The sequence below is a fragment of the Carettochelys insculpta genome, chromosome 6, assembly GCF_033958435.1.
Source record: "Carettochelys insculpta isolate YL-2023 chromosome 6, ASM3395843v1, whole genome shotgun sequence".
NCBI lineage: Eukaryota > Metazoa > Chordata > Testudines > Carettochelyidae > Carettochelys > Carettochelys insculpta.
Genome location: NC_134142.1, coordinates 92,941,256 through 93,002,203, shown reverse-complemented (window position 1 = coordinate 93,002,203; position 60,948 = coordinate 92,941,256). Strand labels below are relative to the sequence as shown.

The 60,948-nt window shown below is 47.3% G+C and overlaps 1 protein-coding gene across 1 annotated transcript; it reads right to left on the bottom strand.

Annotated features, from left to right (window-relative positions):
* Nucleotides 1-23,293: 23,293 nt before the first annotated feature.
* C6H11orf91 (chromosome 6 C11orf91 homolog) lies at nucleotides 23,294-25,013 on the bottom strand. The gene is made up of 2 exons (XM_074998538.1): nucleotides 24,629-25,013; nucleotides 23,294-23,364 (listed from the first exon to the last, which is right to left on the bottom strand). Exons 1-2 carry the CDS (start codon nucleotides 25,011-25,013, stop codon nucleotides 23,294-23,296), a joined length of 456 nt encoding a protein of 151 aa, XP_074854639.1.
* Between the last annotated feature and the right edge of the window lie 35,935 nt (nucleotides 25,014-60,948).

Here is a 60,948-nt window from a genome sequence, read left to right as displayed (position 1 = left end):
ATGAATTAACTAGTATAAAAATGCACGGCTGAGAACAAATTATTTGTAATAAAATTCAAGGAAACTAGAAAAGAAAAATAGAAGTAAATTTTGCATGTGCAATTAATCATTTTGATGTCATTAATACAGATTGTTTGTTTCATTTCCAAGGGTAGTTAATGCAACTATATTCAAACTGTAGCAATAATACATGCAGTTTATGCACATACACAATGCAATCAAGTGCATGCCCATAGTTCTGCTTATATTTCCAAATAAGTTTATTAATTATACTTTATTTGAGAAGTATAGTGACAGAAGCCCATCTGTGGTTCACTGCTCTATATCCATCCTTCCATTCTTGTCACACTTGGAATGCACTTTACCCCTCACACACTGATGTTGTGATATTTGTTTGAACAATGACATGTAATACACTGTTTGAAAGCTAATAACATATTGGTCATAAATGTCACTATGAAATGTTTGTAACAGCTTGGTAGATGACATTATGCATACTCTGATATTATGTCCTGAAGCTTGTAGATAAAGATGACAAAATAAACTTCTTCCATCTGAAGAGGAGATAAACTATGGTGGCAGCTGTCTGTGCAGGAAAGAAGGCTCTGATCTGCCACTTCTGTGTCAGTGAGCAGCTAATCTTCCTGCTGCTGTGTAAGGGAGAGAATCTGACCCTAAGAACATCTGAATGCCAGAGTGTCAGGTAGTGAGTTTCAGCTGATCTGACTATTCACCCTACCTCAACTCACTATGGTTATAGTCTGTGTCATTGGAAACTAACAATTCACTAGTACTATTGCACGATGCATGCAGAGAGAGTGTACAAAAACTTGTGAATGTGCTAGAATTATACTTTAAACATCTATTTGGCAAGTAATGCATAAGCACAGTCTGTCTTAAACAGGCTGATGTGCATTTGAGTTTCTGACCAACTAGTCTTCAGACAATGAAGTTTGAATTTTACATATTAGGTCAACAATTCAACCCAACAAGATGGGGAGGTGACAATAGTGTGGGGTGGTGGGAGAAGAAGTTTGCTTTGGCTTTTACTTTTAAGATGAATACATTGCAAAGGGGGAAGCAGAGGGATCTGAACTTGAGGTGATAAGCAGTTAAATCAACTGAGTGTATGTAACTGTTACTGTATTATACAAGGGTACAGAATTACATCTGTTTGAAAGCCAGTGGCATATATGTGATTAACAGTAAGGCTAAATGGATGCAGCAATGTTACATTTTCAAGTCTGTAGCCAAACAGGAAGAAACAGAGTCCACTCACCATGAACACCATTTCCTACTGCCTGTCTTAGAAATTAGTTCCACCAGAGTTCACTCCTTCCAGATCTTCTCTTCTGTATTGTTCTGCTGCCCTGCTCACACCTGGCCTGCAGGTTCCACTCTCTGGCTTGACTCTCTGGCTAAGTCATTAAACCCCTCCCCTTCCAGGGAATTCAGTAGTTTCACACCTGCTGGCTGACACCTACAATACCCTTGTCATCCCCAGTGGTGGTTATGGGAGAGCAGGCTAACCCTAGGGACCCTCAGTTCAGCAGATGTGGAATTTTCTCTCTTAGCCCTCACTGCTTTGTCCTTGGATTGCTTAATAACACACTTGATTCCTTCTCCAACCATACCCACTTTTCTTAGGCAGTGACTTCTGCCTGCTTTCCTGAAGCCTCCCCCAGCTGTATATTCCTGCAGACAGATACCCAGCTTTGCACAGCTGATCCAGTTTCTAGTTAATTGCCTCCATCCTAAAGTTCCTCTGCTTTCAGCCTAATTAGTAGATTGGGCCCACTTGGCCTAATTCATCTGTTGCTGCACTAGTGTGAGACACTGACTCCTTCACACTCCCAGAGCAGGGAGAAGACAGCTATTTACCTCTCTCATATAAATTAATAGTGGAAACAAAACAATGAAAGCCTTATTTATATACTGTGGGATAGGATGCTTACATTCCTACATCTTGAAACAATGTAATTCACCTTGGGATGGTATAATCAAAGACATTCATCACTTGACAGAAATAAAGCAATAGAGGGCCTGTAAAATGAGAAATATGGGTCTTTCAATGGCTAATGCTGAAAACTGAATATGGGTAAGTAACCAGCTTGGATGAAGTCTATGTTCTGCTAGATCAAGTTTTAGTCTTTTACGTATGTTTTTACTTGTATTTGCATGTAACCTTTTCTAGCTTTTTCTTTGACATCATTTACCATATCCTTTTATTAAAATTGCTTTATGTTGACTATAAGCTAGCTCTTAATACTGAAGTTTAAATGGAAGGGATGCGTTTGCCCCAGTTCACATGCGATATGCTTTCGTGTCTTCAGAGAAACAAATTAAATCTTATTGTTTCTGTGCGCTCCCCAGCAGAGGGCTGGGTGTTGTAGAGTGTGCAGGTTTGGCAAAATGTGATACATGTTGGGATTATTTTGTTGGTTGGAAGCTGGAGTGGGACTGTGAAGCTGTAGACAGGATGTAGTGGTGAGGAAGGTTGGCCAAGGGGCTGTACCTAGCATGCATGCACGTGCGCGCGCGCACACACACGCACCCCAGCTAGTTGTGAGTATCCTACAGTAGCAAAGCATTCTAAGGCATGCAGGATTGCAGGACAAGTGGTGACACAACCCCTCATTGGGCTTGATTGCACCCTGAATATTGTGACAGAGCTATTGAATAAAATATCATCCATGTCACTTAAGTAGTTTGATTTTTTTAATTGATGATTTATACATACTGGGCCAAGTTCCCCTTTCAGCAAACATGTACCTTCATATAAAGCCACTGTACTGCAGCAATGTGTCCTGCTGTGCTTAAAAAAGTTGTAATTTTCATTGTCTTGGAGCATGTGAGGGAAGGAAAATTGACCATGAAGTATTCTAATCCTTATGCTGATATGGCTGAGGCAGTACACAGTATAAAACAATTGCTCACGTTTTGTTCTGATTAAAGATATGGTCTAATAATCCCGCCCCCCACCATTTTATGGTCTGTCTCCTTAACTTTTGGTTCAGAACACATCAGCTAATGCCATTCCTTGCAGGGTGTAAAATTCTCCTAATTTTTTTAAAAAATACAAGTATGTTTTTCTACATAAATGCCTGTTTTGAAAATGAATGAAAGTAGTTGAATGGAACTGCATTTAGACCCCCAATTCAGAAAGATACTTATGTACACATAAGTAGTCCCACTGATGTCAGCAGTGCTGTAATAGGCATGGGACAGATTGTAACTGGGAGGCAGGAGTAAGGGACATCGACTAGAGAGCTCTTTGTTTGGGTCTCTGAAGTAGGGATGGGAAGTGTTAGTTTGGAAATGGTGGGTGAATGAAACTGTTTTGGGATTTGGGAAGATGGGGGTATTACTTTTGTTGCTTGAAGTGGGTGATTTTATAACGCAGCTGATTTGGAAACCTTTATTCATATGTCCTGCCTTTTGATGCTCACTATAAGTTGACCTAGACAGTGCATGGCAACACCATCTGCCATCTTGGGTACCTCACAATGTTGCTTTAAATTTAATATCGTTATCTTCAGCACACCTTTTGAAAGGTACTTGTCCACCTAATCTTCAAATGGGGAACTAAAGCCCAGAAAAACTAATAGCTATATTTTTAAGTGTTGAGGCCGGGTGTGGGGAACCTATGGCTCGTGGGCCAGATCCAGCCACCGTATTACCTTGATCTGGCTGATGGTGAGGCTCAAGGCTTCTCCCTGCAGTGGGAGAGCTGGTGCTCATGCTCCAGTCCTGCAGCAAGTCTTCTGAGCCTGTGCCCTGGCTCTTTCCCCTTACTCCCTCTGGCAGGGCTAGAGCACAAGCAGAGCCCTGATGCCCCAAACGGTGAGTGGGGGGCCAGGTCAGTGAGGTTTTTAATTTGCTTTCCTTTTTTGTTCTCATTTGGTGGCCAGGTCAGTGAAGTTGTTGGTTTGATATTTGCTTCTGAAGTTATTGGCCATACTGACATCTTGTGGCTCTTCTTGGATTGCAGTCAGCAGCTCTGTGCATTCAGTGTACCTATTCTCTTGGCCTTCAGCCTCTCTGCCATTGTTGCCTCTGATTTTGCTCATGAAATGACATTTGTTTGTGTACATATTGGATGCCGGGGGAGTGGGCAGGCATAGCCTGCCCACAGCTACAAGGCCCCTCTCACGATGAGAGGGGACCCATTAAAAACAGCCCGGTCCCAAATAAATACGGGGGACAACGAAAGGAAAAACCAGGAGCGGGAGTGAGGGTCAAAGGTTTAAAATAAGGGAGCCGGAGGGGGACACCGAGCAGAGGACCCCGGACAGCGCCCACTGTTCCTCAAAGGCGTCCAGGGAGTTGGTGGACGCCGCCCAGAGGAACTCTGCTCGGATTCGTGAGCGGAGGGAGGAACGGAAGTAGGCCCCACAGTCGCAGGTCGCCCCCCCTGCCAGCCTCCTCTCCCTGGTTTTGTAAATGGCCATTTTGGCCGTGGCCAGGAGGAGGCTGACGAGGAGGTCCCGTGACTTTGTGGGGCCACGGATAGGGTGTGAGAGGATGAGAAGGTGTGGGGAGAAGTGCAGCCAGAACCTCAGGAGGAGGTTCTGGAGGAGCCAGAAGAGGGGCTGCAGCCTGGCGCACTCGATGTAGATGTGCGCCAGGTTCTCCCTCGTGCCGCAAAAGGTACAGGTGTCCGGAATGGGGGTGAACCGCACCAGGTACACACCCGTGCTCACCGCTCCGTGGAGGATTCTCCAGCTGATGTCCCCGGCGGGCCGCGGGACCAAGGTTGAGTAGAGGCCAGCCCACCGGGGCTCCCCACCCTCCGATGACGGCAAGAGGTCCCGCCATTTGTGATCGGGGCGGGACACGAGGGTGGGGAAGTGGAGCGTGTGAAGCACGAGCGCGTACAGAAGATGTCGAGGCGCAGTTCGGAAGGGGACCGGCTGGAAAGTGTGCAGCCAGCTGAGGTGATGCGGGGTGCGGGGGGCGGGCAGGATGGCGAAGCCGGGGGCCCACGGAGAGGTCCGGAGGGCTAGGAGTGGGAGGGGGGCGGGTGCACCCTCTCGCAGGACCCGGCCGAGGTAGCTATGAGCGGTGGAGGGCAGGGCAGCCTTCACCTCCTGGAGTATGCGACGGGGGGAGTGTAGGTCGGAGAGCCCCATGCACCGGGCGAGCGCCGGGGCCTCCATCCAGTCCCCCGGCTCGTAGTCCAGGAGGTCTCCGACCCTGGTGATTCCACCTAGGACCAGCCTCCGGCGCACCGTGCGAGACTCCGCCGCCTGCACACGAAGGTTGGGGTTGTGTAACAGGGGCTCCGCGAGGAGGTCTTCTCCCACGGTGGCCCCTAAGGACCTGGAGGCTGTGAGCAGCCGCCAAGTGCAGAGGAGGTTCTGGTAGAAGGCCGGCAGCTCCGAGAGGCCTCGCGGACAGTCTCTGCAAGATAAATAGAGGAGCTGCTGGTCGCATCGGAGCCCTCAGTAACGGCGGAGGAAAGCGTGTGCCAGCGTGCTCCACACCGGACTATCTGCACTGTTGGTGTTGAGAAGCCTCTGCAGGGCCCGGAGGCAGAAGACATGGACCTGAGTGCGCGTGCAGGTCAGGCCCTGTCCCCCCTCCTCTGGGGGAAGATGGCGTACCCCTGCAGGGACCTAGTGCAGTCCTGGCCAGAAGAACTCCAGGATTAACCTCTGGAGCTGGTCCAGGAACCCGGGGGGTGGGACCAGGGTGCCGAGGCAGTGCCAGAGCATGGACAGGACTAGTTGGTTCAACACCAGCACTCTCCCTCGGAGGGAGAGACACTGGAGTAGCCCTGTCCACCTCCGCAACCGCTCAGCGACCCTGTTCTCTAGGCCTTGCCAGTTTTCCAGCGGAGAGGGATGCGTGGCGGATAGAAAGATGCCTAGATAGAACAGCGGACCCGCGCTCCACCGGATGGCCTGAAGCGCGGGTGGGAGGCGGCTCGTCTGCCATCCAGTCCCGACCACCAGGCCAGAGCTCTTGACCCAGTTGACCCGGGCAGAGGAGGCTGCTGAGTAGGTAGCTTGGCAAGCCTCCAGACGCGCCAGGTCTCCCGGGTCCTGGACCACGAGGAGCATGTCGTCGGTGTACGCCGACAGGACTAGCCGCAGCCCTGCCTCTGGAAGCGCCAACCCCGTCAACCTTCGCCGAAGGAAGCAGAGGAAGGGCTCGATGGCCAGGGCGTACAGCTGTCCTGAGAGCGGGCAGCCTTGTCGTATTCCCCGTCCAAAGCTGACCGGAGCGGTCAGGGTCCAGTTGAGCTTGACCATGCACTCCGAGGCAGCGTACAGCACCCGGAGAAACCCGACGAAGCGGGGTCCGAAGCCGAAGGCCTGCAGGGTGCCCAGGAGATACCCGTGGTCCACCCTGTCAAACGCCTGCTTCTGGTCCAGGGACAGGAGGGCAAACGACAGGCCGTCCCTACACCCAAGCTCTAAGAGATCCCAGACCAGGAACAAATTATGCAGGATGGTGCGGCCTGGGACGGTGTAGGTCTGGTCGGGGTGGACCACGTCCTGCAGCACGGAGCCCAAGCGACGGGAGATGGCTTTGGCAATGATCTTGTAGTCCGTGCTGAGGAGCGAGATGGGACGCCAGTTCTTGAGGTCGCGGGGGTCCCCCTTCTTGGGTAGCAGGCTGAGGACTGCACGCCTGCACGAGAGGGGGAGCACTTCGCTTTGCAGGGCCTCGGACCAGACGCCAAGCAGGTCTGGGCCGAGGACGTCCCAAAACACGTGGTAAAACTCCACGGTCAGCCTGTCCATGCCCGGGGATTTATTGGTGGGCATGAGACGGAGGGCTTCCGAGAGCTCGGCCAGAGTGAGAGGAAGCTCCAGCCGGTCCCGGTTGCCCGTGCTGACCGACGGGAGTTGGTCCCAGAGCGCCCTGCAGGCGTCGGCGTCGGTCGGATCCGGGGAGAAAAGGGCGGCATAGAAGGCGCAAGCCCTCTCGCGCATCTCCACCGGATCCGTAAGAGGGGTGCCATCCTCTGCCAGAAGGCAGAGGATATGTTTTTTGGCTCCCCTCTTTTTCTCTAGGGCGTAGAAGAAGCGGGAGCCGCTGTCCATCTCCCAGAGGAGTTGGATTCGCGACCTCACCAAGGCCCCCTGTGCCCGATGGGCGTCGAGGGTCCTGAGCTCATCCCGCTTCTCCTGGTACGTGCCGCAGAGGGATGGATCTCCGGGGCTGGCGGCTAGACACCTCTCCAGCTCAAGGACCTCCCGTTCCAGCTGCCCTATCAGCGCATCCCGCTGCCAGCTGGCCCCCCGACTATAGTCGCGGCAGAAGAGCGGTGTGCGCACCTTTCCCAGGTCCCACCACCGCCGTGCCGAGGGAAAGGTGTGCCGCTGCTCGCGCCAGGCCAGCCAGAACTCCCAGAAGGATGCCACGAAGCCCACGTCCTCCAGCAGGCTGTTGTTAAAATGCCAGTAGGCCGACCCCCGCTTCCCCGGCAAGAGGGAAGCCTTCACGGCCACCAGGTGGTGGTCCGAGAAGGGGGCCGGCCGTATGCTGGAGGCGTGGGCCTTGGAGAGATGATGCCGCGAGATGTAAATGCGGTCCAACCGGGAGTGTGCAGGTTTATGGCCCACCACCCGGACGCAGGTGGAAACCAGCGTCCTCGTCCAGGTGGTGTCTGCGCCAGACGTCCACCAGGGAGCGATGGTTAATGAGCTCCCTGAGGACGTCCGCAGCGGCCTGGCACTTCTCGGTCCCCATGCGGTCCCGCTCCTCGAGGGTGCAGTTGAAATCCCCGCCGAGGACCAGGCACTCGCGAGGATCGATGATGTCGAGGAAGGCCGCCGCCTGCCGGAAGAAGGAGGTTCTCTCCGTGCCGAGTGTCGGGGCATAGATGTTGACAGGGTGGAGAGGCAGCCCCTCCACCCGTACCCGGAGATACAGTAGGCGGCCCGGCACGACCTCGACGCTCCCCAGCACCTCGGGCTGCAGGTCTGGGGAGAACAGGGTTGCTACCCCGGCCCGCTGGACCGAGAGATGACTAAAGTGGACCCCGTCCCCCCACTCCAGACGCCACTTGGCTTCGGCGGCCGGAGTAGTATGGGTCTCCTGTAGAAAGGTGACCGAGTACCCCCCCTCTTGGAGGAAGGAGAGCACTCGGCACCTGCGGAGACCCGACCCGCAGCCCCTGACGTTTAGTGTGGCAAAGATGAACGGCGCCATTTGGAGGGCTGGGGAGGATCCTCGCCAGAGGGAGTGCCGGCGGTTCCCGTGGGGCCACGCAGCAAACCGTGAGCGATGCCAAAAGTGACGAGGGCATCGCGGAAGCCACAGGCCCGTTGGTAGACCGCGGCGTCCCTCTTCCCGGTCCCCTTGCCCTCCTTCAGAAGGGCCCTCACGGACTCTAAAGCGGAATGGAAGTCCCCCCAGCGCTGGAGGGCGAGAGTAACCTTGTTCTTGGAGCCGCGGACGTCCTCCAAGAACTGGCGCATCTCACCCGCCAGCGTGTGGGGTGCCAAGGCCTCAGGGTCTTGAGAACCTGTCGGCCTCGTGTTCTTTTGGGCCCCTCGGCCAGAGAAGAGGTTGGGGTAGGGACTAGGGCCTGAGTTTGGGAGGGATGGCGGCGGCAGAGGGAGAGCAGCCCCAGAAGTGCTGGGAGAGGGCAGTGCAAGAGGGGCCTCCCGAGGGGTTACGACCTCGGGGGGCTGATATGAGTGGGCAGGGGTAGAAAAGAGGAGGGATGGGGGCAGGGGAGGTAGAGATCGGTGGGGGAAGGGAGGGGTCGTGGGGGGGAAGGAAAGGAGGGAGTGGGGGAGAGGAGGAAGGGGAGGGTTTGGACGGGGGGGGATTGCGGGTTCTGGAGCGGGGCATTGGCCGGGAGAGGGTATGGCGGGGGTGGCAAGCAGTGAGGCCAAGGTGGGAGCAAGGGCGGAAATACGGGCCAAGGGGGTCTCCAGAAGGGGGGCTTCCTCAGGCAATGGCAGGGTGGAGGATGAGGTGCCGGCACTCTCAGCGGGAGGCGCCGGCAGGTCGCGGGGGAGGGCGTCGGGGTTTTCAGTTCCGGGGATGAAGGAAGGGTGCAAGGGGAGCCCTGATTCCCCTGGGGCATCCGGGGGCTGGCCGACCTCTGCCGGGGGGTCGTCCCTAGTTGAGGGAGGGGTTGCCCCTTGGGACAGCTCAGGGCACAGGGAGGTGGCAGTCAAGGAATCGCTGGTAGGAGGAGAGGGGGAGGGTGGGAGGGGGAGTGGAGAGTCCATGGGCGGCCCACAGGCCTCTAATAGCAGGCCTTACATATCCAGGGCCACCGGGGTGAGGCCCAGGGCCTCGACCTCCTGCGAAAGGAGGGCGAGGCCGGGGCCCACCTCCTCCGGGCGCTCTGTTACAGCCGCCTGGGTAGCGGCCGGAGGTGTGTCGGAGGAGGGCGCGGGCACAGGAAGGGCCGTCTCAGCCTCTTTTGGCTCTGGCTCCAGGGCCGAGGGGGTGTTAGTCTCCTTGGCCGCCACGGCGGCAACCTCCGTCGCCCCCGGCAGATGGTTGGTAGCCGGGGGTTCGGCGGGTGGAGCGGGGCTGGCGGATCTCTTGGGTGCCTTGTGCGGCACCTCCACCCCGTCCTCTGGCGGGGTGGGGTGCTGGACGCGTGCACCCCCTTTTTTCCTTTTCCCCCCCACCAATACCCAGCCCTCCGAGGAGGCGGGCTGGGCAGTAGAAGAGGAGGGGCCAGGGGATAGGGCTGACAAGGAGGGAGGGAGGAGGGGGGTTGGGCGGCAAGGGAGAGGGGCGACCCACCCTGGGGTGGGCCCTCTTTTGGTCCTGCCACCGGCCCTGCCTCCCTGTCCTCCGCGGGCCCGGCTTTTGTGCCTGTTCGGGCGCTGGTGCCCGCTTCTTCTCGCCCGGCACCATGCTGCCGGGCGCCCTCCGACGCCCGAGCGGCGATGGATCCGTCCGGGCCTAAAGGAGGAGGGGCGGTCCCAGGGCCTGTCGCGGTCGGGGCGCCGCCGGTCTCGTGGCTGACGCCCCCCGGGTCGGAGGAGGTCCCGGGCTCCTCTTCTTCGTGCCGGGCCAGGGGGCAATCCCTCCGGACATGCCCCGCCGCCCGGCACCCAAAGCACCGGGCCTCCCCCAGGGTGTAGAAGACCCGGTACTGGGCCCCTTGATAGGGCACCAGTATAGTCCCCTCCTGGGCTACCCCGCCCTCTGCTGCCGCCGGCGGCAGTTGGACTCGGGCCTGCCGGCGGAATGAGAGTACGTGCTGTAGGGTGGGGTCTTTGCAGCCTAGGGGGAGGGGACTCAGGACCGTCAAAGGCCGGCCCAGGGCGGTGAGGAAAGGCAGAAGGGCGGCATTGGGAAGGAAGGGCGGGACGGACGAGAAGACCACCCGCACGCCCAGGTCTTCCAGGGGCACGTGCACGCCCCCAACCGCCAGGCCCCTCTCCACCGCCTCCTGGGCGGCGGCCTCCGAAGCCAGGAAGAAGACTATCTTCCTGAACATCCGGGAGGCCGCCACCACGGCCGCGGACCCCATCACCCGTGCCAACGCCCGCACGTAGGTTTCCACATGGGGCGAGGCAGCCACCAGGAGGCAGCGGACCCCGTGCCTCCTGGTGAGCGCGGGGAAGGGGCTGCGACCGTCGGGGATGGTAGTCCTGGTGGAGGCGGAAGGAGCAGGGTGCGGGGCGGCGGCCGCTGCCTGGGCATACGACCTGGGGGCCGAGATGTCGGGGGCCCCCAGGGGTGGTGGAGGGAGCAGGGGGAAGGGAAGAAGGGGAGGCTGCGGCGAATGCTTGGGCAGCCGGGGGGAGAGTCCCCGCCATGGGGGGTTTGGCCTTCCGGGCGGGGCTGTTGCCCTTCCTTTTCCCCTGGCCCTTCCCTTTTGGAGGGGTGGGTTCGGGGCTGGGTTGCTGGAGGACGCCGCGGCGGAGGTGGTGGGCGCGGGCGCAGGCTCCGGGGCTCCCTCAGCCGACATGGCGGCAGAGTCTTGGGCAGCCCTGGATGAGTGGGCCGCCATTTCGGGGGTGGGAGGGGTGACAGTGGAAGACGAGGGGAGGAGGGGGTCACCGGATGACCCTCCGGTGGGTGTGGGGGTCATGGTGGTGGGTTTTTAAGATGGGGGCAGTTTGTTGGGCGTGGGGGGCCTTTAAGAGAGAGCGGGGGAGGGGAGGAGAGTGGAGTGGAAGGAAGGGTGGAGGCGTGGCTGCCCCTCCCCCACCGGCTGGGCTGAGGACCCAGTCAGGTGGGGGAAGGGCAGAGCAAGGGCAGTGAGGTCAGGGGAAGGTGAAATCTAAGATGGCCACTACTCCCAGCACAAGATGGTAAGATGGCTCCTTTTCTGCACTGGGATGTGAGGGATTAAAGTTTATGCGTGTGCGGTGGGGGGGTGGGGCTCAGGCGCTTAGGTGAAGTGAAAATAAAAGAGGGGGTAGGGGGCGTGGGCACAGCCAACCTGGGGGAAATGGGGGGGGATGGGGGTGCCCACGTGCGCCTGAGGGGGGGGGGGCCACAGCAGCTGCTGCAGAGCCTTCAGGAAACCAGGGGGAGAAGGAAGGGGCAGCTGGTTAGAAGGGGGCCTAGGTGGAGGAGGGGCCCCCAGCGGCGGCTGGGTGTGGGTGCGGGGGGCAGTAAGGGGGGGGTGGCTGCAGGGGTGGGGCAGGGGCACACCCTAACACCCCACCCCTGGCTATGCAGCCACCCCTCTGGAGCCCCAGTGGAGAAGAAGGGCTCTGCCCAAACTCACCCCTCCCAGGCCACTCCACAGGAGGAGGCCTGTGGAGGGGGCCCAACCGCCGCTTTAAGAAGCCCCTTACCTTTCCTGGGGGGGAGGATGCAGCAGCTGCTGGATGAAGAGGTGGGCTGCTCAAGTGGGGGGCAGCAGCAGTTCCCCCGCCCCAGAAGATGGAAGGAGGAGGGGACAGGGAGCTGCTTCCAGAGGCAGGAGAGCAAGTGAGCCTGCCCTCGTCTTTGCTTCTGTGGGGAATGGGGCAGAAGGAACGCAATGCTGCTGAAGGCTGGGAGGAATGAGTCTCCCAGAGGTCATCTGCATGAGAATGCAAAAGGTGTGCATGTGTGATACCTTTTCAGGCAAAGCCTAATCGGTAGCAAGTAAGCCATGAGATTTGGTCTCTTGTAAACATGTAGTTGTAAAATCACAATTTAAGCTGACACTTAAGGTGGGAGTTGTGAGATCTCACCAATGCTCTGGGTTGTTGTGGGGGACAGGGCAGTCGCCTTAGCTGTGTAAGACATTGATTACACAGGGCTCCCTGGTTTAAAGCATTGTGAGAGAGCAAGGGGAGGGGTACTGGTTGAGCCAGCTTGCTGAGTGCCTTGGCCCTGCCAGTGCCTTGGCCATATAGCTATAAGCCTGGCTTGACTAACCCTCCCCACCTGTTAAAAGATAGAGCTGGATACTAGGGTGTTTGTGAAACCCCACACTAGAGATACCAAGAGCTGAAATCACAGAGTGGCAGCTGAGGCCACACAGAGCTGAAATCACTGGGTTCTGCCTTAGGGCAGTCCCAAGCAGTGGGTTTAGGACCGGCGGACAACAGCAGGACCAGCAGGCCACCGGTAGGAGCAGCGGCGGCAGTAGACAACGGCGGGCGGCTGGTAGGGGCGGCGGTAGATGACGGCGGGCGGCCGGTAGGAGCGGCGGCGGACGACGACGACAACTGGCAGACGGCTGGTGGCAGCAAGGGGAGGCTACAGACAAGTGGACAGCTAGTATTGCCCTGGTGATGTATCTCTGGGCTTTGAGTTTGGGACTGTACCGCAGAGGGTACACCCTGTAACTGTGTGTGTGTGTAAAAGGGCCAAGAGCCCCAGCAAGAGACTGGGTTCTACTGCATATGGGGATGGTATCTGGGTAAAAGGGGTTTTGTCTCTTCTGTGCTGAGATATACTGCATCTGTCGCTGTAACCTTGGGGTAGGTTACGGTCATTAAACAAGCCATTTCTATCTCAGACTCTGTGCTTACGAGGTGGGGGAGAACCGCCTTACAGGCACCCAGCACGGGGGTGAAATTGTCCCAGGCCACTGGGTGGGGGCTCGAGCCGGTTGATTGTATCCTTGATAGGAAAACCCCACAAGAGTTGAACCCGGCCCTTCTGGTAGGCATCTGGTGTTAACAGAAGGGTTACATTTGGAACGGACCATTTACCCTCAAGGTTTTGTGCACTAGAACATTATTGCTCCAAAATGCTACATACGTTGAAAGGGCAATAGTCTATTATGGCCCAGGTAATGCAAATGTAAAAACACCAATTGAACACAAAAATAAAACATTAACTTGATTAAATTTATAAAGAAAAATCCATCATAGACATAGAAGCCCTGGTTTTATGAACAATTAACTGAATCTTGTAATTACCTGAGGTAGATAATATTGTCCTAGGCAGAGATTATGGCCAAAATCCTCAGTTAATGGCCTCTAATTTTGGGTGCCCATCTTCAGACAATTGTGGCCCAACTTTCATATGCTGAGCAGCCATAACTCCCAATGACTTCTAATGCAATTCCACATGCACGGGTAATGGAGACAAGTCAGGCATCCAAAATGAAAGCACTCAACGTCAGAGAGCCATTAGTGGCAAATGTGGCTGTTGTGTGTCCGAGCTCAAACTGGCAGTCTGTGGCCAAGTTAAGAATAAAATTCAGGTCTCCTGACTCTAAGTCCTATGTTTTAATCACAAGACTGCCTTCCTCTGTTGCAACAAACATTACACTGTCCTTTATATAATGAGTTTGTCTCTCACCATTGTACTTAAGCATGAATGTGGCATGATGAAAGAGACGTGTGTGTATATATATATATATATAATTTTTAAATCTAAGCAGTGCATGGTGTGGAAGTATAACATTGTATAAGTATAACGTTGTAGAAGGGGACATGCTGGATACATTGTATATGAGAGGGCACGCCAAAACGTTACAAAGTATCTGAGGGACCACACGTAGGGACAGTTAGCTTTTGAATGGAGAAGCAATTAATATGGAGCCAGCACGTCTAAGAAGCAGGCATCAGAATGGAAGGTGTGAAGGGCAATTAGTTAAGTTAACTGGAAGCTGTTAAAGGAGATTGTTAAGGGTGGCAGGTAATTGAAGATATGTGACTGGTCTCAGGGATCTCGAAGGGTGGTGACTAAAATCTTTTTCTTCTTTTGTCTGTAACTTGTTCTCCAAAAAACTGTATAAATTAAGAGACACAAGCCCCACTCGGGGGGCTCACTTCTAAATGTATTAGCAGAGCGGCTTTGCTAATAAAACAGAGTGGTCTGATAAATTGTGAGTCTGAGTCAAACTTTGACAATTTGGAGGTTCCACCGAGATGGCAAGCGGCTTCACTGAGGCTGTGTGATCCCTGACTGCCTTGCAGGACGATCGTGGCAGCCGGCGCCTGGACGCTTAGTCCAAGCGATCCTCCACAAGACAGAAAGGTACACAGCAGCAGCGCAGTCTATGCCATTGAACTTGTTGGTTCCCACTCTGTTCGGGTAGGGGTCTTTGGATCCAGCTTCTGGAATCAGACGTCTCAGGTAGTTATTTTTGTGCTTTAACCGGTTTGAGGACTGTCTTGTCTTTGTGTCTATCTGTCTTCCCTGTGGTGTGTGTGTGTGAATCTGGGAGCCATCTCTGTCCGGAGACTGGCTGACCAAGGGGTCCCCGTCCCCACGGTCTGAATAAGCGGAATCTGCACAGCTGCAGCCGCACCACGCCTTGGGTATAACCCCTGGTGTGAAAGCAAGGGCAGTTGAGGCAGTAGCCTGTGGGCTCCTTTCTGTGTGTTGCACCGGGTACCGCTCTGCCGAGCCCGAATTTCCTTCTTGTGTGAGTGCTGTGTGAAGTCCTCCTGGATGGGTAATCAGAAGTCTAAGGTAAAACAGTTCCCTAAGGGAACTCCGGCTTATTTTATGTATTTTAGGAGGGGTCCGGACTCTTGTAGGTTTCTTGAAAAATGGTCCAAATTAGCTCTAGAGAACCCCAAATTACAGTGGCCACTGTTAGGTTCTTGGGACAAGGATCGAGTGGACGCTTTAAAAAGCAAACTCGTCCTCCCAAAAACCAAATTGGAGAGAGGAGAAGTAGACTGCTTCATGCAGTGGTGGGAAGAGGCAAATCGTAGATGGACTGAGTCAAAACTCACCTCTCTTAAAAATTCTAGCAAAAAACTAAAAGTTCAATTGGATGCAGTCTCTCCCACCACTAGTCCAAGCGCTCCCCTTTGCCCAGTCCTGTGCAATGATCCGGATCAAACCCGACCCCCACCATACTCCTGCGCAAATAAGAAATCAGAAAAAGAAAAATCTTCAGTGACTACAGATAATGAAAGTGAAGAAGATACCCTCATTGGCCTCACAGCTCTGCAAAATATTATGAAGAAGAAATCCAAAGCAGACTGCAAAGATTCTCTTGACATCTCTTCTTGGAAAAGAGAACCTGATGGGAGGTTAATGAGAGACTCTGATCAAACTGTTGTGGCACCCTTACGAGTCCTTAAGATGGGAGAAAGTGAGTCCATATGGGATTATAAGCCCTGGACTCGTACAGAACTTTTATCTATAGTTAAAGGTTTTCCCAAACCACAGGAAAACTCTATCAAATTTGCTGAGGAGTTTCTGTTAATCTGTGAAACCTATGAACCCTCTGAGACATATCTCCTCCAACTGTGCAAATTGTTAGCTCCTGCCAGTTATTATGAAAAATGGTTGGCTGCCGCAGACTGGCCAGCTGAGGCACGCCACTCAACCATAAAAAGTACTGGCCTAGATTCGGCGTACAGAGACCGGTGTATGGCTCTTTGGAAGCGCCTGCATCAAGCCATTCCCAAAGTGTGGTCTCCTAAAACAAACTGGACAGCAATACGTTGCTGTAAGCAAGGGCAAGGAGAAAGCCCAGGAGACTATAGGTCCCGGCTAACTGATATTTTCCTACAACATTCAGGAATACAAGAGCCCGATGTAAATGGGCAGGGGGCCTTGGCACATGCATTTGTTGATGGTCTTCTCCCTGCCACAGGCAGCATGTTAAAACGAATAAGTGTGGGATGGGAGACTGAAACCATGGACAAATTGCTGGCAGTAGCAGAGCATTGCCACCGCACTTTAAAAGGAAAGGAGGAACAGTCCTCCCAAAAGTTAATGGCTCTGCAGACACAGCATTATTCAGGGCTAAGCAGACCACACTGGGGACAGGGACGGGGTTGCGGAAGGGGGCGGGGGGCTGGATTAACTGGGGTTTGTAACTACTGTAAACAGCCTGGACACTGGAAAAAAGAGTGTCCAAGACGACCTAATAATTGTATGGGAAATCAAGTGAACCCCCTGCTGGTTCCTCCAGCTGATCCCCAACCCTATTTTTCACCCCAACAATGACGGGATGCTGGGCAACCTCAGAAAGTTTTAGCTCCCTTATTACCTCTGTCCCCTACTGGAGAATGTGTCCTGACTGTAAATGATCTCTCTCTCCCTTTCCTTGTTGATACTGGAGCTTCTCTTTCTACAATCCGCACCACTGACTTGCCTGTGGTTCCCTGATCTGGAAAATCTGTGTCTGCTGTTGGCATTACAGGGATCCCTACCTCTTTTCCCCTCTCAAAACCTTTGTCTATTCAGGTCGGTCCCCTCTCTGAGGAACATGCATTCCTCCTCTCTGATTCCACCCCTGCAAACTTTCTGGGACGGGACTTGCTATGCAAACTTGGCTGTTCTATTTACTGCTCCCCAGATGGTGTCTATCTGCAAATCCCTCAGTCTTCCTTATGTGATTCTGTAGCCTCCCTGCTGTCTGAAACTTCCCTCTCCACTCCGGTCCCTTGCTGTCCCTTAACTCCGTCCCTAGAGCACCTAATCTCTCGGGTTCCTTCCTCCCTATGGCCATCTCACCCATCTGAAGTGGGCTGATTAAATACTGACCCAGTTCGGATTACTGTAGACAATTCCAAACCTCTGTCTCGCCTGTCTCAGTATCCTTTGAATCCTGAGGCAGAGGCTGGGATTGCTCCAGTTATATCTGCATTAAAAGAACAAGGAATTATTGTCCCTTGTTCCAGCCCCTGTAACACCCCTATCCTCCCAGTTCAAAAGGCTGATGGCAAATCGTGGCGATTTGTTCAAGACCTTCGAGCTATTAACCGTATTGTCATACCTTCTTTTCCAGTGGTTCCTAACCCCGCTACAATACTAGCGTCTATTCCTCCAAATGCAACCCACTTTACTGTTGTAGATTTGTGCTCCGCTTTCTTCTCTGTCCCAGTTCACTCTGAATCCCAGTATCTCTTTGCCTTCTCCTACAAGGGTCAGCAATATACATGGACTACCCTTCCCCAGGGGTATACAGAGAGTCCATCCTATTTTTCTCAAGCCCTAGCCAGGGATCTCGCTGATCTGGTTTTCCCATCAGGATCCACACTGATCCAATATGTGGACGACTTACTCCTGTGCTCCCCCTCTCTGTCTGCCTCAGAAACTGATTCACTAACACTTCTCACAGCTTTAGCGAACAAGGGTCATAAGGCTTCTCACACAAAATTGCAGCTCTGCCAAACCTCTGTCACATACCTAGGCTTCCTTCTCTCCCAGGGCTCCCGTACACTCTCTCCAGCCCGGGTACAAGCCATCCTTAGCTTTCCCCAGCCTTGCTCTCCACGCCAGGTCAGAAAATTCTTAGGCATGACAGGGTTCTGTAGGCAATGGATTCCCCAATATGCTTCTCTGGCTAAACCACTCCAAGAACTCGCTCGATCCTCTGTACCTAACCCCATGGGATGGCCACTTGAAGCAAATGCTGCTTTCATCTCCCTTAAGCAGAATTTAGCCTCTGCCCCTGCCTTAGGTTTACCTAACTATGACAAGCCTTTTACCCTTTTCTGTCACGAACAATCTGCTTGTGCCCTTGGGGTTCTTACTCAGGAGCACGGTGACAGAAATCGCCCAGTGGCTTATTTTCCTGCAACCTGGAACCCTGTAGCCCAGGGTTTACCCCCTTGCCTACGCGCTGTAGCTGCTGCAGCATGCCTGGTCGAGATGTCCGAGTCCCTTGTCCTCCGCTCTCCTCTCACTCTCATGGTTCCCCATTCCGTGGAAACTCTCCTTCTGCAACGCAACACTGCTCACCTCTCCTCTGCTCGCCTCACTAGGTATGAACTTATGCTGCTTTCAGCCTCACATATCACTATTAAGCACTGCTCCCAGTTAAACCCTGCTACCCTCCTTCCTTTACCTAGTGATGGTGAACCCCATGACTGCCTTGCAACTGTCTCTGCTATCACTGTCCCACGCCCCGACCTTTCAGATGTACCTCTCCCTAACTCTGACTTGGTAGTATTCACTGATGGGTCCTGTTATAGAAATGACCAAGGCCACCTTCTTGCAGGGTACACTGTGGTCTCTCTCTCTCTCTCTCTCTCTCTCTGAAACCATAGAAGCTGCGCCTTTACCCTCTGTGACCTCTGCTCAGGTGGCTGAACTGATTGCCCTAACCCGTGGCTGCTTTCTAGCCGAGGGGCTCTCTACCACTATTTTTACTGATTCTCGGTATGCCTTTGGGGTTGTGCAGGACTTTGGCACCCTCTGGCAGGCTCGAGGTTTTCTTACCTCTACTGGTACCCCTATCAAGAATGGCCCCTACATTGCCGCCCTCCTGTATGCAGTTTTACTACCGTCTGCCTTGGCAATTGTACTGGCCACTCAGCGGCAGACACCGAGGTGGCAAAAGGTAATGCACTTGCTGATGCTGATGCAAAACATGCCGCCACTATAAAACCTTCACCAGAAGCGTTTCTTGGTCCCCTCTCTGTCTCTGTAACGCCACCATCCCTGTCTCATCTCGCTCAGCTCCAGGATTCTGCCCCAGAAACAGAGACACTCCTGGAGTGCTTTGGGTTGCTCTTTGCATTCTGATTCCCTTTGGCTATCGCCCACTGGTACCTTTGTAGCCCCCCTCTCACTCTACCCGTCTCTAGCCGCCCTGCTACATGGTGTTTCGCATGTCGGCAAGGAGGGGATGGTCTCTGCTATGAGTAAGGCGGGGTGGTGGGCTCCCCATTTCAGCTCCTTTGCAACCCGCCACTGTGCCGCTTGTGTTACTTGTCAAAGCCACAATGTAGGCAAATCTGTAAAAGTAACACAAGGGTTCTGGGGTTTGCCTCAAGCACCTTTCCTACACTGGCAACTTGATTTTGTACAAATGCCAAAGTGTCAGAAATATGAATTCATTTTAGTTATAATATGTCTATTTTCGGGTTGGATTGAAGCCTTTCCCTGTCACAAAGCTGATTCATTGTCTGTTGCAAAATGTCTGTTAAACCACATTATCCCTACCAAGGGAATTCCTGCCACTTTGTCTAGTGACCGGGGAACACATTTTACTGGAAAAATTGTTCAACATCTAAACCAGGTATTACATGTCATCCACCTGTTGCACTGCCCTTACCATCCACAGAGTGCAGGGGCAGTTGAAAGGCGAAATAGCGTGCTTAAAAATAAGCTGGCAAAAATCTGTAGTTCCATGGGGTTAAACTGGCCAGCTGCTTTACCACTGGCCTTTATGGAAATTCGGTCATCCCCATCCCAGAGACACAAATTGAGTCCATTTGAAATCATCATGGGATGCCCTATGCGAACAATGGCTACTATTACCCCAGTCCCAGACCTAAACCTAACTCACAGCACGCTCCTCCAGTACTGCAAAGGGTTAATGCAAGCTGTGAGCTCCTTCCATTCGCAGGTGCGAGCAGCTTGGCCGATGGAACCCACCTCTGCTGCCTGTCACACTCTTGAGCCTGGTGATTGGGTCTACCTGCGGCACCACCTTTGGAAGCATGCCTTGGAACCCCGGTGGAAGGGTCCATACCATGTACTGCTCACCACCCAGACAGTAGTGAAATTATCCGGCATCGCTGCATGGATCCACGCCTCACAGTGTAAGCCAGCGCCACCTCCAGGGGACCAAGCACCTCTGCAAGACCACGCAGAACCAGCTTCAACCCCAGAAGACAAAGAGGAACAGCCTGCAATACCTTACAATCTGCGCTCTCGTAAGGGTTGCCAGAAGCAGAGGGTAAGCAGACAGCAGGACCCAACAAACAAGAAGCAGTAGTGAGCCTAGCGCCTGCTGCCTGGTGGACGTAAAACCGTGACTGCGGTTCCCTCGAAAGGGGTTGTCGGAACCAGAAAGGGTCCTGCTTCCAACATGTGTCCTTTGAGAAGCTTAATCCTCAGCTACTGTGTCCTGAGGGTCTGGGGAATCCAGAGTGACAGTGACAATTCTTTCATCCAACAACAGGTGCAGATAGCCCAGATCCTGAATATTTCTAATTGCTGGGTCTGCAGCCACATCCCAGCTCACTCACAGGCTAGTATCCCCACCATGGCAATCCCTTTGAATTCCTCAGAGCTTGCTGGAGAACCCTATCCACTTAAAAGGACATGGAAGGAAAATGACACTTGGGGGCTGGGAAAAACATATGTTCCTAAACTTATAAGTGTGGTGAAAGGAAAGGGCCACTGGTGCTGGGTGTGTAATGGGACAGGGCTGAATCTAGGGAGGAGCAGCTGTCTCCAATACATCGTGTCCCATGGTGTATGGGACTATTCAAACAAGGTTGGAGAATGGCGAACCGGGTATGGAAAGATAAACTTCCTCTCAACCTGGGATCAAACCAGAGATTCAATCTCTTGCTCCCCCTACAGCCTCCCTGAGAAAAACAGCACCATCTACAAATGTCATGTAAATGCTACCTCTTCTCCCAGTGAAAATCATCCTGTGCCCTTTGGGGGATACTATTCCTCCTTCGTAAATTCTTACATGTCAAAGGGTTGCAGTCAACCCTTCCCAGCTTTAATGGGACATCATTGGGTTTGTGGGGAAAATGCTTACACTGTGTTACCAGCAAATTGGTCAGGTATCTGTTATCCTGCTCAGCTTTTCCCACAATTCCGGGTGCTTCAATCCCTCCCACGAAATCGCCTCCGTAATTTCAGGCGAAAAAGGAGGGACTTGCCAGACGCTAAATGGTATGTGGATAACATAAGCCCCCTAACTTGGGAAGAAGCTGTTGGCATTTCTTTAATCCCAGTAGGGGGGGTAATTCACCATGCAAAAAGGCTTTTAAGGTTACAAGCGGTGGTTGAGATCATGGCCAATGAAACAGGAGAGAGTTTAAAAGCTCTAGCCAAAGAAGCAGGAGCGGTCTGACAAGTGGCCCTCCAGAACCGTCGGGCATTAGATATAATACTGGCAGCCAAAGGAGGGACCTGTGCTCTAATTGGAACAGAATGCTGTGTATACATACCTGATAATACTAATGAGGTAATAAATCGTGCTAGCCATCTGGAGCAAATTGCATACCTTCCCCACGAAGAACCAAGTTCCTTGTGGAAATGGATAAGTAACTTATTCAATTTCTCTAGTCTGGGAAACTGGTTGTTTCAAGGAATCCTGACTATCCTATTTGGAATTCTAATAATCTTTGTGTGTTTTCAATTGATTTCTTGTTGTATCCAAAACTGCACAAGACACACCATCCATCAGGTTAGTCCTAGCCAGAGTGCTAATCTAATGTTGTTAAATGTCATCAGTGAAAGTAATGAAAAAGAACGACTGATGTATGGAATCCAGTAAGTCGTTGGTCATGGGCATAGCCTTGACCAAAAGTGGGGATTGTGGAAGTATAACATTGTATAAGTATAACGTTGTATAAGGGGACATGCTGGATACATTGTATATGAGAGGGCATGCCAAAACATGTTACAAAGTATCTGAGGGAGCACACGTAGGGACAGTTAGCTTTTGAATGCAGAAGCAATTAATATGGAGCCAGCACGTCTAAGAAGCAGGCATCAGAATGGAAGGTGTGAAGGGCAATTAGTTAAGTTAACTGGAAGCTGTTAAAGGAGATTGTTAAGGGTGGCAGGTAATTGAAGATATGTGACTGGTCTCAGGGATCTCAAAGGATGGTGACTAAAATCTTTTTCTTCTTTTGTCTGTAACTTGTTCTCCAAAAAACTGTATAAATTAAGAGACACAAGCCCCACTCGGGGGGGGGGGGGGGTGTCACTTCTAAATGTATTAGCAGAGCGGCTTTGCTAATAAAACAGAGTGGTCTGATAAATTGTGAGTCTGAGTCAAACTTTGACAGTGGCCTTTGTAACTGTAGCTCCTGAAGTATTCTGTACCAAAATAAAAACACATCTCAGTTCACAATGCCTGCAGTCTGTGTTACAGCTGCATGGCCAGCAATGCTTACATCTATTTTTTTAAATAAAACATTTTATATTTTTCTAAGGCAGTAAGTTTGAGTAGCCAGGGACCCATGAATCATTTTCACCTAAACAGCAGTCAGGGAAGTATTTCTAGTCCATCAGTATCTTCTTTCCCATTGACTATATCATGTTATTTTGGACATATGTGTTTTATTTTACAGATTTACATCTGTTCTGTGGTCTACCAATACAAATCTAATCTAGAACAAAGTAGTCACCAGTTTATTTTCTTCTCCCTCCCTGCTTACGGATAACATTATGTTCTACACTACATGATTGATATTTTGAGTACAGATGGAATTCAATGCTGAATCTAGTATTAACAAAAGCTATCAGATGTTAGAATGGGGTACTGTCTCCTTCTACTGGGAAACCCCATCCACCAGCACCATGAAATCCTGATTTTACTTTCTGTTGTTCCTCGGCACATAAACTAGTTAGTTTGAAATGAGTCATGCTGGGAAGCAGGACCAACCTAGGATGGAAGGGGGTGACATTTTTGGTGTGGCGTTTAGATAAGCTCCAGTATTGCATAATATTATACATCAGAGAGACACTTGGGAAAAGTATTCTTGTCTTTTAGTATGCATTTTAGTGAATTTTGAGGAACTGCATGATACCTTTAGAGTTACGGTGATTTCTCTGCTTTAGGAACATAGGATTTTACCATGTTGGATGACTAGGCTAATATCCACCAGTGTTAAATTCCTGATATTTATGAAGAAGGCAATATCTGGTGCCTTTTGTGTTCAGTAATATACTTTGATAATTTTGTAAATCTGTACCCACATGATCAGCTCTCGCCCTGAAAAATAAGCATGATAAGGTGACATTTTCTTACTGTTAAAACAGCTATTAATATTCAGGTTCTCATATAGAAGTTACTTCCCCAAAATAATGTTGTGTATTTTAGTATTCAGTACTGGACAAATACATTTTTTTATTGATTATATGGTATTCAGTTATACTGCCAAGTTAGAAACTTAGTGTATAGTCTCTGCTTGACTTCTTGTACATTGTCACAAAAAAGTCCACTAAAATGCTACAACTGAATGATAGAATAGTGAACTGAAATAATCCTTATGATGATGTGTGTCTATTTCTTCAGATTCTGCCTTGTCTTTATGCCTTGAACTTCTTCATCTTTTAGTGCCTTCAAAATATTATCTAGAAAGGAATGGAAAATACAATGAATTTGTCACAAGTACTGAAAGATTTTTAGGGGGAAAAACCTCCTACTTCTATGTGAAACTAAGTAAACCACTACAATTCACTAAAGATAATCAGACACTAAAGTGGAAAAAGTTATCCACTATTCTGACACCGAGAATATCCATTAAGTTATTCTTAGGTAAAATGATGGAATTCAAGCTACATGTTACAATTTCTAATGTATATTTAAAGGTTTTGTATCTTATGGATTTAAAACTTCCATTCATTTTTTGTGTGACTTTAGTACTCTTGAAGATTCCAGACTTTCTTGTCAACTTGATTCTGCTTGTGGGAAGAGATGGAAAATCTTAATGTCCAGACAAGGACTGGCTTCTGGGCTGTGACTGGCAAAAATGGTTATGAACTATCCTGCTTCATTCTTTTTTCCTGTGGAAATTTTGCTCCTGTGGAATAAAAATAAAAAGACCAAACCCCTTTCCCCATTACTGAACTAATGCTGATTTCAGTAGTGGTCTGCTGCTGAGTGTTATCCTAAACCCAACTCTAGGGCTTGTTCAGCCCTTCCTGCTCTGTAATGCGTTAAGCTGAGGTCTGAGGCACACGGGCAGAGAAAGGTGGATACTACTGATGTTTTCTTACTAAGTATACCATTCAATGCCTATTGTGACACAATTACACAAGCATTCTGGTACAATTATAAGAGCATTGTAATATCCCTTACTTCCCTCTAAAACGGAAATGCTATTTTCACAGATGGGGGTGGGGGCTTACTGTTTCGTTTCTACCTCTGTCACGTTTTACTGGGCACTATGAGAATTTTCAGAGGCAGATGCAAGGCTGAGCCCCTCCACACGCTGGATGCCATAAGGAGAGGAAGTTGCATACAACTTATTCAAAATTTTGTTGCCCTGGTTGAGGGAATTTTTGGTCAGGGGCCAGCCCCAAGGGAGTCCCTTACTTTTAGGGGCAGGGAGGCAGAAGTGTACGTGCCCGTGCCCAGAGGGTGGAGGCAAGGCACCCCCCGGGCAGTAAGGGCACTTATGTCTGTGCACAGGTGGGGGACGGGCAGGCTGGCTCTGCTGGGCGGACTGCCCATGCCTCGGTTAGTGGTCTGGGGAGCCAGGTCCCGCCATGACAAGTCTTGAGCACCCTTTGTTCCTGGACGCCCTGGCTGACGGCGCGGGGAGCCCGGGACAGTCACCGGCAGCGGGCGGTGCAGGCAAGTGCCCCGCTGGTGGCAGCAGCCCCGCTCACGCACACTGCTGCGGCTCCGAGCCGTCGCCGGTCAGCGCCAGCAGCTCCAGCTCCTTGAGGCGGATGCCCAGCTCGCAGATCTCCCCGTCCGGCTGCTGCGGCGGCGGCCCGGGGCCTCGCGGGGCGGCGCTGTCAGGCGCAGGGCAGAAGAAGCGCAGCGGCTCGTAGGGGATGGGGGCCAGCCCGACCGGCCAGGGGTGCGGGCAGCTGCGCTCGGCGGCGGCCGGGGGGCCCAGCCCGGGCGGGGGCCGCGGGGGCCCGGCCGCGCCCCCGCGCAGGGGCACGAAGAGCTTCCGCCAGAGGCCGCAGTCCGCCAGCGGGGCGCTGGGCACGGCGCGGTCGTACAGGGACGGGAAGTAGAGGGGCCGTGCCGGGCGCTGCTGGCTCATGGCGCCGCCTCCTGGCCAACCGCTGCTGCCCTGGCGACGGGGGAACGGCGGCGCGGGAGTGGGGGGCGGGGGAGGCGGCACCACCCGGGGGCGCTGCCCCTTTGTGACTGTGCTGCGGGGAGGGAGGGCGCCTGCCGGGCGGCCCAGTGAAGTTGCTCTGGTGCCCAGTCCTGGGCAGAGTCCCGAAGCTCCGCCGGGCACAGGGCTCTTGGGTTTGCCCGAGATTCACGCTGTGCCACGGAGCGGGTGCCGAGAGTGCCGCTTTCTGGGAGCGCGGTGTCGGCTTTCGCACCCCCACCCTTGCTTGCAAAGGGGCCCTGGGCAGCTCACTGGTCGCACCATTAAAAGTCCCCTTGGTGGCAGGGTTCCTGGAAACGGCGGGGTGTCCTTTCAGCTTGGGACAGGCACTGGAGCTCTGTGGCTTCCACGGGCCAGTGGTAGCTGCGGAGCCAGTTCTGGGGGCAGCATGTGGCGCTCTGTGGCCACCCGCTGCACTTAGGAACTTGGGGGATATGCTAGCTGCTTCCTGGAGTCCCCTGAGGTATGTGCCACTGGGAGGCCATGCAGCCCCCTCCGCAAACCTACACCCTAACCACCTGCCCCAATCTGGAGCTTCTTCCTGCACCCGGAACCTCTCATTTCCGGCCCCACCCTCGGACCAGCTGTCTCCAGCAGCTCAGCCTACTGCCCCATCCTGGAGCTTTCTGCTGCATCCCAAGTGCCTCATCCATGGCCCCACCACACCATCCACGTCCCTAGTCAGAGGCCCCCCCACATATCCTAATCCCCTACCCTAACATGTTGAATGTGGGTGAAGAAGAGCAAGCAGGACTGTGTGTGTGTGTTTTGTTGGTAACCCTGCCTCCTGGTGCCACCATACTCACAACATTCAGTTACGGACAGAATAAATATTTTTCTACAACAAATGTGTATGTAACCCTTCTGTTAACGCCAGATGCCTGCCAGAAGGGCCGGGTTCAACTCTTGTGGGGTTTTCCTATCAAGGATACAACCAACTGGCTCGAGCCCCCACCCAGTGGCCTGGGACAATTTCACCCCCCGTGCTGGGTGCCTGTAAGGCGGTTCTCCCCCGCCCCTCGCAAGCACAGAGTCTGAGATAGAAATGGCTTGTTTAATGACCGTAACCTACCCCAAGGTTACAGCGACAGATGCAGTATATCTCAGCACAGAAGAGACAAAACCCCTTTTACCCAGATACCATCCCCATATGCAGTAGAACCCAGTCTCTTGCTGGGGCTCTTGGCCCTTTTCCACACACACACAGTTACAGGGTGTACCCTCTGCAGTGCAGTCCCAAACTCAAAGCCCAGAGATACATCACCAGGGCAATACTAGCTGTCCACTTGTCTGTAGCCTCCCCTTGCTGTCACCAGCCGTCTGCCAGTCCCCGTCATCCGCCGCCGCTCCTACCAGCCAGCCGCCGTCATCTACCACTGCCGCCGCTCCTACCGGCCGCTCACTGGTCACCGTCGTCTACTGCCGCGCCCGCCGGTCGCCATCATCTACCGCTGCTCCTAACGGCTGCCTGCTGGTTCTGCTGTTGTCTGCCAGTCCTAACCCCACTGCTTGGGACTGCCCTAAGGCAGAACCCAGTGATTTCAGCTCTGTGTGGCCTCAGCTGCCACTCTGTGATTTCAGCTCTCAGTATCTCTAGTGTGGGGTTTCACAAACACCCTAGTATCCAGCTCTAGCTTTTAACAGGTGGGGAGGGTTAGTCAAGCCAGGCTTATAGCTATACAGCCACGGCATAGGCAGGGCCAAGGCACTCAGCAAGCTGGCTCAACCAATACCCCTCCCCTCTCTCTCACAATGCTTTAAACCAGGGAGCCCTGTGTAATCAATGTCTTACACAGCTAAGGCGACTGCCCTGTCCCCCACAACAACCCAGAGCATTGGTGAGATCTCACAACTCTCGCATTAAGTGTCAGCTTAAATTGTGATTTTACAACTACATGTTTACAATAGACCAAATCTCATGGCTTACTTGCTACCCATTAGGCTTTGCCTGAAAAGGTATCACACATGCACACCTTTTGCATTCTCATGCAGATGACCTCTGGGAGACTCATTCCTCCCAGCCTTCAGCAGCACTGCATTCCTTCTGCCACATTCCCTACATGTATAAATGATTCCAACAGAGAACTGATGAGCGTGAAATTGTTTCCATCCAATATCACTTCCTCTTGGAGACATTGTGTTTGCCCCTCCAAGGCCACAGCCTAACAATGAGGAGTGTATCATTGTTTGTAAACAATTATTCTAAATTCTGGAACAGAATGACCATAAAGAGTCACTACTGTTACACACCACTTTGCATCAGAAATAAGACAGGGAAATTAGAAGAGGCCTACTTTTTTCTTTAAGCAGACAAATAAGGGTCTGAAGAAAATCTGGATGCAGTAAAAGTGCACTTCAAATGGTCATTGTTTAATGTGACAACTACCTAGCTGTCGAAACATTTTCTACCCTCTATCATTGCCAGAAATTGCTTATATGCCTAAGGAGCAAATCTTGTTACAGCTTCCATGGCTTCTGAGAACTGTGGATGTATTGAGACAAAGGATCTTCTGCACAGCTTTCTTTCTTGAAAAATGTGATGGTGCCTGTCACGGATGCATAATTAGACTCTGAAAGCAGCAACTTTTCTTTTTAAAGCACTGTATTGTTCAAACAGTACGTGCAATGTCTTTTAGCAGTTTTATCCCAAGATGTACCCATGAATGGGAAAAACTGAATTTCTTTTGGCTGGGGGAGGAATAAGAGAGATTTTCTAATGACATTTTGGCTTTTTTGAGAGTGGTTACTCAAACGAAGCCCAGATTGAAAGAATCTGTAGGACAAAGGTTGCATTTCTTATGCACACAAATCTCTCATTGATTTCAAAGAGAATTTTGGGAGGTCAAGAACTCTGAGATCTGATCCCATTTCATTAACATCATATGGCCAGTTTGGGTCTGTGTGAAATCAACCTGTTGATGTCTGTCAGTCCTGAACCCAGTAAAAAGGTGTAAGGCCAACAGACCTGGGTTGTTGACAAGAGGAAATGAACCTGCGGCTTTAGCTATGTGTTCTACCACAAGAGCTAAAAGCGCGCTGGCTCTCAACTCAGGCTGTAGAGCAGAGACTTTACTCACCCTTGTCAGTGGTGTCAGTGCCTCTGGGGTTACGCAGGTGTTCCCATAAAACTCCCTATCTCTTATGGCACTAATTGGCAGCTATGGTGACACTATAGATTGAGAGGCCAATCATTTCCATGGGCTGGAAAGGCTGAGAATTTCCAGGCTTACTGGTACTGTATTATCTTCAAGTAAAGTCTGAGGCACATTGACAGGGACTTTCAGAGATGGTTGCAATGTTAGTGTTGTATCTTATGTGGGTGAAAAGTCTTTAGGGCTTATGGCCATATTTTACAATGAGTAAATTCAAATATGTGCTCTGAGCTCACACAAGCATCGCTGAACTGATGATGTAGGCAAGTGGTGCATGGTACTTTCAGTGGGCCCATACACTGAGGTGAATTCAACCCATCATATTTTAAAGCCTTTGACTAAAATGTTTTTTTAATATTATCTGTTGTCAGAAATGGGCCACTTTCTTATCTGTAGTTGTAATGTTCCATGCCACTGGCTAATGTATGAGTGGGTGCTGCTTTTGAAATTTGGAGCTACAGACACTCTAAATGTAAAAGCGACTGACAGTGCCTCTGAATTTTGTCAGTGCGGGCAGAGTCGCGGGAAAAAAACCTCCTGCTGACCCCGCACCAGCGTCCCGTTCGGATCCCCACGGGGCCTTGGACGAGGGTAACGAAGAGGCGGCAGAAGCCCGCTGACAGGCAAAGGCCGCTCCGCTCCGCTGCAGACCAACCCCACCCACCTCCGGCAGGGGGCCTAGAGACTAGCGCTGTATTAGAGAAGGAGGGCTGGAGGGAACTTAATTCCCGGAGGGCAGGAAGCTGACTCGCTCGACAGAGACAAGGGTGAGACGAGAAGAGGAAGATAAATCAAATGATAACTGTTTTTATTAACAAAAGCAACAACATACAAACAAACAACACAACATGTAAACCAAACTCATGCAACAATTCATTATAACATTAGAAGAAATATAAACAACTAACTTAACGAAGTCTAATTATCTTATAAGAGTATAGCGATTAAACACTTACACTAACTATCAACAGGAATTCCATGAAGAGAGTCTATGTGGGGTGTTTTCTCACAGAACAAAAGGTTAAAAGAAAACCCAAAGAGTTTTAAGGTGAAATTTTTCTCCGAGCTAGGGAAGGCAGACTGGTTTCTACCCCTTTTTGCTCTGTGTGACTAGTTGGGCCACCCTATTGGAGACCTTGAGGTCCAGCCTATCAAGGTCTCCTCCCAACTGAGACGATATATGACGGATCTCCCAGTGGGGATTGGAGAGAGAAAATCTGTAAAAGAAGTTAGGAAAGAGAGGAGAAGCCTTGACACAGATAACCATTTACAGTTAACTAGTGAAGCCTCGATTATAGGCTTATTAGCCAATTACGCAGCTTGGAGCAAATAATTTCAGCTCCGAGTTATAGCTCTTAGTTGGTCCGGTAGAACCGCAGCTTGAGCTACAGTCTGTTAAGTCCCCCTACAAGGCCCGAATTATTTGGAAGAGTATTAAGTTTTAGAGAGAGTGTCCCAGGGCTTATAGGGATTTTTACGTGTCTTGAAGCGGTGGTCCAATCAGGTACAGAGCGGTGGAACTACTCTGGGAGACAAGATGGCGGCCTCTAGGTTAAGCAGCCGAGCGTGCAGTACCTGCTAAAGCAGGCCAGTTCAGCACTCGGCTGCCGCTCCACAGAGGACCCCTGGGTTTGGCTTGTCGGGTACGCAGTACCTCGCCTTCTAAGACGAGGCCAGTTCGCCACCCGACTGCCTTGCCCTTGGCCTAACAGCTCTTTTTATTTAGGGACTGGAGGCGACACCAAGCCAGTCGGAAGTTCTTAGTGAGGCAGGAGCTCTTCGCAAAGGCAGGAGCTCTTCGCAAAGATCTTCGTCTGCAGCCAGACCCCCCCAGACTGACCCCGAGGGCTGCGCTGCGCCGCCTTATATCTGGTGTTCATATATTTATTCATGATTTTATTTAAATATTCATGAGTTTGCCCCTGGTTTTCAATCAGGTCCTTCAGGTTATGGATGTTTCTGGAAGGTTTTTACCAGTGTCCAATCAGAGGCTTAGTTTTGAAGCGTGTATGAGTTCAGGGTTACCAGGGAGACCAACTGACTCAAAGAGACCATTACAAGGGGCTGCTAAAGGCAGCCTATGGGGTTTTTAATTCATACCCATGCCTGCAATGTTGTTAAATGGCCAAAGGTCTGTTTCCCCTGACCCACAGGGGCGATAATGCCTGAGGGATGGAAAAATCCCTGACAAATTTGATAGAAGCAGATAGATAAAAGGCTGGATCCGTGCAATACATTATTTCCCTATGCATTATTTATGGAATATGTTCAGTTTAAATGGATAATTCAGAACAGATTTATTATGGTGATATGTGAAAAGTTAATAAGACTGTTTCTATTTTATGGCTACACTTGGGGAAGCATAAACACCACATGTTTTCAACTCTATTTTAGAAGCGTACTGGATGGTTCAGTGTCTGAAAATAGTCTTAATAGAGTTCAGTATGGTTCATGTTAATAGTGACCAAAAATCATTTCTATATGATGTTTCTTGAGTGGCTTAAGTGAAATGAGATGTCATTCTTACAACACTTCCTGTTGGGCAGGTGTCAGCATCTGGGGACCTACCATACCAGTTCTCACTGACTGGGAATGTCATTAAAAACCTTCAGTTTTTGGTCAATGGGAGCTGTCTGAGTTGCGCTTGGCACGGTGCGTGCTCTGTGTAGAAATGCACATGCTGGCCCCAGCAGCTGGCCGCTTTGATTGGCATGTGAGGCTGCGGCAGACAGGGAGCCTGCCTGAGGGTCTTGCTGTGCTGTGGGACACTGGCTGTCCAGAGGATTGTGGCAGATTTTGCCTGTTCCTGCTCTGAAGCTTCTGGTACTGGCCATTGTCAGAAAGGCATGGGATGAAGTGGACCTTGGCACTAATGCAGTTACAGGTCCTGTGCGAATAGAAGAGAGAAAAGTGAAGGGAGGGAACTTCTGTAGCATGAAGAGGGAATTTCATCTATAAGTGGCGATATGAAAGATGTAAAAGCAGGAGTAGGAGGAAGGCACGAAGAAGCACTGAAGAGGGAAGTTTGAGAAACGAAATCATAATACAGATGGTTATAGCACCCAGGGTCAGTATTTTCCTTTGCTAGTTCCCATTCCCCATGATTAGATATTACAGAGAGGCCAAGTAAATGAGTTCTACATCCTTAAGCAAATACTTGTGGTACAAAATTCTATATGCTAGATATTGAAACCAGGACCTTAAAACTAATTCTGAAATTAATTTTTTTATCTTCCTAACAACATAAATTAGATGCATATAGTACTGCTGCTAATAAAATGGATTTTGCCGTCTTTAGTGCCATCTAGTGTTTGTTTTCTTGGAACTGTGTCAGAGGGTGCTTAATTTCAGTCTGGCAATCAATATAACATATCTCTAGCACAAAAAAGTTTGAAACCTATAAAAGGAATTAGGGATCAGCTACAGGACAGAAGAGCACCACTGAGCATGGACAGCTGTAACACTGAAAGGCTGTAAGACAGAATTCCCTTTGGTATAGCATGGATTTTAAAGCTTTTCTGATACTCATAATTTGAGTCTCCTCCATTTCATGTGTAATCTCTGAGAACAAGGTTGCCTGGACAGTTAAGTAAAAGTTCCTACTCCTGATGATCTGGAATGAGCATATCTGCACTCCAATGGCTATCTAGACATTTTCTGGTGACTGTGGCTGTTAGTTAATATACTTTAGCTTTAATTTGTTGTTTCTGCAGTTATATCCCAGGCTAATGTGTGATTATTAGTGTATGTAACTTATGTCCAGAAGTCGAGTTAAGTGGCAAAAATGCTCAGATGGCTTTTAAAGAAGGGTTGTTAAGTTGGACACATTTGTTACTTTAATGTCTTCTGGTGCAGAGCATTCAGAAATCCAAATATACAAACTAAGGTAAATGGCATTGGTATATCAGAGAAAATGCCGCTGTTTGGTATAACTAAAATAGCAAAAAAGTAAGCTTTCTAGAAGTTCATTAAGGTCTGGATCATGATCTTGTCCTTTGACGTGTACAAAGAGTAAGCTCTTTACATCTGGCAACACAGGTTTTGTGAGGATTGTGGCTTGGTGCAGGGGTTGAGCAGGGATGTATGTTTAAACCCTCCCTCCTGTGGCAATAAGCATCTCTACTGTATGTTTGCCGGCAGAGCTGGCTGAACGTGATAGGGGCGATTATATGCAGTGTCTTGTAATGTAACACACTCAATCTCTGCAAGAAAAAGTGTGCCAGATACTGAAGTATCTTTGGGGGGACCATGATAGAATGGTGAATCCCTCCCTCCCCCGTGCCTTTGAAAGGGCAAAGGTGGTTCAGAATAGTATAATTAACCTAGTAAGATGCACCTCGGGGGGAGACTTAGGCTTGACTGACAAGCAGTAATTGAGGATAGAAGCTGTCTGGGCAGGAGTAGAGGGCAGTCATGTGGAGGTCCACTATCAGTCCGAGCCTAGGAAAGAAGGAGCAAGCCCAGGGGTAGAGTAAAAGCATTGGGATCCTTTACCTGAGGGAAAGGGTTTAACCAAAGAGTTGATGGAGGAGCTAAAACGTGCAGAGGATGGAGTAGGCAGAAGTCTAGTGAAATGGCAGCCAGGGCAGAGATGATGCAGATCTTGCCTGCTTATTTTTCAGGTCCCAGGACTTGGGATCCCCTTTCACGCACTGGGGAAAACTGAAGAATCTTGAATCAGAAGATGACAAGCAATGACATTCTGATAGCTGGCCTGGAGCTTTTGAGCTCTGGAATGTGAAAAATGATACAGTGACCTAGGCAAAGAGCTAAGCCATGAAGAGGAAGCACTAAGACGCCCTGAGACTAGAAGGGGCTGTGGTGGCCTAGTGGTGAGTGAATCCCTGTGGCAATTTGGCGGAGAATGTGGGTATGGCAGTCACCCCTGACCCGAAGGGAATGCAAAGGCCAATATTTGGGAAAGGAGAATGTAGAGCTTGCTGTGTATGGATTTCTGGTTTGCAGAAGGCAGAATTTTCCAGCGCTGGGCCCTGGAGCTGAAACTCCCGCAAGGCCCTGCTTATGCAGATCTTGGAAAACCAGCAGAGACAATGGTTATACCTACACAGTTATTTGGCAAAATTAGCTAAACAGCAGCAGTATTTACTTACACTCTTCTGGAAAATGAACAGGAGCAAAAGAGGTGGGGAATGGAATAGTGATGTGCCTGCCAGCAGATGGGCAACACTATAAGAGAGTGCCAGTACTGGGAGGGAGACAGGAAACCCTGCCCTGAAGATGATGCTGTGCCTCTGAAAAGAGCAGAAGGGGGGAGGCACCTGTTGGGAAGTGGGGTATACATGGAGGCATTGCCATCAGAATGAACAGAACTGTCTGTAGCTCAGCGATAAGTGAGGGCCTGATTAAAGGCTGGAAGACAGGATTAAATGACAGCAGGGCATAGCTGCAGCAGAGAAGGCTGATAGGGGTGTTGCTGGCAGAGGACAAAAAGGAAATGAAGCTGAGACAGGTGCCTGCAAAGACCAACCGGAAGAAGGCAGGGGTAAACGTGGAGAGCCGTCAGTAGATGCTGGCAACACAGCCCCTCGGAGAGAGGCTACTTGTGGTAATGACTGATCTTCAACTTTTTGGCACGTCTGGTCAAGAAATTGTGAGTCTGTGTTAGAGGGAGGTGCTAGCTAAAGAGGGTTTTATATAGGATAAAGACATTCATTTATCCAAGTTCTCCTGTATAATGAATCCATACGGCAGGCTGTATGACCCCAGCTTTGACTTAGTCTGGGAGGACCCTCTTTTGTGAGCTAGACCATCTAGAGGTGATCTCGCTCTTCCTTCAAGGCAAGCCACACAGCCTCACCATCTCTATAGACTAGCTCTCGAATGGTTCAGTACCCTTGCCTCATGCCATAAGCTCTCATCAGTGAGTCCCACTGAAGCACAATCCTGAGGGAGACTTGTGCAATTGTAGCAGGCCGTGCACTGTGTGCATTGACTCTCACCTGGTGGTGTAAAGCAGAACAGTCGATGAGTCAGGTGAACACTGCACAGAGAGCCATTGATTAGAAGAGAAAAGAAAGCATTTAGTATAGTTCATCATAGTCCAAGCCTGAGCCCCTGTCTCTCTTACATCATTTTGTCCCACTTCAGGTAAGCCCTGACTGCTTCCTTCTCAAACGTTTCCCTCCACTATTATCCAGCTGGGCAAAGGCTGCTTGGCTTCATATAGAGAGGAGGGCCATCCATGGTGATAGGTGGCTAGGTACCATCATCCCAGTGTGTGGATTTAGCATCGTCTTCCCAAAACATCCATTGATAAGGGGTCCAAGTCATAGGCAGGTAGCAGCTATTGACACCTGGGTCTCTGCAGAGGGCAAACAACTCTTTCTACACCTTAGGTAATACTGCAGCACATAGGGGAGATTGAGGTACTCGTAGGTTTTATACAAATAAAACAAAAATTCCTTCTTCTGCACAGTCTGTACTTCATCATCCACTCTGTTTTATGCTAAACTTTATCTCACCCAAATGTGTTATCAATAAGTAGAATTTAACTGGATTGTAATATGTTTTTAAATACATGTCCCTTTTTATTCTGAGCTCTGACCAAACGGGAAAACATCTGGATGCCCAAGAAGGAACAACCTGTACTTGTTACGGGACAGGTGTTTCCATGGTTATTTTATTAATCTATTGATGGATGCTTTTTCTATCACAAATTACTCTATTTGTATAGTACTGACTTGGTTAGAGTGATCTTTTGTAATTGATAAAATAGTGAACAGTTGATCAGCGTTCTTTCACTTATCAGTTGTATGAATCACATAGCATGACAAGAAGTCTGCAGCTGATGGTTGGTTTTCTTTGCCTCTTTAGTAGCGGGAGACAGTCTATGAAGAGATGCCCATAATATGTACTCTAGTGCACAAAATATAAGTGATGTGGGATATTTGTAAATGAGCTAACTGATGAATAGTTAAAAGGACAAGGAGTATGTCACAGCAGGTGTTTTCTATATTCAGTGTGTCAGCAAACAGTAATAATATATGGATTAATGTCTGAGCATTAAGTTCTAATCATGGTCCCAGTGACAATACGTCAATTACAAATATCATCGGCTTATTAATTCAAAGTGGGAATAAAATGGGCTGGGAACTTAAGAGTCACTAATGGCTATGCAGTGAAGTCCACTGAAAGGAAAATAGTGCACCATGTGGGAAGATCTCAAATGACCTTAGAATGGGAAAGAGTATTTGATGGGGGCTGTGATGAACCTGAACCCCGTAAAATGATCACGACAACGTTCAGTTTTGGAGATGGATGATTCACAAAAAAGGCCTCGGAATGAGGAGATTATGCAATATTTCTACCTGCCACTGATTCCCTGTGTGAGCTAAGGCAAAACAGTTAAAATCTAGATTATGTAGTAATGAAAGACAGAAGCAGGAAGAGCCTTGTATATAGGGGATCGCCTTGTTGTTATCTTTTGATCTGATGAAGCAGTGGTTTCAAGTTCTAGTTGGGGAGGTCTAGGTTGAATATGAGGAGAATCCTTACTTTAGGAGGGTGGTGAAGGACTGTAATGGGCTGTCCACGAAAAGTGATGGAATCTCCATCCTTCACGGTTTTTAAGGCTTCACTTGACAAAGACATGGCTGAGGTGATTTAATTGGGATTAGTTCTGCTTTTGAGCAGTGGTTTGGACTAGATGACCTTCTGAGGAGGCGTGTCCTTTCCTTTTTATGATAAGGCTATTACAAGTGGGAGCAGAATTTTTGCTAAAAATCTTTTGTTTGGAAACAGCCTGAAATAGATTCAAATAGGTGAGCAATTATATACAAGCAGTAAGTGTAGCTTTTTCCAGCATGTGCCCATTCAACTCCACACAGGCTAGAGAATGTTAACACATTTTAATTTCTAATATATATATATATATATATATATATATATATATATATTTGCCTTGCACGTTATGGCTCATTAAACATGACATACTAGCTACTTAGAGCTTTTTATAGTCCACGTGGTAAATATTGCAGTGTAGGAAGCAAACAGGAAGTGAAGAGAGAAGATGACAATTACATTTTTTACATTAACAGTAATAGCCTCTCAAAGTCCTTTACAACTATAAACATTAATTAGGTAAGTAGTTATACTGCACTGTGGAGAGGTGAATGTATCCATTTGGCAAGTGAGTAAACTGAGGTACAAAGTTAGGGATCTAATCTTGGTAATCCTTAATTAGCCTGACTTAAATAAGTGACCATGTCAAGCATAAAAATAACTGAGATGACATAAAGATTGAAACAAGGAAAAAATGGTGAACAGTCAAGGAAAAATATGGGTCTGTTGGCCCTGTCAACAGTCTTGTCAGTGGGCTTCGAACATATATCGAGTTGAACAATTGTTTTAAAATTGGCATAGCTTACATTTTAGATTTTTGTCATGAATCTGTGTTCAAAATTTGCAGCTAAGAACTCTTGCTATGAAAACAAGTTTATATATCAGTTTAGGCTAGCAGTGGTAATACTTTTAACTGAATCCAGCAGAGGGAGTGGTACGCATACACTTGATACTAGTTTACACTTAAGTAAACTTACATTATGTGTTTCTGTATTCATCATCCTTTTTTTTTTTTAAATATAGTGCAAGTGGAGAATGTTGGCTTGTTGGTTTTGGAGACAGAAGACTACTAGTTACATAAAATCAGAAACAGTACAGGCAGCAGCAGTGCCATCATTTTGCCTCAGTTCTGGGGTGTAAAGTCCTCATCTATGTTGCATATGTTTTCTCAGTATACTTTTCCCCCCTAGTTTAGATACAGCTTATGCTGTCCTGTCACCTCCCAGAAAGGCATTACCTCTGCCATGTACTTCTGTAAGCGTAGTTGTGTTTGCAGGGGTTGTGTGTGACAGGTGGGACATGAGGAAAGGATGATTTTTCTGTCATATGGTGGCAGTGAGGGGAGGTAGTTTTTTTTTTCATACCCTGACTGATGTAGCTATGCTGACAAAACTTGGTAGCATAAACTTATCTACATATGAGAAGGTGGTTTACGCTAACCTTGACCCAGAGGTGGATTAGGGTTTGTGCAGCTGTGGGCCAGAGCGAGTGGGGGGTCCCTGCACACCCCTTCTGCTTGCAGTTCCCTCCAGCTCCCAGAACTGCTCCAGGGAGTGAGGCCAGGCATAAGAGCGTTCCTGGTGTACTTGGCACTGCTGCTGTGGAGTGGGGTTAGGTGCAGGGGGGCCAGGGAATGTAGCAAGTTCTGGCATGGCAACCCCAGTACCCATCATGAGCACTGGGCAGGTGGAGCAGATCAGGACTGTAGGATGCTCTAATTGGCCAGGGTCCATGAGTGTGGGATTAGTGGCTCATTGGCCACTGCTGCCTTCATTCAGTCTTTGCCTTCGCTCAGACTGCCAAGACAGATGTCAGTAGCAGTTTGATTATGAGTTTTATGATGTGGATATCAGAGTACCAGAAACAGGACTGAGACAGAAATTCATTTCACATAACCTCTGGTGGCTCTTTGATAGGTTAACAAATTTTAGGATCTACCTACCTTGTCTACTGTAGTGCAGCTTCACTTGAAACAATGCAAGGGCTGACCTTGCTTTCAAACCATCCTGGGGATGCTGCCCCTTCACACCAGGCACACCAAGATAGTAAGTGAGAGGGATAGTATTGCACACATTCCCAGCCTGGGTCTTTGATCCAGGTGTGGGCAGGCTGGATCCAAGTGTGGAGAAGCTGAGTTGTGGGGATTCAAATATGAGACAATCTGAATGGGGCAGCCCAGTGGAGGATCTGAATGCAAACTGGTTTAGTGGGAGGAGGATGTCTAGATGATGGGACTCAGCAGGGAGGAGTCTGGGGAGTGAGCCTTGACAAGGCAGAGTTCTGGGTGCTGCTGGCTGTGGCTTAGTTGGATAGAGGACTCTCTCTCTGTGGTGGGGGAGAAGGGGCTTGTCTGGATGGTCTAGGTGCAGGGGGATTGAGGCTCATTAGGGTGGGGATTGAGATGAGGGAGGTTGGGATGCTGTTCTGCATACATGGGGGCTGAGTGATGATGAGGAAACAGCTCCTTGTACCTGGACTGCCAATTGGGTGTGTGTGTTGGTGGGGGGCGGGGGGAGAAGAGGACAATTGTCGCAGGTCCTGGTGATTCAAAAGGATTTAGAGCTCCTGGCTGCTGCTGCTAAAGAGGCACCAACCAGAGTCCTGGGTGGCACTGAAAGACTGGTGATGGGAGGCTAGACCCATTCTATCTGAGGTCCCACCTCTTCAGGGAGCACAGAGCCACACCCCTAACTTTCCCAGGGATCCAGCAATTGTTCCAGCAATTGCACCCTCCTCCCCAGGTGCCCTGTACAGTGTTCCCTCCCCCTGCAAAATTCTGGCATCGGGAAGTAGTGAAAGCATGGTCTTCTGCAGCCAGGGAAGCTATCTGTGGGCGGGGTTGACCCAGCCTTATGTTGTAGGGGAAGAGGAAGCTCTGTCATTCCTAGCCATGCTGGGACCAGCAGGTGAGCCAAGCACAAGGCAGGAGCCACTGACAGGAGCATCCCTAGCTCTTTCCTCCCCAAGGTGATTTAACTCTGCTGGGTGTTGCAGGTGCCTGAAGGTCAATGCACCCACACTGCTGGGAAGGGATAGGTGACCACTTTTGCAACTTCCCTTTGCTTCCTGTCATTTTCCACTGGAAAACAAATGTGTGGGCGATGGACAAGAATACTGCCTATGTTCAATAGTTCAGAATTTCCCCAAGAAGTAGCAGATCGGGTGTCTAGTTGCAATGCAGACCCGTGCTCAGAGCCCACCCTGCTCTGTCTTGGGTCTCTTACCCTTACCTGGCTTAGGTGGATTCTAGTAATTCTTCCACTGTTACTGCAGGAGCCAGGTATGATAACCTGTCAATACTAACTGCTTATTGCCCTGCAGGCCTAAGTAGGTTTCAGACACCTGTGTTTCCTCCTTTCAGGAACCAGTGACCAAAGAGATTGATCAACAGCCTTTTTAAATTGCACAAACCACTAGAGAAAAAGAATTTTAAAACAATACACAGCCTATGTGCATCTTTAGTCTGATCCAGTCTTATGCTTCACTACAAACTAAGTTAGACAACCTTTTCTCTTAAAATTCAGGAACAGAAAAGAACCAATTTATATTCTCTTGGCAAGCCAGAGCCTTCTAGGTCTGTGATTCTTAATCTGGTTCTCCCAAGCTGTCTTTGCTGACAAAATGTGGTTTTTCTGTGGCATTACTAATCTCTGTATGGTGTAGTTTTTAAAAAAAACACATGAGACAAGGCACATCTGTTTCGCTAGAAGGGATGCTGAAAAGAAAAGAGGATGACTTCTGAGGTCTCAGATCTGTATAGCTTGAAAGCTTGGGTTTCACGAATAGACTTGGTCCGATTAAAAGTATGACTTCATCCACTTTGTGTCTCATAGCGTGGGACCAACACAGTGACAACAGTAGCACAAACTACAAGGTGAACTACTAGTGGGTGATAGATAGTGGAGGTCAGCACAACACTGTCTGGTAAACCATCCAAGTGGCATGGGATTTCACAGTGAGATAATTATTATTTTTTTGCTTCCTTGCCTAAGAAAGCACAAATGAAACCCCCAACCCCTGAAGATAGTCTTGCTTTAATGAAAAAATCTGGTTTTGGTGCTCCTCACAAGAGGAGGCTAAAACAGTGACAGCTATTTGCTTTGGCATTGTGTTTTACCGACCCTTAATTGTCAGCTGTTAAGCTGCTGATAGGGCATGTCTACCCTTGACTGATAAATCATGGCCTTCACAGGTGCTTAATTCCCACCCTCCCCCTTCCATGAGCAACAAAGTTTTGCTGTGGCAAGTGCAGATGTGAATGCTGCTTTGCCCACAGGGTGCTCTCCTGCCAACAAAGTGAAACCTTTCTTTGGTGGTGAAAGTATTTTGTCAGCAAAAGTGCTAACAAGCAGCATTCACACATGCTGACTTTTAGCAGCAAAGTTGGGTCAACACTATCTGGTGTAAACATACCCTCAGAAAGCTCCTCTTTCCCTGAGTAAACGGTCCAGGCCATTATATGGTATGGAAAACACCATAGCCAGTGGCACGCGAAGGCAGTCATAACTGCTTAAAGAAAACTCTCATATCTGTCATACATTCCATGTCCCAATATGTCTGTTCCCAGGGTCATCCATTTCTCTGTATGTTGTATATGTTTCGCAGCAAGTTTCTCAGTGGGTATAAAACAGCTTCAAGAGTGCTATGGTAATAATACCAGCTGAGGATACCTATTTAAGGAGAGAATTTCTTTTAGTGAACAAATATTAATGTCCAAGTGTCATCATAATAATTGTGCAATTTTTCCTCAATATAGATTTACTTATATATCTTTGCTCTTCGAAGTTGCTGCTGTTTGTTTCTGTTGGTGCGCATATGATGATTTATTTTCCAGTCTTTTGTGGATTCTTAAAATATGCTGTTTCTTATTTTGGAGTTCCCCTGTTATATATTTTTTTTCTTCCACATGGCTCTTGTTGAAAGGATGTGCGTCAAAGTGTTGGATACCAGTACTTTTTTTCTTCCTATACATCTTTTTTTTGCTGCTTGCATTATTCTAGGACTACATCCAGTATCAATGTGTATAGATTTATCCAAAGGTATTCTTCAGTTAATTAGAAATCAGTGATGAAACATCTTCATTAAATGGACTTTAATGGCTGGCTAAATACAGAAGCAGCTTCCCCTCCCTTGGTGTTCACGCCTCCAGATCAACTGCTGGTAGTAAGCCTCACCCTTGCTGACTGAGCTAACCTTGTTATCCCCACCCTTGCTCTGGCTTATTTATACCTGGCACTGCAGATTTCCAAGACCAGCATCTGATGAAGTGAGTCTGTGCTCACGAAAGCTCATGCTCAAAACTGTTCTGTTTATAAGGTGCCACAGGACCCTTCGTCGCTGTTACAGATCCAGACTAACATGGCTACCCCTCCGATACTTTTCAATTTTAGTAACTCCTACGTTCCTGCCAGTGCCATCCTGTCTCCAGTTACAAATAAAACTAAATCATACATGTAACTAGTTAAACTGTAGCAGTCACAACTCTTGTGTTTATATCCTCATCTCCAACCCTCCGTTTTCTCATGTCTTTGAGACTGTAAGCCCCTTCAGGCTGGGACTCACGGGTCCATGTTTGTACAACAATGGGGCTCAATGCTCCCTTGCATCCTTGGGGCACTGCCATAATTCAAATGCTTAATAGGAATAACAATCTGCTGTTAGTGCCTCTGACTACCAAACATACAAAATATGCTTTTATGCTACAGTCATATATGTGTAAATACCGACTGTGGTTTATGGATATGTGGATTTGTATGTCAAACTGATTTTTAAAAAGAGTCTTAATTCTACTCCCACTGTGTGCGCGTGCACGCACACATGCTAGCAGCACAAACCAGCGTGCATGCAGCTGCTTAGATTCTCAAAGCACAATACCAGTGAACTTGCTAGTTAAAAGCAAAGCTAATTAAAATCAGTTTTTACAAAAGATGGGTCTTTAATTGAAGCGTAAAAGTAGCTAGAGAGTCTAAGACCCAAATAAATATCAGGACTAAATGAGTAAAATTAAGCTATGGTAATTTAAGGTCTGAGATTGTGGGGTTTTTTTTCACTTTAAATAAATTTCTAAGAATCAGCAGTCATTTAGCACTTCAAAGACTAAAAAACGTTTCCTGTACAGACTGACAGTTATATAACACAGAGGTCCAAAAGAAAAACAATAGCAAAAAAAGAAAAACTGACCAATCAGATACATAGAACTGAAGCAGAAGGTCAGGGGAGGCGGGAAAGGGTTAGGGGTATGAGATCCTAATAAGCGTCCTGCCTACTGAGGCTGTTAAAGCCTCTTGTTGTTGTTGAAATACTCACTGAGAGGTTTAAATCATTTCAGTGGAGTGGGCCATTCTGTTGCAGACCTGAGAATATGCGTCCTTCAACAAAGAGACTTTAACATCTGATTACATAGGGAGATGTGTGAACCGGGGTTCCTACTCAAATTCAATACTTTAAAACTTCGCCTCAGTAGTGATAACTATTACCTGATCCATCACAAGGATTGTTTCCCTTCCTTTGGTATTTGTAATGATCTCAGATAGGGTACTTATTAGTATCTTGTGCCCCTCACCCCCCATTCAGTTCTATGTATCTGATTTGTCAGTTTTTATTTCTTTGGACCTGTGTTATACAACTGTTGGTCTGTACTGGAAATGTGATATCTCCATATCTGAAGAAGTGGGTCTGTTCCACAAAAGCGCATCACCTAATTAAAGACTAACAAAATAATTTAAATGCTACTGGCTACGTCTACACGTGAAGCCAACATCGAAATAGCTGATTTCGATGTAGCAACATCGAAATAGGCTATTTCGATGAATAACGTCTACACGTCCCCCAGGGCTGGCAACGTCGACGTTCAACTTCGACGTTGCGCGGCACCACATCGAAATAGGCGCTGCGAGGGTACGTCTACATGCCAAAGTAGCACACATCGAAATAAGGGTGCCAGGCACAGCTGCAGACAGGGTCACAGGGCGGACTCAACAGCAAGCCGCTCCCTTAAAGGGCCCCTCCCACACACAATTGCACTAAACAACACAAGGTACACAGAGCCAACAACTGGTTGCAGACCCTGTGCCTGCAGCATGGATCCCCAGCTGCTGCAGCAGCAGCCAGAAGCCCTGGGCTAAGGGCTGCTGCCCACGGTGACCATAGAGCCCCGCAGGGGCTGGAGAGAGAGCATCTCTCAACCCCCCAGCTGATGGCCGCCATGGAGGACCCAGCAATTTCGACGTTGCGGGACGCAGATTGTCTACACGGTCCCTACTTCGACGTTGAACGTCGAAGTAGGGCGCTATTCCGATCCCCTCATGAGGTTAGCAACTTCGACGTCTCGCTGCCTAATGTCGAAGTTAACTTCGAAATAGCGCCCGATGCGTGTAGCCGCGACGGGCGCTATTTCGAAGTTAGTGCCACTACTTCGAAGTAGCGTGCACGTGTAGACACAGCTACTGTCTGTTTTTGTGTTGTTAGGATACAGACTAACACAGCTACCTGTCTGTTACTCTAAGAATCAGGAAGAGATGTACAGTATTATCCTGGGGAAGCCTTGTATAAGCTAAGTCAGTATCAGGAATACACAGATAAAGAGTAAGTGGATACACAAGGGATGTAATTTGCCAGACTCTTTTGCAGCATGAGCCAGAAAGATGGTATGTATGATAAAGAAAAGAGGAAATTGCTAGAGATCTGTTCTGCCTTCTAGGGAAAGCATCTGTAAAGTGTCTGGATTCAGAAGAGCTTTCCCACATGCTGACTGTAACTTGATCTTTATGACCGAGTGGTAGATTTTGTGTCATTCCTCCATTTGGCAGTAGAAATAGGTAACACGGCCATATTTTTAAATAAAGTTACCTTCATGGGTGCTGGTTTCCTCCAGGCCCAATGTGGTCTGCATCTGCCACAGGCCTTCCCCCCTACTTGCTCTTCTCTGTCAAGCCCCACCCCTATTTTTTCTCTTCCAATGACTCTCCTCAGTCCCTCCACCTCCCCTTTCCTCCCAGAGCCTCTTACTCACTACAAAATCACTGATTTGTGGCAGGTGCTGGGAAGGAGAGGGAGGAGCTGATTGGTGGGAGGTGCAGGAGTGGGGAACTGGCTGGTGGTGAGTATTAAGCACCCACAGAGGTTTTTTTTCTATGGATGCTCCAGCCCTAGCAAGTTTTTCCTACCTAAGTACTGATTGGTACATTCAACCCTAGGATTTGGACCCTCTGTGTCTTTGATTGCTCTGTGCTGCAGAATTGGATGCAGCTGCTCTGGCGGCAGGGGGTTGTAAGACAAGAGGAAATATGGCTCTTAACTTTCAAATTTGAGCCTCCTTCTAACAAACCTAAAATCTAGGCAATTTCAAATTCCCTAACTGAAGGTTTGTTTGGCTCTAGGGTTTGGTTCGAAAGCTTCTGTTATTTCCATCTGCTGTCATATCACAGTGTTCTGTGGAATACTAAGAACATGGATCTGATGTCTTAGGAAGGATTTAGATATTTAATATCAGAAGATATCAAAGGTCAGGCCAGGAACATAAATAAAGAGGATAACAGCAGCCCAAAAGTTCTTCTGTTTTTTTGTGCTCCCTGTAAAATTCCATTGCAACTGCCTGTGTTTTATGTATTGTAGCCTGCTTATAAGCTTTACTTCTAGGATGGAAGAAGAAGAAAGAGATTACTTTGCTGTATCAAAACAATATCTACGCAATAGTTCAGCAGTTCAGTAAGTTGTTTACCTTGCTTTGACTTTGAATTATAGATGTCCGCTTGCACTTCAAGCGAGGACATCTTTAAAATAGTACTACTTAGCATGGAATACATCTTTAGGGTGACTGTTTCTGTCTTGAAACTGTTGTGATTGATGGTTACTCTTCTTTCTGGGAATTTCATTAACTTGATAGTATGTCACACCTGGTCTACACTACACCCCGAGGGAGTGTCTTGAAACCCCCATATTCCTAATTTTCAGATCATTGTGATTTTACATGTAAAGCATGCCTGGTAAGATAAGGATCTGCAGCAAGTCATCTATCTGTATATGAATATCATCGAAGCCCACGAAATTACCTCCAAAGAGTCAGTCATGGGCCCCCACCATGGAAGAAGAGGAGGCTGGGGTCAGGTGAATGGGGATCCAGTTGGTTAATGAGCCAAGGTTTCTTTTTTGACTCTACTAGAGTCCAGCATGAAAGAGCCCAGTGCAGGAGAAGGAAACTCAGGTAAGTGTGAACACACCTTTTCCATTATAGGGATACTCCCTACTCCCAAAATAGCATGACACAGCTTTTAGTTTTTCATTACTTTACTCATCCTAGAAAACATGGTACAGCCAAGAGGCAGAATTGCTATTTACTTTCAATCCCCCTCCTAGATTTAGATGGGATGTAGATGAGTGGGAAAAGGTATGTGGAGTTCTGTTTGATGCATGTGGGGATGTCACTAGTTCCTGAAAGATCTCAGTGAAACTTTCCAATATGTACTCTGCAATTGTCTGCCAAAGGTTTCTAGGGATGGCAGCTTTATTTCTTCTTCCACAAAAGGACTGCTTCCCACCACTCAGTGATAATTTTGGCAGGCACCATTATTGTACAAAGATCATATATTAACAGCATAGAACTCTGGTTGGTTTTGGGATGCCAGCAGAAACTGGGCTCTCTGCATTTGTTACCTTTGGGTGATTAAATCACCATTGCTGGTGACAAACGGTGCCAGTATTCAAGGCTAGAACTCTGTGCTACTACTGACCATTTCCCTCCTTGTTTTTTCTAAGCACCATCCTCCAGCCATACTCATCATGGTTGGTGCTGTGGCTGGTGCTATACACAAGCAATAGCAAGCAAGAGACTGGGCTTAACATTTTAAGGGAGCAAATTTCTGCATTTTAAGTTTTGCTTACTCAAATATACCAGCAATAGTACCTCTGTGTTTTCTTTTCAATTGCTGCCATTGTGGCCTTGAGGGTCTCCCTTCTACACTCCTAGAATGCCTGACTCAGATGAGGAGGAGGAGGAGGAGGGTGCTGGATGATCTGTTCAAAGAGATCCTGTAACCAATGCTGCATCACACTGTTGGCACATGGCCTGGATGATGAAGACTTGGGACACTCTGTTGCTGGAAAGAACAGAGGGAAGAAGGGAGAAGGAAAAGGAGGAGATGATGATGCACCAGGACCTAATGGGACTTCTCAGGCAGCTAACGCAGATGCTGCAGACTTTACTGGACCTGTGGGTCCACCAGTTCTGGGTTTGCCCCCCTTTGCAGCCCACTGTGAACTCAATATCCATATTTCCCAATATTCCACATTTCATCAGGAGACCTTGTATAACCTCTACTATGCCACAGCACTGCATGTTAAAGACCTATGAAAGCCATGATTGGTGTAGGCGTAGTTGAAATGGCCACAAATGTTCTTTTTCCCCATCATACATTTTGTTATCTTGATTTATTAAGTTCTCATAAGCTTTCTGAATATTTCTTCTGCAATTTTTTTTGTTCTTTTTACTGATTTCTATTGCAAAATATTTAAAACATAACTTCTCTGTATTAGTTTGCAAAATATGTTGCTGAGTTCTTAGCAAGTTTGCAAACAACCAATTACTTGTTGATAGCAAGACGTGACTTACAGGATAAGCCACAAACAAAATTTAATAGCTGTTTTGACAACTTTATACTCCTACGTGTACAGCAATCATCATGCAATTCCTAAAAGGCCATAACTGAGCAGAGCCTACTAGAACACAGTACAATAAAGTGTGGTGCTGTGGCTCACTGGTAAAATGATCTTTCAAAGCTTCTGTGAATTGATGAGATCATCTAATAGCCCTCGTGTACAGCTGTTCAAACTCAGCTGCTCCATCTCCTCTCTGGCAGAAAAGTTTGCCCTTTTGCTTCACATACATTATGCATGACCCAGGAGGCAGCTTTAACACTGGAATATTTTTTTCTCACTGAGGTCCAATCTTGTGAATAAACAGTGTTCGCATCCCTTCAGTTAACCAAAAGGACATTCATCTGTTGTGCACCTGCTAAGCATAACTGAATAGCTCTGTTGCATTGCCGAGATGAATGGTATATGGCTTCACGAACCAGAGGAGCGATGAGGTAGGCTGCACAGGCAAGGATCATTGTTGGCATTTCAGCATTCCTGATGGTAATTCACTGGCTGGGAAAGGAAGTCCCTGTTTGTAGCTTTCTCAAACATTCTGTTCTCTTAAAGATATGAGCATCATGAATGTTCCTTGATCAGTCCACATTGATATCAGTGAAGCTTCACTGATGACCTACCAATGCTGAGACTACCACAGAAAAATAGCTGTTTCTGTTGATGTTGTACTCGATGGTAAGGCGGTCTGGTGCTAAGATAGAAATATGCATGCCATCTGTCACTCTACTGCAGTCTGGAGCCCCCTTGTTGCAGATCCATCCAGTATGCTCTGTACATTGCTGGTTACAGTCCCATAGAACAGGTGGTCATTAATGGCTTTGCACGATGACAGACAAGCGATGGTTTCCCAGCTCCAAACTGGTCAGTTCTGAGTCCATCTAGCATTGCATGTTTCCACAGTGTGCTGGCTGCTCACGTCTCGACTGTCAGTGCAGCTCTTATTTTGATGACCTGGCAATGGAGGGCTGGAGTGAGCTCAGAGTATATGTTCAATTGTCTTGCACAGCTGAAAATTCTGCAGCCGCTACTCATCCTCCCAATCTTGCATTATGATGCCATCCTACCAGTCAGTTCTTGTTTCTCTGGCTCAGAAGTGGTGTGCCCACATCTACAGCATCTCCATGAATGTGACCAATCACACTGAATTCTTTCTTACTGTGTCCCAACCTGCCTTTTAAGCAATTGCCCTGTGCCCACTGATTTGGCTCTTGTTGCATTTCTGCAAATATTGAAGGATTGTGCATCACGTGCTTGTAATACTCATGAGCCTCATCTGTGGGAGATTAGGATCAGTAGGTAGGTCACATGAGTCTGTGGGATTTTGGGAAAAAAAACATGGAAATTATTACATTAGGAAACTATTACACCGGGTTCCCGGTCAGTCTTGTGTAACTTATTTTGTCCCTATCATGCATTGCCAAAACTTCCCAAAAGCGGTGAGTTGCAAACTGGGATACCTACCTGTGGCATACTGCCATATTCATTAATGGTGAGTACTTGAACCACTGACAAAAGGAGTCAAGTCTGAGTGCATTACTTATGTACATATCCAAAGCGCTGTGTCTTTATGCTGCCATAATTTGCATCAACATAGATTTGTAGACTTATCCTGGGATGCTCATGCATCCTACTGCACTTTGGGTGAAGTGAGCATGAGGTCTCCAGTGTAACAGAATGACTATGCATCAACTTCTAGGATGCTCTACCCCTTTTACTCCTAGGGAATTAGTGTAAATACTGAAATCTATTTTCACCCTCACAAAATCTCTGGCCTTCATCAGGGCCAACTTGAAGTCTATCACCACAGGAATGTAGTTGCCCAAGGACGACAGGTTCTAGATCACAGACATTATCATAGTTCAGACCAGACAGCCTTAAGTATTGGTCAAGATATGTTAGTCTCCTTAGATCATGTGGTCTCCTGCACCTACACTCATCCTGTTTACGGGACTGCACATCTGTTGCCATGAAATATGGCTGCAGTCAGTATGCTGTTTTGAACTGCCATTCATGAACTTCATGGAAACAATTACCAACAAGCTAGTGTCTTCCATAATAAAATGGACAAATCCTAGTCATGTATGTGTGGCACTGCCTCTTTAGACAGGACTATTATTACACGCATGCCCCATGTGAACAGCCACACAGCACAAGGTACCTAGGTGGCGTGAGAGTCCAGGGTGTATATCAATATCCTGGACGTGTTAGCTAGAAGGCATGCATGGTCTCGTTTCTGTTCATCCATGCTCACCAAGTAGTCATAAGTATCAGAGGGGTAGCTGTGTTAGTCTGTGTCCTCAAAAATAATGAGAACTCCTGCAGCACCTTATAGACTAACAGATATATTTTGGGGGATAAGTGTTCGTGGGCAAAGGCCTGCTTCAAGACAAGTTTCCATTGGTGTTCCATTAGGTCAGGAGCTCAGGAAATGCTAAGAGGGGCATTGGTAGTGAGGATGACATACATACAAGATTGGGAAACCAAAACTGTCTGGGTCAGCAGGGAACAAATCAGGATAACCTTGCCCTATTCTGTTGTATTTTGCATAGGACTCCTGGAGCTACCCATTTTTAAGAGAACCAGTTACAAAAATGGGTAACTGTCTCTTGCACCACTGCCATCATTTGGAATACCAAACTGTGACTCACCTGTGCATGAGTGTTTTTTACCTGATTTAGAATCTCTGTAACTGTCATTTCCTTTTTCTAGGTAATAAACCTATAGATAGTATGCCATAAAATTGGCTGCATATGTTGTCTTTGGTGTTTAATATCCTGAGTACTTCACTGAGCTGCTCCCAAAAGACAAAATAAAATCTCACGTGAGCTATTCCCAGCAAGTGGGGGTGGGGTTAGGAGATGTGGATGTGGAGCATCAGGGCATTCTCTGGTGAGCCAGCACTCATGCTACAGCCCCAAGCAGGGAGGGAAAGGGAGCCGCCAAGGATTGGAGACTTGCCGCAGGCCAGATCCAAATAAGCCTTGGACTGGATCCAGCCCTACAGGTTGTAGGTTCCCCACCCATTTTCTAAGGAGTTTGTTTGTGACTATGGTAAGACTGGCACAGTGATCCAGGAGTTCATATTTGTTACTGTGTTGACAAAAATCTAATTATAGAGCACATCATAAGCTTGGGGGCATTTACCCTGTTTTCTGACAGTCTGCCCTGAGGTAGGTATTTAAAATTTGTGAGCCATTCCAAGGAGTGATATAATTTTATTCTACTGCGGTGGGAGTTAACCTCCATAAATCTCCATGTGTAGTCTGTAGCCCTCAAAATTCAAGTGAGCTGAATAAAACCTTTCAATTCAGGTGAATTTTTTTTTATTACTGGGGGTACACTATCATCTGAAGTGGGCATTAACTGTATGTGACTCTATAATATGGTCATAAGGTTTGCTTTATAGCAGTTCATGCAATAGCTGGGCGTGAGTAACTTTTTATATCTCTGAGTTGTAGAATTGTCTGAGGTATTCTTTCAGCAACACTGGAACATTGCTGGTATATAAAATGAATCTTTTCCGTATTTACCTATAAGTATTGCTAAACTAAAAGACAGGCTTTAATTATGGTAGCCTGGGCATGTGGATGTGTTCTGCATGCTGCCAGTCTGAAGCTCTGAATAGCTTCTGTTTATAGCAGTCTGGGCATCTGGAGGGGCTCTGACAACCTAGTGATACTTTTTTTCCCACAGCCTGTCCTATCAAGAAACATGAAAACATATGAGAGAATGCAATCTGCTCAGTTTACATTAACAACTTACGATAATGGAGATTGGCTCATACTACACATAAAAGTACAGTTATTGCAGTGTAACTATTCTATAATGGTACATTGGGTTTCACTAAGAGGCAGTTTTGCCTTGCAGTACACTGTGGATGACTGATTCAGTGCAAAGATAAATCATTCTACGACAGTTTGCGGATCCCCACCCATTCATGAATAAAAAAAAATCAGCTCAGTGTTTTCTCTGAAGCTCTGTAAGTTGATCCATAGCGGTACTAACAAAGTATGTGTTTAATAAATATGAATAGCACTCAACAGACTTTAATTGTTTAACACTGTTCTCTTACTTGAAACTGCTTAAACTAGATGAATAAAAAAACAGATATGTACACTAAAGCAGTTACTGGCCTTGACAAAAATCATGTCATGATCTTGTTTTAGCCACATCTCTCGCCGCTGGGGGGGGCAATGATCTCTCTCTAATTTTTATCCACTGGGAGATGCATCCATTGAAGTGTATAGAAGGCTTATAGCTTGTATTGATGTTATATCATGTCTTTCAAATGGATTCAGTAAAGTTCTTTCTCTAGCTGCCAAGACCTTGTTATCTCCACTGGAAGATAATTTTACTGGCTAGCTGGTTGCAGCAGTAATGCTATGGTTCTCTGTGTATTTCTTGCTTTAGTTTATCAAAAACATATAAAAAAGAACCCAAACCAATTAAATTAACCCTGTGTGTGAGGAACCAGAGGGTGCAAGGAAGGCCAATTGCCTCATGAAGAAGACTCTACTTTTGAAAAGGATGTAGGCATTCAGCCAGCTGTCAGGCCAAATTAAGGTAATAGAAATTAGAGGTGGAAAAGACAGAACAGATGACCACATTCCCCAGCAAAATCAGGTAGGGGGTGTAACTGTATAGCACTAGAGGCCTGTGTGAGCCCTAAATCTTTTCATACTGGCTTGATATAATCAGTTAATCTGAACTTCAGAGTCTCTCTTGAATAATGTTGTTCTATTTGTTCTGCAACCTGTGGTTTTATTTTTATTTATTTATTAATTTTTCCAGGGGCAGCGTCACCTACTGTACCATACAGCTTAACTAATGTGGTGATAGTTATGCCAGAAGTAGTGATCCCAGGGGATGTGTATCCTGGTTCACAGCATATCAGAGGGTGACATCTGGCATGTGCCTTCCAGAGAGAATTGTTGTTTGTAGTCATAGGTTATTGAATATTTGTGGTTGGCGGGAAGGGCTGCCTGGATGAACGACAGGACCAGCTGTGGGGAATTTCATGCATTCCCTAGCCTCCCTGAAAAGGGATGAGGAGAGTCAGACATGGGTTTTTGAGAATAATGTTTCATGACAGGGTTGGAGTGGGAAGGAAAGCTAGCAGCTTGTCTCCTTGCTCACAGGGACTTATACTGAAGTGAGCCTTTTACTTTGGTCTGGCTGAGATAAGTCATCCTTTATTCCCTGAGGATAGGAAGAAGAAAGCTAAGGAGGAAGGATTTCTGTGTGGCCCATAACAGTTGTTAGGCTTCCTGGGGGAACTCCAAGGTTGTGAGGCAGCTTGCTACTACCAGGCCTTATTGGTGGAAGCCTTGTGTATGCTTGCTGCTGGTCAGCTCCTCAACTCCACCCTCCATCAAAAACATAAACACTTTGTAGGCCTCGCAGACCCCTTTGTTACCCCTAAGTTAGCAGCAGGCAAGTGCCAACCTTTGGGCCCTCTAAGCAGCCCCTGGAGTGTTCAGCTGTTGGTCTACTGAATGTGTGCAGTATTCACAGGTGTTCTGCTGCCAAAGAACAGTATAACCCATCTTACCACTTAGGCATCCAATTCACATTCCACTTAAAACTCAGCACGTGGGCAAGTTTATAGTGAAAGCAAGTAGAAGGTTCTGTAACAAAGCAAAGAGATTCAAGTAGTTTTGGAAATAAATAGCTACATACAAAAAATATAAAATCCTAGCCAGCATTCTAGAACTAGACTAAATTAACAACACCCTCTCATGTCTCAATTGCTCACACAAAATCCTTTCAGCCCTTTTCAGCCTCCCTTTCTCAGGCAAGCCCACTGTCAGCTTGCCTTCTAGGTGATGAATTCAGTGTCACTTTGCACTTGGAGACAAACTAAAACAATCCTTTGTCCTTATTTGCAATAGACCTTACAAATGCCTTGGAGAAGACAGTTGTTCATAAATTCCAACAAAACATTGCATGTACTTCAAAAGTTTACAACTGTATATTTGCTTAATACAGCTTTGAAATTTAACTATACATAAGGAAAGTGCTGCTTTAAACCATCTTAATTTAAACAGGCACAGAGTCAGTTTTCTTCCTTTGTCAAATCTTTCTGAAATATTCCCTTTAATATAGTACGGTGCTGTATTTCTTTGTTGATGCTGCCACTGATTGATTATGTACTCCCAGTTTCAAATGAGGTGTTTGGTCACTTTGCAACACAAGTCTTCTGCTGAGGTTCTACCCACTGTTCATTTATTCATGCATATTTTCTCTTTTGTAGATTGTACAGTATCTGTTCTGCACCTCTCTCAATTTACAAATAGGCATGGAGTACAAAAATTATCAGGGAGATAAGTCAGTTTTCTCCTGCATGAAAGGAACTCTTTCCAGGCATGTCACCTGCTGATCTGCATTAATAAGGTCTTGGAATGAACGCAGTTTTGTAGTAGTAGAGCTGTGACTTCTTAAACTTCTTGTATATATATTTTTACATGATGATGAACAGTGGGTAGCTAGTTTCAGTAGATAGCTCACAAGGTGTTTGGATTCTCTCCAATGTTTGCTACTCCCATTCCTACTGGCTTGTCACAGTGGGTTATCTGCTGACCAATTAAGAGGTCCTACCATTTGTCCATTTTCGTACATACTAGAAATAATTGTTCTAACCAATTTCCACACAAAGAACTGCCATTTTGAAATGTAAGATGTTTTGATGAGTTTTGTGGGTGTCTCTTATCTTTGTAGTCAAGATTTGTCCCATACCACATTCTACAAGAAAGGGGGAAGAGGAGTCCTTAATATTGGATTTATAGGTCGGTGAGGACTAGCGGCCCATTAGTAGGAGCCTTCCAACAGGAGTTATGTGAGTGGAATATACACAGTTCTTATTTTGTATAGAGGCTCCCTCAGAAGGGTATCCTTAGCCAGTCTGTGAAGCAAACTGCATGCCCTTGTGGGAAGGAGAGATTAGCATTTAAAACAAATGCAGTTTCATAATCGTAACGAGGCAAGGAGGCCATACCAATGAGCAACCTACTTACTGGGAGTGCCCTTAGTTCTTGAAAAGAACACGTCATTGTAGAGAGAAGATGGTACAATGTGAGTAACGTGAGTGGAGTAAAGACCCTGTTGGGAGGTGAAGCATTTCCTTCTCTTCTGTAAGGGATGATTTTTTTTTAAAATAGTTTATTTGGTACAGGCTGGTGCATTCTAAAGAAAATGCTTATTTAAAGGTGGCTTTTGAGTTCCAGGGATAATTCACCTCTGACAGGAATGACTCAGGTATGCCTGGAAAGGGGAAAGTCTCCAATTCTTCATCTGGGTGGTAGAATTTTAAGACAAGGCTGCCTCCCCCATATCGCTGAATGGGACCAAGAGAATTCAGCTCACATCAGGAAGAGAATGTTGGGAAATACAAAATCTCTTGGATTGAACCAGATGTGTTCAGTGCATTTACCTGCAAATAAATGAGGCCAGGAGAAATCCAACTGCTTCCTTTGCTTCTGTGTTTTCAGCTTTTTTGAAATGCCTTCCACAGGCTGCCAGGCAACCATAAATATATGCATGTCCCATATACCAGCCATTGTACTCCTGCCATCCTTGTCTCTTGACATCATTTGGAACAGGTGCTTTTGTATTTAAAAAAAAAACAAACAAGCAAAAAACCTCAGTTCTCAACACCTGTAACTAAATACCATTGCTGGTTAATAGAAAACAGCAGGAAGTACAAGCTATTTACAGTCTTCTCTGAATCCTGCTCTTCCAGCACCGAAGAACTGTACTGTTGTGCTTGCCTCTCTAGCTTTCTCCTTGTGAGGGTGAGAGAGGTGGATTTGCCCCATTGAACTTATATACCCTCAAAATATGGTATTGGTATAACCACAATAGTAGAGTAGGTTGGTGTGTGAATATAGTGATGACAGAATTATCTTCCTAATGTCCCACACAACTAGCCGCCACCTCATAATATACCACCTGCTGTCACCTATGAAAAAATGGAGTGCTTTGAAGCAAGAGGAAAACAGTGCAAAAGATTATTTCAACAGAACCCTACAAAATAGCCTATATCTTTGGTAGGTTTTGCATAAGAAATTTATTTCTGTATAGTCAATATGAAAGAAACTTAAAAACCCCCTCAAGTTGTCAGTCTGAATTTCCATTTCTGAAATCTCAAATGTATGAGTAAATAAGTTTTTATTTAAAACAAAATTAAGCCAGGTTATTCTAAGGTGAGTCACATTATTAAAAGCTGTTGTGAAATAAATGGATTGGGCCCATTTCTGCTATCATTCATACTTACACCAGTTCAACTTTGTGAGTTCTGTGGAGTTGCTTTGGATTGGTATTCCAATTAAACTGAGATTTATTAGCACAATTCATGGATTAATATACAAATCACTGACTAGAATGATCCCAAAATGAGGTGATAAAATTTTAAGATAAAAAAGGAAATCAATATAAACTCACATCATAAATACAAACTTTATAGTTAGCTTCTTGTCCTTTTGGTACGTTATTATATTAAAATGTGCCCCACGCTGAAAACCTTTGAGAAGCAATGTAATGGAACAAATCATAAGCAACACAAACAGATGCTGCAGGAGGCATCTGGAGAAAAGAACCACAAAAATAAAACAATACATTTAGCAGATGAGGTATTTCTAATTAGTCTTGGATAGTTCATTTTCATGGATAAGTAGATATCTCTATAATTAAATGTGTAAAGCTTTCATGCCAGCTCAAGTGGGATGCTCTTCCTTTTTATTGCCAGCAGATGTCTCTCTTGAATACTGCATGGTACCACAGTTGATGCAATAAATTCAGTTTTAAGGTCAAGCTGCAGATCTTGTCACCTTGAGTGCCTTTGTCTAGCTGGTTCGCAATTAGTTGAAATTGTGTTTTGGTTTGTGGAGCAGTGTGGCTTCACATACACAAACTTAGAAACAAAGTGATATGCCAGTAGAAGTAATCAAGAATAAATAAAGCCTCATTATAAAAATGTGCCTTAGTTTTAGAATAAACTGGAATAATGAGAGGAAGCATTGAAGGAAGGGCAGCTTGAAAGGAATTTGCTCAGACAGTGAAGAAAAACTTTCTTAAAACATTGGAGGGCTCCAACAAGGCTTGTGTGACCCTTTTAACACAAATCCCTTGTTAGCTAAAGTTTATAGACTGTTCAGTTGGTACAGTCATGATTATTGCAAATTACTGAAGCATCAATGTGAGTCCTAATCATTGATCTATACTCTACATTTTAATAGCTGAGTTACGTAGATAAATACAGCAAGAATGGGCCTTTGGTGGCTTTTCTGAAGAACCAAACAAAAATGTGACAGAAGTACTGGAATGCAAAACATTCCTAGTTAGCTCCAAGTTTTACTGTCTGTCTCAATAGATGCTGGACACTGGTGCCAACTTCCTCTGGGCCTGGGATATGCATAACCCCTGCTCTTTCACAGGCCTTGTCCCGACCTGACTGCTCCCCCACAAATCCCTACCTTGTCCTGCTGCTTGCTACCCCTTTCCCAGAGCATTTCCATCTCTGCTTCTCCCCCCATCTTTCTGAGCCTTCTTCAATTCCATGAAGCGGCTGATTGAAGTGGGCAGAAGGTAATGAGGGGAGCAGAAAGCGGGTATTGGCTGCCAGAGGGTGCTAAGTACCCATTAGTTTTTTTTCCAGCACCTATGATGCTGAATTTTAACATTTTCAAATTAATGTAAAATATATCTTAAGATCCAGGTTAAATGATTCTAGATATTAAACTTGGGGGAGGGGGCGGAGTTCTGTGTGGTTAGGGTATTCTGCAAAATGGATCCCTGGCCCATGAATGGGGATCCTAGAAACTACCACAGTTTAGAATAATAATAAATAAATGTCTGGCTCAATCCTCCCTTCTAGCCACTCAGAAAGGTAGGGAGGTCACAACCATCCAAATCCAGATTTACCTGGAGTTGCTAGGGTTTTAGCTCAGCTAATTTTTGTTTTTTTCCTCATGTAAGAACATATATAAGAATGGCCATACTGGGTCAAACCAAAGGCCCATCCAGCCCAGTAGTTGCTCTGCCAACAGTGACCAGTGCCAGGTGCCCCAGAGGGGGTGGACCAAAGACAATGATCAAGCGATTTGTCTCCTGTCATCCATCTCCAGCCTCTGACAATCAGAGGCCAGGGACACCATTCCTACCCTTGGCTAACAGCCTTTTATGGACCTAACCTCCATGAATGTATCTAGCTCTTTCTTAAATTGTTATAGACCTAACCTTCACAGTCTCCTCTGGCAATTTGTCATTTGCTCTGGGGTGTAGCTGGAGGTAAGGGGTTTAGTATGCAGGCTGCCCTGGGGAGAAAGGGAGGAAGCATCTGGTGGCCGGGTGAGAAGCACCTTTCCATGGCTGCTGCAGCTGTAGTGGGTACAGCTGGAGGAGATGTGCATCCAGGTTCATCTGCTCCCCTATAGTCCCCCTGCCTCAAAGAGTAGGGAAGGCATCAACCTGTGCACTTCCCCTTTGTCAGGGAGTGAGAGGAAATAGCCAGCAATATTCCCATATGAATTGGGGGCAGGGGGGAGAGAAGGACTTTGCCCCCCCCCCCGGGTGACTCGGGGGGTGGAGGGCTGGGGCAGTCTGGGAGGAGTGTGCCCCCAGCCAGCCCCTTTCACCTTCCTGGTGAGTCTGCCTCTTTTCTGTATGGCTTTATGAGCCACAATCCCATTACAGGCACAACCCGTTCTCCTGGCACAACCAGACCTTTGCCTTGTTTTAAGTTGTGGTAAGAGGATGTGCTCTTACCATTGAGGATGAGTTCTTGAACAAAGAAACTCACTGAAAAATTCTCTAACATATAGTAAATGATTCAACCACAGACTGCATAGTAGTTATGGAGAGGGGAAAGTTAGTTCCTCCAATAGTAGGTTAAATCTCCACTCTTATGGAAAGTGCTGAGAGAGCTTTAACATCCATGCAAATCATAGCTAATTTTTAGCAACCTTGAGCCTGATCCTATCCTTGTTTCGATGGGAACTCTGCCTGTGTAAGCAGAGCATGAGCGAGCCAATTGGCTGTAAAATGGATAGTAGGTTCAAAATATAATAGAGAAGTTCTGGGACTGTGCACAGCAAAATTCTCTTAATAAAAAATAAATGAGGCCACATCCTTGGCTTTATTCCTTCTGGAGCTTTTGTCAGGTCTGGTGTACTCCTTGTCAGGGGGCTACCCAGTGGGAGTGAACATAATGTCTCGATGTCAGTCCCCCATCAGTCTCCAGTGCAGGCAACATGGCTGGAGGAAAGGGCACATGGCCAACCGATGCACTGTACGGATTCCCAGTTACCAGAATGGCAGCTGGTGTAACTTAGCTCTGATGTCTTCTTTCAGCTAAAGTATGGGCAGAATTGGCTCAAGGATCAGTTTTCCAAAAAGACATTTTTTTTTACTCCTCTTCTAAGATCTCCTGAGCAAGTCTCAGCTGGAGCTGAGGGTCTATCCTGCTGTATGGTGTTAGTGTTTAGCTTCAGCTGCGAAGTAGTATTTTTTAACAAAGAAAATACTACCCTTGTGGAAAATTGCTTCTTTCATGCTATGTATTTTTCAAAAGCTTTTACTACAGATCCCATCAGGAACCACATCACAGCTCCACGACTCTACTCTGGACACACACTTGTATAAATAAACTTTCACTGGCCTTTGTATTACTTTTCAGGCTTTTAGTTTCTTTTTATGTAAGGCTGTTTCTCTTCTTATTCAGAGTTTCTCTCTTCAGACAATATCTAATATCACTAACTTCCACATATCCCAGTGGCACAAAGGCTGCGTCTACACGTGCACGCTACTTCGAAGTAGCAGCGCCAACTTCGAAATAGCGCCCGTCACGGCTACACGTGTTGGGCGCTATTTCGAAGTTGAAATCAACGTTAGGCGGCGAGATGTCGAAGTCGCTATCCCCATCAGGGGATGGGAATAGTGCCCTACTTTGAAGTTGAACGTCGAAGTAGGGCACGTGTAGCCGATCCGCGTCCCGCAACATCGAAATAGTGGGGTCCGCCATGGCGGCCATCAGCTGAGGGGTTGAGAGACGCTCTCTCTCCAGCCCCTGCGGGGCTCTATGGTCACCGTGTACAGCAGCCCTTAGTCCAGGGCTTCTGGCTGCTGCTGCTGCAGCTGGGGATCCATGCTGCATGCACAGGGTCTGCAACCAGTTGTTGGCTCTGTGGATCTTGTGTTGTTTAGTGCAACTGTGTCTGGAAGGGGCCCTTTAAGGGAGCGGCTTGCTGTTGAGTCCGCCCTGTGACCCTGTCTGCAGCTGTTCCTGGCACCCTTATTTCGATGTGTGATACTTTGGCGTGTAGACGTTCCCTCGCAGCGCCTATTTCGATGTGGTGCTGCCCGACGTCGAAGTTGAACGTCGATGTTGCCAGCCCTGGAGGACGTGTAGACGTTATTCATCGAAATAGCTTATTTTGATGTCGCTACATCGAAATAAGCTATTTCGATGTAGCGTGCACGTGTAGACGTAGCCAAACTGTGGCTTCTGAGTCTATAACTCCTATTAAAGTTTTAGTGAAAAGAGAACAGTTCTTCCTGGAAGAACAAAGGGGGTCCTTGATGAGATCAGTGGCTTCCAAATTTGCAGCAAAGAAAACCAAGTCATATTGTCCTCTGTGTTCCCAAGTTTGAAACTAGAACCTTTATGAGTTGGGACTTGTAGCTTCATGGAGACTTTCCAAAGAGGCTAAAGGAAGTTGGAAGGCCTATTGCCATTCAAATTAACTGGTTCTGAATGCCCTGTGCCCTTAAATGGCCTTGACTATCTCATCCATAGAGTTTTATTTGCATTCTAACCACTAAAAAGGGAGTATTATTTTTGTCTCCCACCCCAACAAGAACAAGAGAATTGTTTCCCTAATCAGCAAATCCACCTGATTCATAGAGGCCAGAGCAATCTCCTTGGATACAGTCTCTCTGCATTGTCTCAGGGGCCTGCCAGGAAGTTTCACATTTTCTCTTCTTCCAAAGATGTTTGTTTCAGCTGCACCCTCAGACGCCTTTGCACATGGGATGTTGCAGAGGAGGAAAGTGATTATACGTTGGGGAAAGGGCAAAGTGGCACAGGGAGCATCCCTCTTCCTGAGTTTCCAGCTCTATGATAAGGTTTCTTTAGGCTTGGGTCCAGGGAAGGGAGTGATGAGGCTGTCGTGATGGCACTCCCATATTCTTTGTCCAAATTCCAGTTTGATGTTTGTCAAGCTTACCCAGGGGTGGACATTGTAGTGATCAAAATGTATGCATAGCAGAGAATAGGGTTTCAACAAGTTGCTGTAAGTTATTGTGTCAATAAATATGGTGAGTTTAAAAACTGGAATATTTTACTGACCATCAATAATGTTGGCATTTACACAAATTGAGATGATGATCAAACTTCATTTTTCAGCTTATCAGCTGGTTCCCTACAATGGTCAGGAAGCTTTTTATTTACTTTCATGTAGCATTGAACAATTGAGGGCTGGTTTATAGATCTTTTTCATTTTCCTGGAAAATCCATGTGATTCTCTACTGCCTGACTTGATAGGGTAATGGTCTAATCTGGTACAGTCACTTGTCCTCTGGTTCACTGGCAGTCCTGCATAAGGAACAAGAGCAGAATATGTACTACTATACAGTAGTAAGGAATGCTAAGTTGGTATTAGATATTTTAATGTTAGATATGTAGGAAAAATACAATCGAGGTCTTGATCATCTTGATGGGTTATGCCTTCTATCCATTGTTGTTCAGTGATTTCTTTATAATTACTTTAAAGTCTGATCTTTTTTTAAAAGGATTATCAGAAGTCTCTTCATTATATTCAAGCTTCTTAGAATTTTTTAGTATTAAAGGATCCTTGAAGGTTTTCCTCTAAAACCATATTAAATTTGAAGGTATATGCCTGCATATAAACCCTTACTAATTTTTATATCTTATATTAATGGTGAGTGAGTGCTCCATCCATGAGCAACACGCTTAAAGAAAAGTTTTTAACGTTACAAACACTTGGGGAGTAGACCTTCTTCATAAGGAAGAAAGTCAAAGCACTATTGCAGCTAACACAAGCTGGTTATCTATCTGCTGGCCCACAAACTTCAGAGTAATTTTACTGGGAATGAGGCAATAAGTAGTGCTGCAAAAGTCAGAATTGGGTCTGAGGTCAAGTGGTCCTCTCTGGGAGTATTTCCTTGTCCGTGGAGATATCCCAGTATTGTGGTTTCCACAAGAATCCACTTTGGTCTCCTTCTTGCAGACCAAGGCACAATAGGACAGGACTACAGTTGCATGGCCACATAAGAACAGTTATAGTGAGTCAAACTAATGGTCCGTCTAGCCCAGTATCCTGTTTTCTGACAGTGGCCAATGCCACATGGTTCAGACTGAATGGTCAGAACTGGATAATAATCAGGTGATCCATTCCCAGTCATGCTGTCTCAGCTTTTGGCAGTCAGTGGTTGAAAGAGACCCAGACAATGGGTTGTGTTCC

What these genes read in the sequence shown, in the direction of transcription:
- C6H11orf91 (XM_074998538.1), bottom strand. Translation starts at nt 25,013, where the DNA reads ATGAGCCAGCAGCGCCCGGCACGGCCCCTCTACTTCCCGTCCCTGTAC. An exon ending in CGGCTCGGAGCCGCAGCAGT is followed by an intron (nt 23,365 to 24,628) that starts GTGCGTGAGCGG and finishes ATTCCTTTCTAG; the next exon opens with ATAATATTTTGAAGGCACTA.